A 50,468-nucleotide genomic window follows, 5' to 3' on the forward strand; every position below is an offset into this window, starting at 1 on the left:
TAACAACTTGATAAAAAAAGGCAACAAAATATATTCCAATGATAATAATTAAATAGCAACATTAACACAAACCTAAATAAATAAGTTTCAAATCAAAGCAGAAAATATTTTTATATCACATTCTATTAAATCATTATTTCAGAACTTGTTTTTCTACTTGATCTTGTTAGCATTTATTGTCACATAAACTTATTTAGCTATTTATATATTTTTGCATCTATTTAAGATTATGGCATCTTCAGTGCTCCACAGTGTTATGATAATAATTAACCCAAGTACCAAAAATAAATGGAAAATCTGCTGGTTACCCAGTTTTTATTATGATTTAATCACTGTTTTTTGTTTTATCTGACACCTACAGGGTATATTTGTGAATAATTTGGTCATTTGTATTCTTATTTTTTTCAATTGCAGACATTGAAAACATAAATATTTGTATTTGATACAGTTTGATAACCGTGTATCTGCAGTTGTTTCTGTCTTTATCAAACATCCATCATGTGCTTTATTGTCTTGCTTTTTGTGTCAAATTGTTGCGTTTCTCTTTTTATACATTTTCTTGCATCAGCTTCATAAAACAGTTGCTTTATGAGGCTTCAACCCTGCAGCTGAAAAAAAAATGTCCATTGATTTAGGACATTTCATTTTCATGCTGCAAATATTTTTGGGTCGAAACTCAAGAGATTTCCCTCAAAGGTTTGATTTCACACAGCGGGAGCACAGATGCTGGATGGATGGTCTCTGATTTGTGGGACGAGGCAGCCACTAGCTGTTCAGTCCTTGGTATTACAGGTCTGAAGCTTTTATTTAAAAACAACATAAACCTTCAGCATTGCCCGGTCATGAATTAAAAAAAGCTGCTTTTGAAAGTGCTTCACGTGATACAGTGAGATGCTACGTTACTGGAGTTCTAAGTTACTGGAGAGCTGCTGTAAATAGTAATATTTTAAACCACTGTTTAAGTGAGCCAGCTGTTTTATCATATCTAAAGTATTAGAGAAGCTTGTTGCACATTTGGAGAGCATTAAATCAAAATTACTGCTTGCTTAAGTGAGCCTGCACCAGATGACCTGAAATGTCCGGATCATTAAGGTACAAAAATCAATCAGAAACATGTTCCAACACATTTCCGGCTCCACAGAATGTGTCACACCTTCATACCCATTTGTCTGCGGGTTGTAATTTTTTTAGCCTTATTTTGAATGAGATGTTTCAATACCCATCCATCCATTTTCAACCATTCCCACCCTTTTCCATCGGAGGACCATGGCTTCAGATGTGAAGGTGATCATTACCACCCCTGCAGTTTTACACTTGCTGCCTCACACACTCAGCGGGGTCACATGGCTCTGAAAGGATCGGATTATTGGCTAAATTACAATAAGACTGAGTTGAGCGAGGGTAATTCTCCTTGGATATATGGCGGTGAATGAATGGGATCAGAGGCACAAAGCGTGTCATACCCCGGTATGATAGGTGGCGCTGTACCCATTCCAGCTGTTGCTAACAGAGCCACTTCCTGTTGACCTCTGCACCACCAACAACAACAACAAACTCAGGCATTGGAGAAAGATGGAGAACGCAGAGCAAGATGAAGCTACGTCCCTCTACATTTGGTCTGTGATGAGCTGCTTGTTGCACAAACTCGATGCCCAACGGAGCATTCTCCATCGCGTTGTTTGTTTCTTTCTGACGGCGACAACAACAGGAATATCGTCTCCTTTGACTTCCGGGTCACGACCCCGGGAAAACATCTGGAGCATGCGCAGAACGCAAAGTCTGATTCACCACGTGCTTCAGCGTCTACAAGAAGGTTTAGAGTGACTTTCAGCCCAGTTATCTCGGGGTCTGAATCCGATCCAATTTCTTGTCAGATTAAGGTGTCTACATGCACTTAATAACTCAGTCTGTGTTCGAAACCGCATACTACATACTACATACTTCCATACTGCATACTCATTGATCAGACAGTATGCAGAGCATTTACCCATAATGCATTTCGCTCCTGCCCGAGCCTAAATCAGCCGGCCTGAAGCTGATTTCTCTTAAGCTCTAAACTCTGTAAACTTTAGCAACATTTGAAACATTTTCAGGAGAGAAAGTAGTCGTTTAGATCCCCAACGTGTTGAAAATCTGACAAAATACCGGCTGTTTACAATTTTGTTCCCACGAATTCGGCGCTACTAAAGCTAGCCGCAGTGAGCTAACGCACTTCCGATTATTTTCACAAAATAAAATACCCGTTGCCTTTTATCATAGGTAAAGCCATTACGATACAATTGGTGCTTTTGTTTTGAAAACAGGAAGTGAACCTACCCTCGTTGTAGCTAGCTTGAAACTGCCGTTTTGACAGGAAATGACGATCGGCGACGTCACGTTACGTTGCATCTTGGGTAGTTTGAGTATAAGTAGTAACCTCATAATGCATACCCAACATTTCAGAGAATCTAGTATGCATCCGGGAAAAAAGTCAGTATGGGTAGCAGCAGTAGTAGGAGAAGTATGCGGTTTCGAACACAACCTCAGTCTTATTGTAATTCGGCCAATAATCCGATCCTTTCAGTGCCATGTAACCCTACTGAGTGTCTGCTGGCTGTCTCCGCTCAATGAAGTTACCAAAACATCCTCAAAAAAGCAAAGATGTAATACTAAACTAAAAAATATACCCTTCTGCCATTGGCTATGCTTTAAACGTCTGCCCATAAGTGTTATCAACAGAGTCAGAGACAAAGGGCACCTCTATGTGGACATGTAGCCAACATTTTGAAGATAGTAATATTCTGTTTTTGTAACTGTCCTTTTGTGCCTTTTTAAGTTTAGGCCCGAGTTTGGAACAACACCAAGATTTCTGGGTTATTTGGAGGTTTTGGCATGAGTGGCATGTGCAGTTGTGCAAAGGTGCATTGTGGAGGTAAAATAACAAATCGGGAAAACTGAGTCAACTAACTACAAGAATCTTCCAAAATTAACCAACTTGAACTTACCAGTCACATAGTGTAACGGCTGTAGGCCCAAACTGCACAACTCTCTCTCTCTCTAAAACCTCCATCAATTAACAGTCATCCATCCCCCACAAACACATTTATACCATAAAATATTTGCATGAATGTAAATGAACAAGTACAGTTGACATGACAATGAAATACATTTCTAAGTTTACTGAATGAGAATGCTTTAAACATTCTTTTAACATCAGCAGAAACACACCTATTTCACACAATTGGTACATCCCATGCTTCTTGCTCTATAAAAGCATTGGGACGCTTCTCCTTCAGGTTTAAATGCCAGTCAAGGAAACAACACATGCAATAATCCAAACATCCAAAGAAAGGTTTAAAAGTACCCAACATGTCTTGTTAAGGATGATGCTCTGCTCAACACAGCAGAAACTTCACAATTCAATAAGCCTACCAGATGGAATAATACAATAGACCTTTATCTGTGTGTGCAACAAACTTAAAACTAGGGCTGGGCAATGATTAACATGTTTAATCTAATTAATCACATGATTTCCCTGATTAATCACAATTAATCGCATTTGTACGCAGAATCCAAAAATGAATCCAAAAGTAGTGTATAGCTTTTAGCATTTAGCTTTATTTTAAATGTGCTGCCATATGAATGAAAGTGCCATAACATTTGTTGTGCAAACACACTTTTAACATCAGCATCTTTCTGTAGTTTTTATGTAGAAGCCTCGCTCCACTGTCTGTTTCCTTGAATGACTTGCTGCTATCAGTTGTGTGTTTTGCCTTTAAGTGATATTTTAGACTGGAACTACTACGGTGAGAAGACAATTCAACTTGGCAGTGTTTACAGATGACTTTGGTTCTGTCGACTCCGCCGTCTGGAAGAACTTTAAAATGAAAATGGCCGAGTAAAAGTTCCGTACCCTTCTCCATGTTTGGTGGATCTGCCGATTACTTTCTTTTCCTGTTCCACAGCAGACAGCAACAGACTTTTACAAAATAAAAGCCTGTGAGCAACAGACTTTTACAAAATAAAAGCCTGTGAGCAACAGACTTTTACAAAATAAAAGCCTGTGAGCAACAGACTTTTACGATAATAAAATAAATTTAAAAAATAATACAAATAAAAAAAACTGCGTTAATGCGCAATAATATATTTAGCGGCGTTAAATAATCAACGAGTTAACTCGGCCAGCCCAACTTAAAAGGCATGGTCTACACTATTGTAATGATTGTATGGGACCTAATTTAATATTTACTTCTTGTTTTCGGTATCTAATTGTAGAAAATTCTGACACATCTATTCATAGATTCAGTTAAAGTGCATACTGAGTGACTGTAGAAGACTACAGTCACGTTGTGACACAAGTTGTGTTCCCTTCAATGATTTTTTCATGCATATTGTGACATCGTGCCTTGATGCTGATGCTAATCTAATTCCGCTCGTGTCAGCGGACATGGTGGTTTTAAAGAAAATGCAGTGTTGATGAGAAAGAGCCATCAGAGAAATATGTATCTCTTAATAGAGACACATGAAAGAGTTTTAATGATGGAGAAAAGCGATCTAAAAGAGATGGGCGATTAAGATTTGTGTTTAAATCGTTCGTGATACAGACTGGAGCGGCTAAATAACTACATAAATATATTTTTGTGTTGTCAGCATTGTTTCAAAGCAGGGAAAGCAGCTTTGTGTGGGAGGAAAATGTGACAGATAAGAAGCAAATAAGGCCTGATGAATCGTTTGTATTATTTGGCTGAATTTGAAATTTACTTACATACAAAAACATGCAAGACAGTAGAGAGTTTAAAACTTCCCACTTCCGCTGAGAAATCAAAAACCCTTTTGAGGCTTATCTACCCGTGTCACATTTTCTACACTTCCCCAAAAGCCGAATATCATCAAACTTCATGTTATTTCCATTCGTCTGAAGGAACAAAGCTCTCAATCTACTCTAATCACCCTTGTCAGGGGTTATTGGCATTTGTGGTTTCAAGCGTTTAAATTTCACTCTGTAATTGTGGCTTTTAGAGCTAAATGATTTAGAGAATGTTTGCCTTGTACTAAGATACTGATACTATGGTTTTAAATCCCTGTAAAGCTGCCTGACTACCAAAAAACAAACATTTTTTAAAGTATCCCGTTTGTCTATGATTCAACAGACACTAATTAATTCCCAGTGGGTAAACTATTTTGGCACCAATACATTAAACAACAAACAAAGAGGGAGGGGGGGGGGGGGCTGGGTTACTCTTATATATTCCCTTTGTTTATGCTTTTTAATAAATAAAACACCACACAACCAAACTTGAAATGTAAAGACTCTTTAGTTGTAATCTTTACGCTCAAAATAGATAAAAGAAAATTAAATAAATCACTTGGATAGAGTGAGAGTGTTAATATTTAACAGAAATAGTACCCAGTTTTACTATTATTCAGTCTCTTATATTCAAAACATCAAATAAATTTGAGCAAAACCTTTAACCTTAGCTCGAATTAACGAAACAAGTTTATACAGAGCAGAGAGCAAGCTAATCACATGCAACGCTATGCTAAAGCTAACGGCTAATCACATACAACGCTAGGCTAAAGCTAACGGCTAATCACTTACAACGCTAGGCTAAAGCTAACGGCTAATCACATACACCGCTAGGCTAAAGCTAACGGCTAATCACGGAGCTTAGTCGCAGTTTCAAAAACACTCATATGCTCAGAATTACCTCTCGGTTGGTCACAAAGTTCTTCATATCAGGTAAACTGGCCGTTTCCCATAAAAATAAGAACTCCGGTCCACCAAATCACTCAAACAAGGTGAAGATCACTCGTATCCCTTCAAGAATTGAATGATTGTCAATTCACAAAACAAGTAATAATACAGTGAGCCTAAATATGTCTTTGTTGTACTCATTCTCGGGCCTGAAACTGCCAAAGAGTGCCGGGCGACTGAGATACCGGAGGTCTCAACTTTTGTATCCAGCCTTGCATCACACTGTTTACTACTTGATGGACACTTGACATTTTTGTGGGCTTTTGATGGTGTCTTTGTTGTCTCTTTAACATGAAAACAAAACCATGTATTATGTCTTTATATGTGCAGGACTCACATGGGGATTTGCTTTTAAGATGGTCTTGTTACACCACACAGCGGTTACATGCCGCCATTCTGACAATGGGCCTCCAATTGTCGGAATGGTGACACTTAATTTTCTATTAAACATCCCGCCATTCCATCAACTCCTTTAATAGCCTATTAAAGCCTTTTTTTTTTTTTAGAGGAACTCCACAACCTCGCAAACCAACTATCATAAATTATTATCAAAATCCCCTGAAATTTCAAATATCAAAATACAGGTATTAATGTAAATCGGGCGAGTCTGAAACATGTTAGAATAAGCAGAAATACAGAGTTAGTGACCTGTCACAGCAGCCAGCTCCACAGAGCGTCTTTTGAGCGCTGGCATCATATGCAACATTAATAATTGCAGTTACAGACATCAATGAAAGCTCACCTGTGTCGGACAGTGCTGCAAATAAAACCAATTTCATATATTAGGCTACCTTAAACGTATTATGATTATTATTAGTTTATTAGTTTTAAATCAATAGGTGAACAGTAGTGATGGGTCATGCGCACAAGCATCGGTTCTGAGAGCTTAGGCTCGCTGCTTAGGTTTCACTTTCAGTGCTCAGTCCCAGCTCTGGTTACAACAGAGCTTTGTTATGATTGGCCAGCATGGCGACCAGCATGCGGTATTCACGTGAGAATTAAGGAGTTTGGTTCTGGTTCTGTTCTGTGGATTTGTTTGAAATTTTTTGGTTAATTTGTCCAATAAAAAGGTTTAATTGAGGACATTATTAAAGGATAAGACCGGTTTTTTGACATTGGGCCCTTGATTTCACATTATAACATGATGTTCTACTCACCCCTGCTTGTTGTTGAACATTTGGAGCTGTTCCGAAGATATTCGCGAGGCGTCTGGCTGCTCTCTTGAGATATTCGGCCATGAAACGGTTTCCTATGGGCAAGCTTATACAGGCACAAACTATGCTGTTTATAATTTATTAATTACTGTACACTAGCACTGATAACGTGGAGGTGCGTCGCTTACTTAAAAAAATCCGGGTTACTGTAATTTTGATTTTTTTATCGTAAAGTGGGTGTTACTGACGTCATCGTCGTGCTACTGCCACAGACAGCCCACAGACCTGCTGCCTATTTATTCATTCGGCTAAAATTCAAAATTAGTAACCCGGATTTTTTTAAGTAAGCGACGCACCTCCACGTTATCAGTGCTAGTGTACAGTAAAAGGCTAGTTGGCTGGGGCCACAAAAATAAAGCGTTTTGCTACTCAAAACAATATGCGTTCAAAAGAGTAATACATTTGCATCACAAAATCGTTCTCCAGGAGAAAGTCTGACCTTGGCCCTATCGTCCGTCTGTCTGTCTGTCGGTTGGTCGGTCGTGTGCCTGGTAGCCTTTTGGAGGGGATCGTACTGTATGAGTTGGAAATTGAAGAGAGACACTTTGGATACGGACATTAAAGGCAAAAAAAAGATACAAAAAAGGCAAAAAGACAAAAAAGAGACCAAGAAAAGGCAAACAAAAAAATGGATCAGCAACCCTGATGAATGGTTATTTTTTTGATGGTTAAAAATCTACATATACCATCTCACCTTTGCCTTGAAACTTGTTGAACCAGCCTAGACTAGTTTCTCTCCGTTAAACAACATTGTCTTTTGAAGGGCAGCTGAGGATGTAGGCTATGAATGAGATGTGGATTTAGGATTTGCCATGTCTAACTAGTCACCCTAAAATCTACTAGAATGGAAGAAATTGCATTTAAGAAATGCAAAATTTTCTAGAGGAAGGCCCCACACTCTGCACTATTGCATACTCATAAAATGTATACACGTACCTACATCACATCTACACAGATATATATATAGATATATATATATCTATATATATATATATATCTGTACTGTGGAACAACTTCTGAGATGGGTGTCGCGAACCGACACGCTGAAATCTCACTCCAAGATTTTTGGATTTCTGGATGTCATACAGCATCATGTCAAAAGAGGCGAACTATCCCTTTAAGCTCTACCCGTACGTTTATTAGTGTGATTTTGTGGTGCCGAGCCCAACAATACTCATCATTTTATATTAAAATTTAACTTTTGGCCTTGATTTAAAAAAAAAAAAAAGGAGAGCAAAGATGACCGTTAGTGACGTCACGCCTGAGCCGCTTGAGAAGCACGTGACGGTGACTGGGCTCCAGTCAGCTGATAAAAGTCGACAACAAGCAGTTAGTGCACAGTCATTGTGATTCCTTTGGACCTGGTTCTGCCACGATGAGGAGCCTGTTTCTGTGCGTGCTGGCGGCGTTAGCGCTCACCAACGACGCCCTGGTCCGGTAAGTTAAAAAAAAAACCTTGTTTGTTTAGTTTAAATTAAGCAGGTTAAACGTAATGCTACGCTCGTTAGCATGCAAGACAAACAAGGTTACCCCTGTAGCTTAACGGTTAAAACGGTCGGAGTGCTGCTCCTAAACTTCGTGTCATTCGCTTTTTGCTAACATTCACGCGGCTAACGTTAGCCGGAACCAGCCCAGTTCATCTTGTGACATTTAGCTGAAGTCGTTAGCCGACACTTGCGGTCACACAAGCGGTTTGTTAACAGAAGGGGGCAAAAACTGAAGCGTATCCGGGAAAAAAGCCCCCCTAAGAGGCATTAACAAGTGTTCCAGTAAGTCATAATGACATAAGTCAGCTGACTGCGTGCACAGCCGCTGTTATTACACCTGACATGCTAATGACCCCCCCCTGCACTGTGTTGTTATGACACAATTTAACTCCCTATTTACACGATTCATTAAATGTCTTGAAGAGTGTGAAAGAGAAAAACTAGTTCAACTAGTCTGCAGACACCCTGCAAACCAACCCTTAGTTATGTCATGCTCCTACTGTATGTAGTAGTATGATGACACTTTTATTTTATTTTATCTTATTCGATTTTTGTTTTATTTTATTGCTTTCACTGTTCTTTTATTGTTTTTACTTATTCTTCTCTTTATTTATTACCCGCTGTAAAGCACTTTGGTACACCGTAATGATTGTTTTTAAAAGGCAGTATAAATAAAATACATTTACAGTTGAATTAACTCCTAGAATCACCTTTTTAACCCATTTCCTCTTTGAAAAACAAATGTATCTTTTTGACAACATCCTAAATGATATAAAACTTTAATAATGTAACGGTTGCTAAAACCTTTTGCCTTTGACAAAGTAAAAGCTCCAGCCGGATGTTTTTGGAGGTTTTAAAACTGGTTCAGTTTAGTATTTGGACAAAAAAAAAGGAGGTCGGTGTCTGCAGAGGATTGAACAAAATAATTATCTTAAACCCAGTCACTGCAAAAATTGAAATTTTTAATTGAAATGGCGCTTTCTATTTATCGACTTTGCCACTCGGTTTTAATTTGAATTGTAATTAATTTTATTTCATTGTCGAATTGTTATTCTGTACATTTCAAAGTCCAAAAAATAATGATCTGCTGATATTTTTCAGGTAAATTGTGCTGAAATGAAATTGGTTACATGCTTGCATATCTTCACTCGTCTTTATTAGCTCAGATCGTATCAGAGAGGTTCACGATGGCTCTTTTTTTGGCATCTTTACAAGTATAAAGACTATAAAATCTCTCGGGTGGGACAGATTTTTACAACTCTGAGCAGTAAAATGTTGATGAGCAGTGACCATTTGGTCAGATCTTATCTATAGTTTCCTCTTCGGTGAACTGATGGTTCAAATAAATGATCTTTATATTGTAACGTGGTGGAAAAAGCTCCACATTTCCATGATCAGATGTCACAGGAAGGCTGATTTTCAATGCGTTGCGTGGGTTAAAACGCCAGGTTTTCACAGCTTTTAGATCGGCTCAGCCAGCATGCTGAAGCTGAACATCCTGTACCACGTGCAGCCGTTTGAATCGACATTACACGGCCGGCTTCACGTGATCAAACCCCCTCTGATCGGTTTTCTTTGGTTCTTTCTTAGGATTCCCTTAAAGAAATTCCGCTCCATCAGACGCGAGCTGACCGACTCCGGCAGAGCAGCCGAGGAGCTTCTGGCCGACAAACACTCCCTGAAGTACAACCTTGGCTTCCCCTCCAGTAATGGACCCACTCCAGAAACCCTGAAGAACTACCTCGACGTAAGCATCGCCCTTTTACTCTTCACCCTTTTAACAAACCTTTCAGAAGCTAAAAGCCGAGCTGGGAGAGGCCACAACAAAGCTCCCGTTGTGTTCTGATCGCCTCTGCCTTTTTCCATGCAGAATGGAGACGGGCTTTCCTACACATAAACGATTTAGATTCGGACACAAAGTGATCAAACTGTTGCAGAAGAGGAGCCGAATGCTCCCCTGTAAGCCTCTTATCAGCTGACGGTTTGTTTGCTTTCAGAGTTGCTGAACAAATGAGATGATCGGCTTTGTTTTCTTTAAGTGATCAGCAAAAAAAAAGTTTTGGGGTGTAAACTTGGAGCTATTTTTGCGGTCATTTGTGATCATTACTGATCAGTATCTGTTTGTAAATCAGCTGTAACGATAAACAGAAAACGGCTTCAAACGGTTTCCGGAGATGTTTTTAGATTATAAATAATGTCAGAACACTTTGTCACAGGTTTGGTGTCCCTTAGCTACACCAGTTACTGTGTAATCTGAGCTACAGGTGACTTAACAACGTCAGCAGCACCTGTTTCATTTATTTAAATACATGTTTATTCAATTTTCAAAAGACGAAACAGAAATACACACCACAAAAACAAACATACCGTCAATTCCGGACTGTAGAGCGCACCGGAATATAAGCCGCACCCTCATTTTAAAAAGAAAATCCATTTTGTACATGGTAATATGAGATATTTACACAGAAAGATGTTACACTTGAGGATTTTTAAACTTTTAATTAAATGCATATGGTAACAGAAACAAATACACACTGCAAATGCTTTTTGCTTTTTTCCCGAACAGTGCCTGTAACAGGTGGTTTAAAAAATAAAATAAAAGACAGCAGCCTACCAGGAAAAGTCATTGATCGCCTTCAATTTAAAAGCTGCATCATACGCATTTTGTTTGTTTTCCATGTTGAGAGAGTACAAATGACCGATTTACAATAATTTAGTAGTGCAAGTGTGTTTGATTTATCGTACAATTTCATTGGACCACTGAACTATTCCCTAATGGTGTTGGTCTAATGTTACGGTGCGAAATGTTTTTGGTGGCATGAAAACAAAAGGGGAAAAAAAGCATATATTAGCCGCACCGTCTTACAAGCCGCGGTGCTCAAAGCCTGGGAAAAAGTACGGTAAACACATTTGGCTCACATACACATCCAAGTTTAAATTCAGATTTAAATTTATACAGGTGAGAGATTCAGGAGTCATCCCATACAAATAAGATGAGCAAGCAAAATAAACCAAGTGTTCACTGCCATGCATGATGCATTCACACGATCAAAGAAAGGAACACAGAAACAAAAACATACCAATTAAATGGTTGGGTGTCATTCTCAGCTATGATACAAACCCTCCTGCAAGAATGGTAGAGCTATTCAAACCAATATATGACCAAAAAGGGTTGCCATGTTTTACAAAAAGCATCATCTTTGCTGTGTAATTTACACGTCAGATAGTCCAAAGCAACATATTCAAGTGTCACCCTGTGCCACTGAGCCTTAGATGGGGCTTTATCCATTATCCAATTCAAAAGAAAACACTTTCTAGCACAGAAAGCAAGTGTTTGGTGAAGTTTTCTCTTAAATTTGTCAGTAATGGACAAATCGGACATGCCAAGTAGCAGATATGAGGGGTCATTATTTCTATTAGTAAGACAGAATCTTATTAATTTCTTGCTTAATGACCCACCAAAACTGCTGCACTTTTCCACAGTGCCACAAACAATGTGTAAGACTACCGGTTTCTATTTTACACTTGAGTTGGGGTTGACCTTATGACGTTGAGAGGGAGATATGTGGGCACTATGCAGGCGCTTTAGTTGCATACACTCAGCGTATTGGCATTCTTCCAGCCTTCGTCCGTTATCTTAATATTGAGTTCTTTTTCCCAGAAGCTTTTCAGGAAATAAGTGTTCGTGGTATACCCAGCACCTGTTTGATTTAAAAATAAATAAATAAAATGTATATGTATATTTATGAGGTAATTCCAACATATAACAGAGTTAATTATCAATACAAAATGGCCTAAATATTAAACACTCCTCTGTAATGTGCTAATAAATTATCAATAAGGAGGATTTATTAATGAAGCTGCAAATGTAGACATTTTTAAATCCAGGTTAAAGACATTTCTTTTCTCATGTGTCTATGCATGAAATATCTTTTTAACTTATCTAGACTGTTGCCTTGTTTTTAAATTCATTTAAATGATTTTATTTGTTTCTCTTTATATTCTTTGATGTATTTTTAATGCTTCTTGCACTCCCTGCTGCAATGCTTTTATTTTATGTAAAGCACTTTGAACTGTTTGTACATGAAATGTGCTATATAAATAAAATTGATTTGATTACATTTAGCTGTGTGTACTCATAGGAGATTTCTCCAACCAAAGTGGGCCAGAGTAGAACTAAACTTAAGCAAAAACATCTCAATTTTAATCTTGACTATATGCAGCAAGTGGTTTCCTTTTTGTGATGCAAAAGAAACTGACCGATGGTTGAAACTGTAAAACATTTAGTTTTTAACTAGTTAATCAACCGTTTAAGGCTGTAAATCATATTATGGACATTTTTTTTTTTTTTTTTAACTCTGGTTGAACTTTTGAAGCTGCTGTGTCAGAGTGAGGAAATGAAACTAAGAAAGAAATTAAACAATAAATCAGACTCCACTTCTTCTTTTTTTTTTTTGCTTTGAAGAAGCGCTCGGATGAGTCGGCAAAAAATGTCTTATTTAGCAACGAGCTGCGCAGCTTTCAGTCACATGAAGGGAAGTTTGCTTCAGATCCTGAATCTGTGGAGTAATGGTTTCCTGTTTGAATAAAAGCAGCTGAGTTATTGACACGACTCGGTATCTGTTTGACCTCCAGACTCACTCTTTCTCTTGACTGAATTACCATTTTCTGTCTCAGGCTCAGTATTACGGTGAGATCGGTTTGGGCACTCCTTCCCAGCCCTTCACCGTGGTGTTTGACACGGGTTCGTCCAACCTGTGGGTGCCCTCCGTTCACTGCTCCCTGCTGGACATCGCGTGCCGTAAGTCCCAAACACGGCTGTGAACCCTCCTGCTGTTGGATCCGACTCCTCAAACTCTCCTTCTGCCTTTTCAGTGCTGCACCACAAATATAACGCCGCTAAATCCAGCACATACGTGAAGAACGGCACCTCCTTCGCCATCCAATACGGATCGGGCAGTTTGTCGGGATACCTCAGTCAGGACACGTGCACTGTAAGCCCCTCGTGTATGGAAGTTTTTCTGTGCCATCAGTTTGAATATGAATTTCTAATATTGAATTTTTACAGCATCAAAATCAGACTTTGAATTTGAAAAACCAAGTGTTAAAAAAAATAAATAAATCTAAAAACAAAAATCAGTGGAGAAAAAACAATTCAGTGAAAAGAAATTCAACTAAAAACACATCTCTTTTCCCTGGCCTTCCATAGCTGAAATGGAGTTTCACCTTGGCTTGGTACTTTTATTGTTATTGTTACTGTTATTGTTATTTTATTGCTAATTTTATCTCATATTTTATTTTTATCTGTGTTTGAAAGTCATTCCTATTGATTTTATTGATGACTTTCGTGATGCAGTTGCTGTTGTGAAGCACTTTGGTCAGCTGAGGCTGTTTTAAATGTGCTATAGAAATAAACTTTGAATTTGAATTTGAATTGAACTTAAAAAAAAAATCACTTTTTCTTTTTTTTTTTTTTTTTAAATAAAAATTTAAAGTTTGATTTAATTTTTCCATTGGTTTAAAAAAAAAAAAATCAATGTAAAAAAAAAATCAATTAAAAAAATTGTACCTTTTAAAAAATTTAACTTAAAAAAATCTATAAATCTAAGACTATCTATTACTCAATTTTACTAACACAAATGGCGAATAAAGTAAACTCACTCACCGAAGCAGCATCACCCGCATTTGGTAGACATGGCTGATCTGAATTTTTTATTTATTTTTTTTTTTTTTTACACTGATTTTTGTTTTTAGAAATTGATAACACCGTTGGTTTTTCAAATTCAAAGTCTGATTTTGATGCTGTAAAAATTCCATATTAGAAATTCGTATTCAAACTCTGATGGCACAGAGAAACTTCCATACTCGTGCATCTGTATAAAGATGCTGAACCGTAATCTTGGGGAACCTGTTCAACATTTCTTTCCTGCTCGTCCAGATTGGGGACCTATCGGTGGAGAAGCAGCTTTTCGGTGAGGCCATCAAGCAGCCCGGCGTGGCCTTCATCGCAGCCAAGTTCGATGGGATCCTCGGCATGGCTTACCCCCGGATCTCTGTGGACGGGGTGGCTCCGGTGTTCGACAACATCATGAGCCAGAAGAAGGTGGAGCAGAACATCTTCTCCTTCTACCTGAACAGGTGAGATGGACCCCGCCTTCAAAGACGGCCCTGGTTTGTTACCGTAACACTTTATTTATAAAGATGGCAAAAAAAAAAAAAAAACACAAGATAAAAGTAATAAAGGAGTCCAAAAATATACAACGAATAAAATCGGTTAACTTCTCGCTCTGGGGTTAACGAGACGGCACCTTTTAAAACGCTTAAAAACAAATAAAAGGATTTAAAAATTAGACTGGAAACTGAAACTGGAGTAATGTCTTCTTCTTTTTACCCGTTTTAAAAGCATCAATCAAATTAAAGGGATAGTTCGCCTCTTTTGACATGAAGCTTAAAATTAGTTTTTCTTGGTTTAACAACAAGATTTCAACAGGCTGCAGCTTTAAAAATGATCAAGTGAAACTGCAAACGGGAGAAATATTGAGTGTGAACCAAAGTTTATGGAGATAATAAATTTAATCACCTAATTTGCATGCAATGACATCACTGTGTTGCCTTGGATTCCACAACTTCTAGTAAACCTTGAATTTTTTACACATTTCCATATAGTTTTTCTTTCTTTTCTGAATTATTGAATAAAACTGGTCAAAGTTCTGATATTTTTTTGTGTTTTATGTCATTTTATTCACGTAAAATGTCTTTAAATCAGTGGCCCAGCTTCTCATTACTGCTGACACACTTGTTTCCAGCCACATTCAGACCATTTTGTCATCAATTATACTCATTTTGAATGGGAACCTCCTTAATTTGAGGGAATAATTCCAATAATGCACGTCTGCCATCTGGTGGTGGTGAATAGAAACAAGATCTGATGTGTTTTATGTGTCTTCTAACCTGTTTTACTCAGTTACTTCTTAATAAGAAGAAATACTTTTTCCTTTATCAGATTAATCTAAGGAATAACCTGTAGATCGGGGGTCACTTTGGTTGTAGAGATCTGAGGAAAATGTGTTAAACAAAGCTGATTTTTAAAATGTTTTCAGAGCTAAATCTGAAAGCTCTGAGCTGCTAAATAACCTGAAGCCCAGTATCAGGGACATTGAACACTTCCATCTCATTTCCAACAATTCTTTAAAAAAAAAAAAAACTCAAACATTCACTCCAGAACAACTCAACAATCTAAGCTGCTGCATATCCCGCTCTGTTGTACCACTAGAGCACAGTTTCCCATCAAATATAAAGGCGTACCTGTATGGAAAAAGTATATTAAATTAAAAGATCACCTGTACTCTATGGGACTGTCTTAATACTTTTTCTTCTCTTTTTGGTTTATATTTGCTATTGCAATTTAGTCTTTTGATTTATTTTAATTTATTTCTTGAGTCATTGCTTGATTATTGATTTTTGTGATGTTGTTTTTATTTATTTAATTTTTTTTCTCTCTCTCATTAATCCATTTATTCTATCCTGATTAAGATACATTTAATTTAGTTTATTTATCTTAATGGTGAGGCTCTCGATAAGCCCTCCCAGGGTTTCTAACCTCTCCAGCACGGACTCATTTCAGCTTATCATTTATTATAATTTATTATCTATTATGTATATATATTTATTTATTTCTTTTATGTGCTATATTCTTGTTTGTAATGTTTTATTAAAGTACAATAAACAAAGTCTGGCAGGTGTCAGAGGATGAGATCAGTGTTTGCATGAGGGCTGGATGTTTCTCTTAAAACTGATGCATTGTGGGGAATATTTTGAGAAAGAAAGGAACCAAAATGGTGGCTGGAGTTCATGGGGTAGAATCCATTCATGTGATCTAACAGTTCAAATGTATTCAGTCTTAAATTCTACTTAAACAGGATATCTGAACGTCTGAGACACTGAAAACTAAAGAACAGGAGAATAAAGTAGTTAAATTAAAGGAAGAGTTGTTTAAATTCAGCACAAATGTTTAGATTTAAAAAAAAAAAAGCTGTTTGTGTTTCATCTCTTCAGGAACCCGGACACCGAGCCCGGCGGCGAGCTGCTGCTGGGAGGAACCGACCCCAAATACTACACCGGCGACTTCAACTACGTCAACGTCACCCGTCAGGCCTACTGGCAGATCCACGTGGACGGGTGAGCGCTCCAATATCAGACCAAATTTAATGCCAAGTGATCCGTTCCTGCGAGAAAATGATGAGACTCGGCAGATTTGGTAAATAAAAATGGTGGCCGCACCTCCTTTAAACTCGCAGCGAGCAGCTTCCACTGAGTTTTATATTCGATCCACGAAATTAAGGTAAAGGACAGTTTTCCAGTGTCTCATCAAACTCAATCACAGCCCTTTTACAGACAGCCGTTCCGCTTCCTATTCGCCCCATTATAAAAAATTTGGCTGCAGTTCAGTTGATTTTCTCTGGGGGCGCTGGCGAGAGAGTGCAGAATGACCATTTTCCATAGGGCTGGCGCTAATAACTCAAAAAATGTCCCCGCTAGCAGCTGCAAACCTGAAAATAATACTGTGATTTCTGACAGAAGGATGTGGATTTATATCGAAAGTACAATAACCTGGGAGTTATAGCTTTCTGTTTTCTTACAGGTCTGGCATTTGCGAGTCAGTCTCCGCTAGCATTTTGCTAACGGAATCTGAAGAACCCACGGCAGATTACGACCGGCTGCTTTACGGCACTCGTCCACTGTGCCAGAGTGCTAACCTGGTGCCGCTAACAACAACCAAAGCTAAACCAGAGGCTAGTCAGAGAGTATGTAAAAGGGATGTGCTGAAATCTGTAACTAATTGAGCTAACACCTCTCTGCTAGCTCAGCGCTAGGACTGACCACGCCGTAAAGTGATGCCACATGCGTGACGTCACTCGTGAGGCAATACTGACAATAAATGTGTATTTTAAAAAGATCTAGTGAGTCTAAAAAAATCAAACCAAGTGCCGTTTGAAAGGATAATTTATCCTTCCTTTAGGAAAATGAAAAAATATAAAAAATTCTATCCAAAGCAATGGCTGGATGTAAGGTGGATTTCATAGTACCACCATAGAGTTCGGCGTGCTCTGCACTGCTTCGTTGGCGCCCCTAGAGTGCAGTACCACCCGGAAATAGCCGCCAGTTTTCCCTCTCCTCATAATAGAGACTCTCTGACTCAATCCAGGTGGTTTTAAGGCGGTCTTTCGACCAATTAAACGTTTAATATCGTAAAAATCGTAAATCTTGTGACTGTGAAACAAAACGTCCGGTTCAGTTGGACCGACCAAAAGAAAGAGCAACAGCACGAATGTTTCTGCGAAGTTTCATCTGCACTTAAACATGCAGCTGTGGCTGAAATCTGAATGTCCACCAGGTGCATGATGGGAAATGATGAGTAGAATCCACTTGTGGATTTAAATTTTTTTTTTTTTGTCTTGGTTCTCTCTAAATCAGAGGTTAAAGATGTAATTAATTTAAATTTAGCTGTTATAACCTGTAGCTTCAGCCTTTGTCATTCATTTCCTTGTGATTATGTTTTGGGAATAATTTCTTATTAATAAGAACTCTGTAAATTGGATTTAATGAGTTTGACAAAGTTTTAAATGAGGAATAAGATCCTGACAACCTTTGAAGCTGAAGGGAAACGAGCAGCCAAAACATTATGACCGCTGTGCAGATGTGGCTGACAGCTGGAACCATCCACAGCACCTCGGCCTCCAGGACTTAAAGAACCTGCTGCTTTGACGTCCGTGTCGATACTTTCGCCTGTTTTTTGTAACGTTTCTGCGTGTTTTTGACAGTCTGGCCATCGGCAGCCAGCTGAGTCTGTGTAAGGACGGCTGCGAGGCCATCGTGGACACCGGGACGTCCCTGATCACCGGCCCATCGGCGGAGGTCAAGGCCCTGCAGAAGGCCATCGGAGCGCTTCCACTCATCCAGGGGGAGGTGAGACGACCATTTTTATCCCATCTTCTGTTTTCTAACTTTGGTTCTTGTCTTATTTTAACCAACAAGGAAGTTTTATTTATTTATTTATTTTTTTTCAAATAGGGCTGGGCAACGATTAAAATGTTTAATCTAATTAATCACATGATTTCCCTGATTAATCACGATTAATCGCATTTGTACGCAAAATCCAAAAATGAATCCAAAAGTAGTGTATAGCTTTTAGCATTTAGCTTTATTTCTAAATGTGCTGCCATATGAATGAAAGTGCCATAACATTTGTTGTGCAAACACACTTTTAACATCAGCATCTTTCTGTAGTTTTTATGTAGAAGCCTCGCTCCACTGTCTGTTTCCTTGAATGACTTGCTGCTATCAGTTGTGTGTTTTGCCTTTAAGTGATATTTTAGACTGGAACTACTACGCTGAGAAGACAATTCAACTTGGCAGTGTTTACAGATGACTTTGGTTCTGTCCACTCCGCCGTCTGGAAGAACTTTAACATGAAAATGGCCGAGTAAAAGTTCCGTACCCTTCTCCATGTTTGGTGGATCCGCCGATTACTTTCTTTTCCTGTTCCACAGCAACAGACTTTTACAATAATAAAATAAATAATAAAACCTGCGCTAATGTGCGATAAAATATTTATCGGCGTTAAATAATTAACAAGTTAACGCGATAATTAACGAGTTAACTTGCCCAGCCCTAGTTTTTTTAGTTTTTTATTAGTTAATGAAACGTTGTCTGCTTCCAGTGAGTTTGTTTTGTCTTATTCAACCTTTAAAACTAAAAGTTTAAGCCCTGCAGCCTGTGTCTGTAGTGATGATTCGTCTGGTTCTGTTTCAGTACATGGTGAGCTGCGATAAGATCCCATCGCTGCCCGTCATCACCTTCAACGTGGGCGGACAGACCTACAGTCTGACCGGAGAGCAGTACGTCCTCAAGGTGAGATGGCACGTGGTCGTCCAGCAGGGGGCGACTGTGGGGCGAAACGCTCATTAAAGACCAAACGGGTGCAGCTTCTCCACCGGGAGGCTGGTTTTGTTCCTCATTTTTCCTTTTAATCCTCCAGGAGAGTCAGGCAGGGAAGACCATTTGTCTGAGCGGCTTCATGGGTCTGGACATCCCCGCCCCCGCCGGGCCGCTGTGGATCCTGGGAGACGTGTTCATCGGTCAGTACTACACGGCGTTCGACCGCGAGAACAACAGGGTCGGCTTCGCCAAGTCGAAGTAAACTCGCCTGCGATTGGAGCCGCGCGATCAAGTACGACGTTCAACACTGCGAGCGCCTCACGTTTTCTGTTGCTTTGCCATCGAGCTCTTCTTAGCGATAGACTTTTGTGTAGAGCCTAAAGTTACCGATCAGAAGAATTTGTGCGATTTCTGAGACAGCGTGAAGCGAGGTTTTGGGATTTGATAGATTGTGACTGTACAGGATCAGCCAAGTGTGTCGGTACCACCATTTCACATTCAAGTGATCTTTGTTTTTTAATTCAGGGATTTATTTTAAAACTTGTTATTTAGGATTTTTAGGGGGAAGATGGATCTCTGCCACTGGATGTTAACTTTTAATGTGATTTGGCTCAATAAAGACTCTTTTTAAAACGACTCTGTTCTGCTGCTTTTAATCTGTGCCTCTGGGGTTAAAAGTCGCTTTTTTACGGATTAAACGTTGGCCGTTTTCTTCAGGAATAAATGTTACTTTACACTGTTGTTCAAATTAATTAATGTGTATTTACTTTAAATAATTACAACCCATTTGAGTACCAAACATGCTTAGACAAGGCTGCACATGACCCCTGATTCCTCCAGGTCTACTTCAGGAACGTGATCGACCCTCCTAGATGTGAAGGATCTTTTTTTATTTATTATTTTTTGGGCTTTTATGCCTTTTAATGGATAGGACAGTTGAGAGACAGGAAGCAGGGGGCAGAGAGAGGGGGAAGGACATGCAGCAAAGGGTCTTTGGTTTAAATTTCTTTGGTCTTTATCACGAAATAGTTCGTTAATGCTGTCAATTTAAAAAAAAAATAAATAATGTTAAAACTCCAGATAGGCGTTAATTAACCAAAGTTGGGCAACAGATTTAGAATCTCTGCTTCTTTTTAAATGATTTTCATACGTTTTGGCAGAGAAGCATCAGCTGCTGAGGCCACGCCTTCTTTAGGTGATTAAACGTTGGCTACGTTCAGACTGCATGCACGTGACCCAGCATTCATATTTGGGCTATATGTGGCCCCAAATCAAATGCAGATCGTGTTTTTTGCAATGCGACCTTGGTCTGTACGGTCGAAACGGATTTTTCTATGGAATTTCTACAGAATTGGTTTCTATTCACTTTCTATCGACATTCCTTACAATTCTGCGCAGGCGGCGGTCGCCACGACTTCGTCCGTCTTTCTAAACACGGTGAACGAGTGATGAAATCTGATATCAGCCACATTTAAGCATAATGTGAACGGGCTACGTTCAGGATTTTCTAATTGGTCGTGTTTCCTGTTCTGGTGTTCACCAACAGATAACAAACAGTTTGGGTTTCGTGACTTTTCAGGCTTCTCTCCTACGTTTCTTTTCAGTTTCCTTCCTCCGTCCTCTGGCACGTCATTTTTTTCGAGGTACTTTCGCACCAACTGGTGGACTTGAGTGTTCCCACAGCTGGTTCTGTAGATGGAAAATGGCTAATTTTACTCTGAAAACCAAGTTCACAAACTATTCCTTTTAAATACTCGCCACAGGAGGCTGGTGTGAATGAAACTTGTTCAGGAAAAGTCCAATAAAAAAACAAACCCAAACTTCAATAAAACTTTATTATTCTCTCAAATGTTCAACATTACTTTATTGTACAAAATCTGAACTATACATTTGACCATAGACCTATTTTTTCCATAAGTTATTATAACATCCATGTGGAGTCCTTTCAGCCGTTTAGTATCCAGATAAAGTTTAGTAAAGTCCAGATGCTGCAGGTTCAGTTTAGTAAAGCTCGTACAGAAGTCGTGACGGCATCGTTAAAAATCTGATTGGAGTGTGAAGTCGGTACCCTGGAAATTAAGCTCAACATTCAGAAAACAAAGGACATTTTTTATTTTTTTGGATAAAGTTAATCAAATAAACTAATGTGACACCAGTTCAACAACCTGAAAGTTACTTTCTAACGAGGCGCTAGTTAAACACGTTAAAAAAAAAAACTGTTTTCATACTGAAGGAGGACTGATACTTATGTGCCCATTAGAGATATTTCTGGTTATTCGCTAAAATTGGTGTTTTTTAACCAATTCAAGTTCCCGTTTCATCACTTTACAGGTTGATAACTGAGGTTTAGGACCGAAACATAAGCGGTCACACGATCGGATGTTTAAAGTCGGTGTCACAACCCTTGATACTCAATGCTTGTGTAGATTCTGTCATCGAGGTCATGATAATCCTAAGAGCTTGAAATGTTCTGTGGACACACAGCTGAGCACAAACTGGCTGTCGGAACTACATCGTCCTGGAAGCACTTCGGACCTGTGGATATCCAAACTGCGTTTTTTTTTTTGTCCAATCGGCAACCAAATTTGGACCAAACGACACAAATGGAGAAGATTAGAACAACGAACCTGTTGTAATTCCATGTGTGACGGAAGTGTTTGACAAACTTCGGACCAAAGAACACCCTCAGACAGAGACTGCTTCGCCCAAAGGACAAAACACCCAAACACAAACTGAGTGGCGAGGAGTGTACGCACCTTTTATACAGGAGGGACTAAACGACTGGTTTACATCTTAAGGAGAAGGGACAGAGAAGACTGAAGCCTGAACGTTAAACTGCCGGTTTCAGAACCGTTCACATCCTGGATCAAGTGACCAAAAAAATGCTCCTTTGAGACGGGTAAACAACTCGCAGGCGTTTCATCTCGCGTTCACGTTAGCAACCGTCGCCGTTCTCAGAGCAACTACTCACAACTGGTGACTCAAACCAGAAGAAGATGCCGGATTTGACGTCAAAGAAGTTAGCATTTTGTTGATCTTAAGACTGTGTTCAAAACCGCATACTACATATACTACATACTTCCATACTGCATACTCATCGATCAGAGAGTATGCAGAGCGTTTACCCACAATGCATTTTGCTCCTGCCCGAGCCGAAATCAGCCGGCCTGAAGCTGATTTCTCTTAAGCTCTAAACTCTGTAAACTTTAGCAACATTTGAAACATTTTCAGGTGAGAAAGTAGTCGTTTAGATCCCCAACGTGTTGAAAATCTGACAAAATACCGGCTATTTACAATTTTGTTCCCACGAATTCGGCGCCACTAAAGCTAGCCGCAGTGAGCAACGCACTTCCGGTTATTTTCACAGAATAAAATACCCGTTGCCTTTTATCATTACGATACAATTGGTGGTTTTGTTTTGAAAACAGGAAGTGAACCTACCCTCGTTGTAGCTAGCTTGAAACTGCCGTTTTGACAGGAAATGACGATCGGCGACGTCACCTTACGTTGCATCTTGGGTAGTTTGAGTATGAGTAGTAACCTCATGATGCATACCCAACATTTCGGGGAATCTAGTATGCATCCGGGAACTTCTCGCTTACTCAAACTCGCTTACTGACTCAAAAAGTTAGTATGAGTAGTAGGAGAAGTATGCGGTTTCGAACACAGCCGATGAAAGACAGCAGCGGTCTCGTAGATGGGATGCAAGGCCTCTAAACCAAGCAAGGCACAAGAAACAAACAATAAACAAACAAAAAAATCATCCCGCCTACTAGTTTCGAATTTAGGAACCATTTGAGATGAGGTGAAACGTCTTAAAGAACCAAGAAGTCGTCCAGAGACGATGGCGCCCCGATACCATAAGAATCGCTTCAAAGGAAGTCGTACAGGAACTTCTCTGTTCCACTTTAAAACCGTGTTCTATGTTTCCGTGACCTTTTACGATGATTTTACTTCGGGTCGTACAGATGTTTGCTCGCAGTTCCTCCTCCAACCCCAACCTACAAAAATCCAGACGTGCAAAATTAGGCGAAACGAAACCAAAGCACGCGTGTTTCTTTTTTTAAACGCTCTAAATCGAGGGGCAAACACGCAATTCTTACGGTTGGAAACCCAAAAAACTAACTTTTAAGAGAGCATTTCACCAGATTAAGCCAAACATGGAACAAAACGGTTTAATTTTGGATGTTTAGAACTTCAGACCATAACATTAACATCGGCTGTTTATATTTTTTACATTTTTTTTCTATCTGTATGAAAAAAAACACTAAAAAGGAAGGAAAAATACTTTAGAAAGTAACACACATTGAAAATATTAACTGATGAGGACGCTGCAGTCTCACATTGCTTTAGTGAGTGTGAGTTGAAAAGAAGTAACTGAGTATATGTGCTCTGTGTTTATGTAAAAACCTGATATACAAACCCCCATTTCCAGAAAAGTTTTCTAAAATGTAATAAAAACTTTTCGTTTAAATTCGTTTGAACCCTTTAACAGACACAGAGGAACACGAGTTCACCAGAACCAAAAGTAGAATCTGAAGCATCAACACTCAGTAAAAGCTGTTCCAGTCTCATGTTTCCCCTCGTGTTCCATCAGCTTCCTTTAACGACTCTTTGTAACGCTTTGGGAACTGAGGACGCTGATTGTTGCAGTTTTTCAGAGGAACCTGGGTCCATTGGGGCCAGAATGAGGTCTGGCGTCGTCCTGCTGAAATAACCACGGAGCTCCCGGGAAAAGACGCCAGCTGGATGGCAGCATCTGTCTCTCCAGAACTCCAACATCCAGCTCTGCATCAGGGGCACCTTCACACAGATGAAGCCCTCCCTGCCATGGACCCTGATGCCCCCCCCACACCTTCACACAGATGAAGCCCTCCCTGCCATGGACCCTGATGCCCCCCCACACCATCACAGACGCTGGCTTTAAACCTTTCTCTGACAACAGCCTGGATGCTCTTTCTCAGCAGTTTTTCCCAGAAGCAGCTGAAAGGTGGACTCATCTGCCCACAGATCACGTGTCCACTGTCTTTCTGTCCCTCTGAGACGAGCTGGTGTCCACAGAACTGGGCCGCGTTCCAGAACCTCAAAGAAAACTCAAAGAAAACTCCAGAAAACTCAAAGAAAACTCAGAAAACTCCAGAAGCAGCTGAAAGGTGGGACTCATCTGCCCACAAAACACGTGTCCACTGTCTTTCTGTCCCTCTGAGACGAGCTGGTGTCCACAGAACTGGGCCGCGTTCCAGAAACTCAAAGAAAACTCAAAGAAAACTCAAAGAAAACTCCAGAAAACTCCAGAAAACTCAAAGAAACCCCCAGAAGCGGCTGAAAGGTGGACTCATCTGCTCACAGAACACGTGTCCACTGTCTTTCTGTCCATCTGAGACGAGCTGGTGTCCACAGAACTGGGCCGTGCTCCTGCACAGAGCTGATATATGGCTTCCTCCTGGTGTGGTGCAGCTTCAGCTCACATTTCTGGACCGTGTTGAGTGGAAATGGTTCTCCCAGCTCCTCCTGAGCCCATGTGGCTGTATGGATCATGGTGGCGTGATGACGGTTTGGAAAGACTAGAACTTTTGATGGCTTCTCCTTTCATACCCAGTCCTGACAGCCTCGCCTGTCACCAGGTAATCTGATGTTTCCATCTTTGCTTCTGTCCCAACTTTTCTGAGTGTGATGCAGCATATATATATATATATATATATATATATATATATATATATTTATACATATATATATAATATCTCATGTGTCTATGCATGAAATCTGCACGATATCTTTGAACTTATCTGGACTGTTGCTTGTTTTTAAGTTAATTTATTTGTTTCTCTTTATATTCTTTTAAGTATTTTTAATGCTTCTTCCACTCCCTGCTGCAATGCTTTTATTTTATGTGAAGCACTTTGAACTGTTTTGTACATGAAATGTGCAACAAATAAATGATTTGATTTGATATCTGTTTCTGAAAGGTCACTGGAAATAATTTCCCCTGTGTCTGTGTTGAAGGCGGAAACAAAATTACATATGCAATTAATTTTTTTTTACTGTATTTTAGAAAACTTCCCGACTCTACTCCAAACTGTCCTCTTAAGATACTCACAGTAGCAGATAAAAACTTTTCGGATCCTCGGATCTGTTCTTGAGGTTTCGCAGCCGTGCAGAGACGTTAGAAGAGTCCGTCTGGGCTGCAGGGCGCCTCTCCTGAAGGACGCGGCATCAGAAAAGTGAGGATAAAACCAGCAGGATTGGGCTCAGTCTGACCTCTGACCTCTGCCGTCAGCGCCCCTCCTGCCCTCCCTTCTCTGTCTCCGGGCTGGTGTCTCCGGAGTCCTTCTCCTCGCTCTGGTTCTCCTCTCTCAGCGGGGCGGCCGGGTCTCTGACCACGCCCTCCATCTCCACCTCCAGCTCCTCCTCAGTCTCCTCCTCCACCCGGCCCACGGAGTCGGGGATAATCTCCACCTCGATGTCCGAGGAGTCCTCGCTCTCCTTGAACCACACCGTTTTCTGGCCCTCTTTCCTGCGCTGCTTGGCCAGGATGGACCTCATGCTGTACTCGTCCCCGTCTCCTCTGCCCCTCCTGCTGGGCCTCGCCGACGGGCTGCCCTTTGGGACGTGGTTGGTGTGGACGCCGCAGGTGGAGCAGTGGCGGCTCCGCCTCTCCAGGGGGAGGATCCGGCTCCTGGGCTGAGGAAAGGTGCTGCGTCTGGGGGCGGCGTTGATCCAGCGTCTGGCGCCCGCGCGGCTCAGGTCGCCCTCGTTCTGGAAGCCGTCGTTGGTGAACTGCAGGGAGTCCCGGTGTCCGGCCCTCGGCTGCTCGGCCTGCAGACAGGGGCCCAGGCACTGCGGGGAGAGGCCATTAAAGGGGAACTCCGGGGCATTTGAAGCGCATTTCCATTGCTAGAGGTTGTCAAATACTGACAGTAGGACACAGACTGGTGCAAATCGGCGCTCCCTGTGTGGAGATCGCGCTGTTCGCTCAGCCTGTCATGCGAGGCTAATACGTGGTGGCTAAGGGGCAAGCGCTAACCCTTCCACGTAAAACAACAACTTGCACACAGCAGAAACGTCACACCACTTTATAACCCATCCGACAATAAAGTCACAAGCCTTACCATCAAAACCAAATGCATGGTTCTCACATTACTGGCATGGGGACGTTACAAAACAACTTTATAAACAGCATGTAACTCACCGGCTGGTTGTAGGCTCGCGCATGTGAAAGCCCAAAAGAGTGGATGGACGATAATCCCATATACAAAACAATTATCTTCTCTAGAAAAACTGCATGTTCAATACATGCCCAGTAATATTGTTTTAATGTTTTAAATACTTGAACGCAGTTTTTCTAGAGAAGATAATTGTTTTGTATATGGGATTATTCTCCATCGACTCTTTTGGGCTTTCATATGCGCGAGCATACCGACAACCGGTAAGTGACATGCTGTTTATAAAGTTGTTTTGTAATGTCCCCATGCCAGTAATGTGAGAACCATGCGTATGGTTTTGATGGTAAGGCTTGTGACTTGCCCCTTAGCCACCACGTATTTGGTTAGCATGACAGGCTGCGCAAACAGCGCAATCGCCGCACAGGGAGCGCCGATTTGCACCTCTCTGTGTCCTACTATCAGTATTTGACAACCTCTAGCAATGGAAATGCGCTTCAAATGCCCCAGAGTTCCCCTTTAACATGTTCAACAAAGCAAGGCTGCTCAATTTCTCCATTGATAAAATAGTTCAGTACTCAATCCGACCAACACTTGGCTGGATGTCACGGTTCAAATGACCCTAGGGTGAATCTACTCCGAACTATTCCTTTAAACTCCTTCGTGTTTGTGACCTTCATCACAGAAAAAATAAATGTTTAAAACCTCAAAATAACATTTGAGCATTTTCTCGCCCTTACTGGAACCACTGAATAGAACAAATTTCCCGATGAAAACTGACCTCGCATATCTTCTCGACGCTGGCGTTTCCCTTCCACAAGCGGGAAATCAAGAAGCCGATCACTATGAGACAGAGGACGAGCAGAGCCGCCATGACCAGGCCCAGGAGCGCCATGTCACCTGCACGATACCCGACGTTCGAGGGGGATGGGATAGCCACAGCTATAGAGAGAGAGAGACCGGAATGATTCATAAATCAGGACTCTTCTAACCATTCAAACACACGAGTTGGTGGGTGTAGTCGTACCAGGTATGACCTGAACAGAGAGCGCCGCGGTGCCGAACTCGCCAGTCGTTGCGTCCACCGCTCGGAGCTGCGGACAGTAAAGGTTTGGCAGCGTAAATAACGGCAGGAAGCGTCGGAAAGAGTTGAAGGCACACATGTTGATGAGCTCGACACACAAAAAAGTTTGGCCCCACAGTCACCTGAAGCGCAAACGACTCGGTCTTCACGACTCTTTTCAGGATCACAAAACCATCAGAGGTCACGTTGACGTAGCTGCTGTACTGAACTTCGTACTTCGTATCTGGGTTCATGCCCTGATGCACACAGACGGAGAGAAAGGAAATGGTTTAAGAAATAAAGATATTTAAAGCTTCATTCGGCAGTTTCTGGCCACAATAGCGAGTCAAACCCTTGGTCTGAGCAAGTTACTGAACCTCACAGTGCGCCCCAAGATACGAAGCTAACTAGCCTAGCTTAGCAAATTAGCTGTAACGGCCATCTGTGAGCTGTCAGCCTTTGATTCTTTTGAAATTCATGTGATTTTATTTGAATGTGCTACATTTAAATCATGTATGTAAACATTTAAATAAAAACTCAACAACTAGAACATTTGTTGAAATAGTTTTAATTTAAATGGGGCTTTTTTAAGCTGTTGTTCAAAGTCCGTACCAAGAGCATAAAATCAAAGTCAGGCTAAGAGCTTTAACAGTATTTTTTTTTGTTACTATTTTAAACTCTGAATTCCGACTCTTTTCAGGATCACAAAACCATCAGAGTTTGGTTAACCATACTAGAGATTTTATGTCTCATAAAATGATAAATTAGTTTGAATTTATTGGAGAAAAAACTATAGAAAAAAAAAATGACTCGAGATGAGCTAGCAGATACAAAGCTAACTAGCTTAGCAAATTAGCTTGACGTAGCTGCTGTACTGAACTTCGTACTTCGTATCTGGGTTCATGCCCTGATGCACACAGACGGCGAGAAAGGAAATGGTTTAAGAAATAAAGATATTTAAAGCTTCATTCGGCAGTTTCGACCACAATAGCGAGTCAAACCCTTGGTCTGAGCAAGTTACTGAACCTCACAGTGCGCCCCAAGATACGAAGCTAACTAGCCTAGCTTAGCAAATTAGCTGTAACGGCCATCTGTGAGCTGTCAGCCTTTGATTCTTTTGAAATTCATGTGATTTTATTTGAATGTGCTACATTTAAATCATGTATGTAAACATTTAAATAAAAACTCAACAACTAGAACATTTGTTGAAATAGTTTTAATTTAAATGGGGCTTTTTTAAGCTGTTGTTCAAAGTCCGTACCAAGAGCATAAAATCAAAGTCAGGCTAAGAGCTTTAACAGTATTTTTTTTTGTTACTATTTTAAACTCTGAATTCCGACTCTTTTCAGGATCACAAAACCATCAGAGTTTGGTTAACCATACTAGAGATTTTATGTCTCATAAAATGATAAATTAGTTTGAATTTATTGGAGAAAAAACTATAGAAAAAAAAAAATGACTCGAGATGAGCTAGCAGATACAAAGCTAACTAGCTTAGCAAATTAGCTTGACGTAGCTGCTGTACTGAACTTCGTACTTCGTATCTGGGTTCATGCCCTGATGCACACAGACGGAGAGAAAGGAAATGGTTTAAGAAATAAAGATATTTAAAGCTTCATTCGGCAGTTTCTGACCACAATAGTGAGTCAAACCCTTGATCTGAGCAATGCAAGTAACTGAACCTCACAGTGCGCCCCAGTCTGTTTCTGGCTTTTAAGTTAATGAATGGAGTGTCAAAAAAATGGGTTATTTGCTGTCTTTGACACGTTCCACATAGAGATTACTCACACTGGCGAAGTCCTCGTCACGAGCCCGGACCCTGAAGGGTCGGTTGGTGCTTCGGTCTCTGAGGATCATGCTCTCTGGTACGGAGTTGCTGTAGATGAATCCCTCGTATCGCTCTTTCTCAAAGCGAGGAGGGTTCCTGCTCTTCTTCATCACTTCAATGGTCACCTGTGTCACTGCAAACTGATCTCTGTTGGTCACCTGTGATGCCTGACAACCAGAAGAAGATATATCGTATCATGTGAAATAAGGATAATCAACTTTCCCTGGAAAATCACCACAGAATTATTACTTATTCTTACCAGAACCGTGAGGATTATTGGGCCAACAATATCAGCAGCTTTAGCCATCGTGATGTTCCCCGTTTCCTCATCGATCTGAAATATATTTCCTTCATTTCCTAAAGATGAAGGGCGACGGCAAAGAAACAGGTAGTTTTCCATAAATACAACAATATATAAAACTTATTTTAAAAATTTGAGGAAAAAATACATTGTAGTGCTACATTGTCTGTGACTGCACTCCAGCTAGTTAATTACATGGCTTGTGAACTGAAATTAGTTTGAAAACTTTCTCGTTTCTTGTCATCAATAATAACAAAACAAACTTAAACATATTGATTTTATGTCTCATTAAATGATGAAGTAGTTTGAATTTATTGGAGAAAAAAACTATAGAGAAAAAATTACTCGAGATGAGCTAGCATATACAAAGCTAACTAGCCTAGCTTAGCAAATTAGCTAAGTGAGCTGTCAGCCTTTGATTCTTTTGAAATTCATGTGATTTTATTTGAATGAACTACATTAAAATCATGTATGTAAACATTTAAATAGAAATAAACTCAACAACTAGCCCGTTTGTTGAAATAGTTTTAATTTGAATGGGGTTTTTTTAAGCTATTGTTCAAAATTCGTACCAAGAGCATAAAATCAAGGTCAGGCTAAGAGCTTTAACAGTATTTTTTTTAAACTATTTTAAACTCTGAATTCCAATATTGGCAAAAATTATAAAACTAGACTAAAACAAGGTATTGCAATGAAGGTTGTGTGCTGTTTTTACATTATTCAGCTGATTCACTCCCTGCTGCAATGCTTTTATTTTATGTAAAGCACTTTGAACTGTTTGTACATGAAATGTGCTATACAAATAAATTTGATTTGATTTGATTTGATTGACATAAATGCGGTGGAAAGAATATTTGAAATACCTCAATTCAATAAGGGAAAATGCACTGCAAAGCAAACATTTAAAACCGCTTTAATTAGCAGATTTATCTGTTTTAATGGATGTTTGTGGGAAAATAAAATTTGATGCTTTGAAAGAAACGCTTGAAATGATCTCTATAAGTCAAATTATTAATAAATAGGAAACAAATCTGCTTCATAATAGACCTGAAAATGCCACAACGAATTGAAAACAAACCACGTAGTATTCTGTAGCTGATCTGCTCGCTGCGGTTTCTATCTCCATCCTTTGCGATCACCGGGCCGGGCTCCAGCACCAACGGACCTTCCTGTGGGTTGAAATGAGATTTTATTATTTCTTTTAACCTTTTCGTCAGCACTTCACTCCACATCTTTGTGTGACTTCTGCTGTTTTCATTGAATTACAGCAGCTGATCGGACGTCTTTTTATTTGCTTCTCCTCAGCAATAATTTGAGTAAAGCAGCCGAAATCGTTTCTTTCATCATTGCACAAGTTGTGTGGTGGGTGGCTGCGAACTTCAGGTAATCAGGTTAATCAAACTCAGTTAGAAAAAATGCTAAAACCTTTCCTGAGATTGGCCCAACAACCTCTGGTTAGCTATGAGGTGTTTGTGAAACAGGGCCGGTTTTTGCTATGGGCAATGTGGGCGACCGCCCAGGGCGCACTCTATGAAATTTATTTATTTATTTTTTTTTTAAATTTAAAAATTCCCAAAATTAACATAGACCCATATACCTTCATGTAATTAACTGGGTTATGTGAAAAATGTAAAATAAATAAATAAATCTGTTCAGTCATCTACGTGAATGTGTTTACATCACGTGACTCCGGTTGATTGACGGCTGAACGGATGGCGTTAATGGGAAAAGCAAAGGTGATAATGTGGAGTCATCATGGATCATCATCATGGTGAAAGACCAAAGAAGCCATCAGGTGCCCAGTTTAGAAAGAGGAGAAGAGGAGAAACAGGCAGAAGATAAAGGGACGCAGATTTCTTTGAGTGACTGGAGTGACGTAGGCTATAGGCTATCTGTTAGCCTCTTGCTAACATGTTGCTATTACCCACGACTGTGTTTGATTTTTAGTTTTGCTGAACTAGAATTAGAAATGAGGCATCATGTCATGCAACTAATTTCACCCAAAGGCAACCTGGTCTAGTTTGTGTTTGTAACACAACAAGAAGTCCTGACTGTGGATTTTTTTTATTATGAGCTATATGCTAAATTAAATAACTTAAATAACTTCTAATATACATTGACATGGCATTTTGTAAGCTACATGTGGGATCTTTTTGTACCTTTTTGTATTAAAGATTATATATAATAAAATAATACAATTAATATAAAATCCCATGCAAGGTATGGTTCGCCCGAGGCGTAAATTTAGCTAGGTCCGCCGCTGAGTGAAACATGAAACTAACATCTATCACTTTGCAGGTTACAAATAAAAGGGAGTTAGACCGATATTCAGTGATTGGTTCAGATGTTCGGACAGTTGTTGTAAGTTCTTACAAACCCAAAATCAGACACTCGCCTCTTTCTCGGTGAGGTTCACTTTGCCTCTGTAGCCGCTGCTCACGCACAGTTTGGCGATTCCTAAGTTTGTCCGCAGACACGGCTGAAACCACGGCGGCCGGTTATCGACATCCTTCACGTGCACCGTGATGGTGGCCACGGAGGTGAAGAACGGCTCATTGGTGGCGGAACCGTTTAACGTGTCCTGGAGGAAGAGAGACGAGTCTTTGAACAAAGAGAAGCAGAGCCCACCGGGACCAAGCCTTGATAAATCTTACTGTACCTGCACATGTAACACCAGAGAGATCTTCTGTACAACATCGTAGTCCAGGATGCTTTTAACAAGTATCTTTGGAGTATTTATGTGCTCCAGCCGGAAGTATTTATCCTGAATTAACGGAGGAAGAAGACAAAAATCGTGTTTATAGCGATTAACTGAATCCAGAAAGCAAGATTTAAGAAAAGTGACCAATCATGACACTCGTTGTGTTTTAATCCACATCCATAAATAAACTGGTGAAGTGTTGTTGAAGCTAGCTTTAAAGGCTACATTAGAGGCTGGTTTTAAAGCAGCTTATTTCTGCCTGACCCCTTGAATATGAAGGAATTATTGTGTTTACGTGACGCCCTCTTACAGTCTTTGTTTTAATGATTTATGATCAGTTTTACTAAAGTGTTCAATCAGTATATTTACATGCTACCATTATAGCCGATAAGATGTAATCAGATTACTCTCCTTGTTGCTGTAAAGCAGTGACGTGCCTTAGTTCAGCTCGGTTTTATTGGGGTTTTTCCAATTTAACTGTCACGTCTCAAACTAAAACCATCTCAATTGGTACCATGTTGAGCAGTGAATCGTAGCTCTGTATTTTTTACTCTTTAACAAACTAAATGCATGCAATCTGTTGTGGCTACCGTCCTGTTCTAAGTTAGCCGTACGGAACATGATGTTTCAAGTGACTTTAAAAGTTGGTTAAATTAAATCGTGACGAATCTCACGTGAGTTAGTCTCGTTTTATGCAAATCGCGACGTTCGGTGACGCGTTCAGCTCTTTCAAGCAATACGTACGCTGTTGTCACATCCAAACCATGGATGTATTATATTAACTGGATACAGGACTGCAAAATGGCCACCGTTGATTTCAATGGAGTTGCTCGTTTGGAGTGAACAGTTTTACAGGCATCTCTTTTACTGTTGCGGCCAATGGGAAAAATGCTTTTTGGGCCACAGGGTATTTTTTGTTGCAATACCACGAGTGGCCACTGGGGAAAATGGGCGTGCCGGCTGAGAGGCGGCGCCGTATCCACTTATAATACATCCGTGATCCAAACGGGAAGCAGGTGGCTGAGAGTAACCATGGCAATGAGGCAGGAAAAAAACTTACAGTTCAATTGGACCGTAAAAAACGGGGCGTGTCTACATTCTACAGTGCCAGTTTTTCGTTCTTAACTAAAACTATTGCTTCTCATTACTCCCCCACTGTTAGAAATCTTGGACTGTTTTTAGATTGTTCTCTTAAATTATAGAAGCGAGCGACCACAGTGATCCAAACCAGTTTTTATCAGCTACGTCACACGTGGCCAAAGTAAAATCTGATCCCCTAAAAGAGCCTGAAAAACTTGGTTTTTAATCTGAGTTCAGTTTGAGTCCCATTGGGTATTTTATGTTTATTTTATGCTGTGGTGTTTCTTTATTTTAGCTTGTATTTTTAGTCATTTTTATTGTTTTATTTTATTGATTGACATTTATTTTTAATTAACTTGTAAAGCTTTTAAAAGTGCTACAGAAATTAAATTGACATTAACATTCAGTGGGTCTACATGATGAGATAAATTGGATTACAGCTATAGTTGGGTTATGCTCCTTATTTGAGCGAGGGTAATTCTCCTTGGATACATGGCGGTGAATGAATGGGATCAGAGGCACAAAGCGTGTCATACCCCGGTATGATAGGTGGCGCTGTACCCATTCCAGCTGTTGCTAATAGAGCCACTTCCTGTTGACCTCTTCACCACCAACAACAACAACAAACTCAGGCATTGGAGAAAGATGGAGAACGCAGAGCCAGATGAAGCTACGTCCCTCTACATTTGGTCTGTGATGAGCTGCTTGTTGCACAAACTCGATGCCCAACGGAGCATTCTCCATCGCGTTGTTTGTTTCTTTCTGACGGCGACAACAACAGGAATATCGTCTCCTTTGACTTCCGGGTCACGACCCCGGGAAAACATCTGGAGCATGCGCAGAACGCAAAGTCTGATTCACCACGAGCTTCAGCGTCTACAAGCAGGTTTAGAGTGACTTTCAACCCAGTTATCTCGGGGTCTGAATCCCATCCGATCCAATTTATAGTCAGATTAAGGTGTCTACGTGCACTTAATAACTCAGTCTGATTGTAATTTAGCCAATAATCCAATCCTTTCAGTGCCATGTGACCCCGATGATTGATACCAGGTGCATGATGGGAAATAATCACAAGAGAAATCTAGTTGTGGTCTTTTAAATATTGACCCTGTAAGAAGTCTTTGCCGGGTGTGAGAGGGTGTCGGGTTAGTGTTGGTGACCCCATATGACATGTTTTTCCACTTTTTACGTCTTGTTTTCATTGAGAATAACCACACTGAGGGCAGTCTTACCGTTGCAGGCTCCAAGCGATAGTACAGCGGCTCCGAATCAACATCCGTCGCTTCTATCAGTCCGACGCTCGAGTTCACGGGCGTGAGCTGCAGGACGCGACACTCAGGGTCAAACCAGGAAACGGAAATAAGTCAATCTAAAACCACACGGAGGACCGACGCTGCTTACCTCGTTCACGTCCAGCAGGTAGTGGTTTTGTGCAAAGTTCGGAGGGTTATCGTTCACATTTCCAACCAAAACCTCTACGGACTCGTTCACCTCGAGAAGAGAAAAAAACGGAAACAGAAAAATCTCTAAATCCAGAAACAGGAAACTGGCTTCTTTGTGACGTGATTATGAATACTCACAGATCTGGAGCCAGCTCTGCTGCACTGAACCCACGCCACCAGAGTTGCACTGGGCAGTGACTGCAAAACACACATCAGCAGTTCCACTGAGAGAGGGTTTACTTTTTACTCAAAGAGCTCTAATCTGATCTGAAGATGCCTCCCACCACAAACAGTCCCAATCATTGGCCAACCAGTTTCTATTTGATGCTATAAAGAGGTTGTACATCATCACTATTAACAGCTGAATAAAGCAGGTGGACTTAAAGGGATAGTTCGCCTCGTTTTTTTTTTGTTTTTTTTACAGGATCAGACTGGATCACCTCTGATCCAACACGGGTCATTTATTTATTCATTTATCCAATGATCTCATCCACGTGCTGCACGTTAGATCTGTTTGCTTATCTTTTTTTTTTTTATATATATAATTTTATTTATTAAAGCTATGGTAGGTAATCCTAGAGAGCTAGCAAGATTCGAAAGTGTCCCCTCCTCTAAGCTCCACCCCCTCCCCCCCTCACCATTCCGTCAGTGCTTCATCGCCTCTTTTGACATGAAGCTGTATGACATCCCATATTAGTAATATAATTTCTGAACATCTTCTTACCCCCTGCTGCGTCCTGTGAGCAGAGTTCCAGCCTCGTTTTGACGAAAGTAGTCCGGCTAGTTGGCTGGGGCTTCAAAAATAAAGCATTTTGCATTTGGCCCTATTTTCTCTCCCTTCGTATCACTGCCTGCTGTGCGGACCGAGCAGCAAACAGCGTAACAGGCGCGGCTGTCGGCAGGCGGCAGCAGGCAGTGATACGCAGGGAGAGAAAATAGGGCCGAGCGATTGTGAGGTCTGACTTTTTCCTGGAGAACCATTTTGTGATGCAAATGTATTACTCTTTAGAACGCATATTGTTTTGAGAAGCAAAACGCTTTATTTTTTAAACCCCAGCCAACTAGTCGGACTACCTTCATCAACACCAAAACGAGGCTGGAACTCGGCTCACAGGACGCAGCAGGGGGTAAGAAGATGTTCAGAAATGATGTTGCTGATATGGGATGTCATACAGCTTCATGTCAAAAGAGGCGAACTATCCCTTTAACTGTGTCATTTATCTATTTATGAAATAGAAAGTGTGTCATCTTTCATTTCTTAAGGGTTGTTCCTACCGGGGTCTTAAAGTGATGACATGTTACTCCGTGTTCGTAGCCTGATAAACCAGCCTAAATGGATTGGATGTCTAATTTAGTCTGGCTCCGATGAATGGATACAACGGAACATTGTTGATGAGCACAACCCGTTGTCTTTCAAACCGTGTCTGTGCCTATAGGCCAACGCTCTGACCAATCAGCGCAACTGACTGTGACGTAGTAAGCGCGACAGAAAGCTTTGGTGGGAGGGGACTGTATGTAAACAAGTGAAGCAACTTCAGCAAGGCTGAATCAAACGAGCGCTGTTCCATTGCCGCCGCCATCTTTCTTGTTGTGCTTTCGCTGTCTATGTTCGCTTCCACTGCCCAACGTCGCACTGCTCTGTCGTCACTCCCTCAAAACCCCGCACCAGAACCCTCTGCCCCGCCCGCGTTGATTCAAAACACATCTCTGCGTTGTGATTGGTTTAGTTGCCATCTGCCAGATTCAGGGCAGTATTTTCAAAATGAAAAGTGGTTCGAGGCCAGACCCAACCGCAGGCAAAACATTTTGCCGTCCAGCATTTGGCGCTGGTTTTCCAGGCTACCGTGTTCGTACATTTATTTGACAAAAAACTATCAGCCTCCGTATCTGACGTGTTGTAAGAAGCACGTTAATCCGTTATTTGTCCAGGTTACCTCATAATCCAGGCCTTTCTTCAGCATCAGGACGGTCCCTACAATGTAGAACAGATCTTCTGGGTTCACTGTGACGGTCAGACTCACGTCATTGCCACAGATGATTTTTACCACCTGGACGTCCGCCGTGTTGTTTTCTGGGATGGTTACCGGGCCGGGAGGCACCGTGCAGACTGGGAGAGGAAGAAGAATCACAAACATCACACTTCCGTAAGAGTAAAGATGCAAAGATCAGGCGGTGGCCTGAAAACATTTGTGGTTAAAATTACCCTTAAGGGCAGCTGCTGAACCCTTTGTTCATCTTCCACTGGGTTCTTTATGTCTTACAAACAGTAGCTCAGACTCTTGTTCATACACGCCTTCATTATAGGTCGAAAGTATCTAGAAAAATATGATAAACACCCACAAGGCGTCTATTTTCCCTGTAATTCTGAACAAGAAGTTTCACTTTTGGACACTTAAACCAGTCTCAATCAAGCTTCCTTTCAGTCCACAGTCTAACTACCCTTTGTTTCTCTTGGTCTCAGCAGATTCTGGTCTAAAAACAGACTCCCTTACATTAAAACTAAGGCTGGGCAACGATTAAAATGTTTAATCTAATTAATCACATGATTTCCCTGATTAATCGCATTTGTACGCAGAATCCAAAAATGAATTAAAAAGTAGTGTATAGCTTTTAGCATTTAGCTTTATTTTAAATGTGCTGCCATATGAATGAAAGTGCCATAACATTTGTTGTGCAAACACACTTTTAACATCAGCATCTTTCTGTAGTTTTTATGTAGAAGCCTCGCTCCACTGTCTGTTTCCTTGAATGACTTGCTGCTATCAGTTGTGTGTTTTGCCTTTAAGTGATATTTTAGACTGGAAAAACTACGCTGAGAAGACAATTCAACTTGGCTGTGTTTACAGATGACTTTGGTTCTGTCGACTCCGCCGTCTGGAAGAACTTTAAAATGAAAATGGCCGAGTAAAAGTTCCGTACCCTTCTCCATGTTTGGTGGATCCGCCGATTACTTTCTTTTCCTGTTCCACAGCAGACAGCAACAGACTTTTACAAAATAAAAGCCTGCGAGCAACAGACTTTTACAAAATAAAATAAATAATTAAACCTGCACTAATGCGCGATAAAAAATATTTGTCGGCGTTAAATAATTAACGCGATGATAATGAGTTAACTCACCCTGCCCTAATTAAAACTTTTAACTCTTAACACTTACAAACATTAAATCCACATCTTTAGCCTCCTTGATTTAGACTGGTCCCGTTTCTGCGGCCACATTTTGATGAACGTCAGACCCAGGTCAGAATAACCTGTTGTGTATCTGTTGGTTTCTCACTTTCATTAATTCATCGTACATGCAGAAATAAAATTAAAACATTTCTTAAAATGATAGTAAAATCAGATTTTGAGGTTTTTTATTGGTCACCTGGGAAGTGTCCATGATCACTTTAGGTTTCAGTGAATAATAACACACCTTTTAGTTTGAATTATCAGATGATTTGATCACCAAAATAATATTTGCTTCTGCCAGGATGAGTTGTCTGTATTTTCAGTGCACGTCCAACCAGAAACAAGAAAGCAGTACGATTAAAATCTACCCCAAAAAAATCCTCAATATCGTCACAACGCAGCTTGTAGACCATAAAATGAAGACAAAATGGACCCTGGTGAGGAGGAAGCCTCACAAAAGTAGATAAAAAGCTTTTTTTTAAACTTTACAGGTGGAGCCAGTCAGGAAAAGAGGCCCATGCACCATCACAGGACATGCAGCCATCCAAAAGATGTTATTTCTAATCTTTAATCGCATAAAATATGTCCAAATTCCTAATTAATTACATAGATTCTAATAATATGAAGTAATCTAGGGACTCGTTGAGGTCTGAGGCCTGCAGCCGGTCCCTTTGGTTGGTAAACAAAGTTAGTTTTCTGTTTGTTGGGTTTTATTTTAACGTTTGACTCGTTCAAATTGAGAACAATCAGGAGTTTTATGCATTTATAATTTAATTATTGTGTCATTCAAGACTACCAACAAACAAGCAATTCAGAAGAATAACAAAAAACAACACAAACGCATAAGGAGGGACTTTCAGGGCCCGGACAGTTATGTGATTTCCACTCAGAATAACCTTTGTTTTCAATCTGACCTTAAAGTTTCTTTCTCCTGTTTTTTTTTTTTTTTTTTAACTCAACAGGTCGCGATCTGCTCTTCTGATTTATTGTAAAATAGTTTGATGTTTCTAGGCTTTAAAAATGGGCTCACAAGGCAAACGACGGGTCAGAAACCTCCGCTTTAAAGGAGCAGAAGCCGTATTCCTCACCGTGCCCCGCGCTGACACCCAAACCAGAGCCTTACTCACGTCTTTGAGCCGAACAAACTGCAGAAAAGCAGACGGCAACGACGCATCCGAGGAGAACGTCCACAGGTTTGCGCTTCGATTTCAGTTCCATGTCCTGATTTCTGAGGCAGCAACAAATGAAGTCCCAAGGAGGATGAGGAGCCCGTGGTACCAGCTGGTACTCGGCCACATAATGCCCCGTCTGTGCTGCCCGGCAAGTGGGAGTAGACTACAGTTGCAATGTTTGTGACTTCATCTTACGGGCACATATTGCATTAAGCCCCTGCCAGCAGCGGACTCGCAGCCTCCCACTAAAATACTTGCATCTCTTTTAGTTGGACGGCTCATTTTGTACTGGTGGCCCTGATGCATTCTGGGAGGGATCCGGCAGAGGAATGTTGGAAGCTGGAAACATTTCTGACATGTCTGATTGCTCTCCAGGTTACATGGACACGGTTGTTTCAGTCGGCCTCCGATTGACACATTTGTTACTGTGAATAATTCCACTTATAGAGAATCTAAAGCATCTTTTAACCTTTCGGGGCACTATCTTTATGATACAAATAAAACCAATCTCTGCCCGCTCAGGTACTTCCATCAAACAAGATGACCTCCAAATCATTGAGTCAAAGAGGTTTAAGCTCTCATATTTAAGCATTGTTATAAGATAAGGTGGCAATGCCTATGTTACTACCTTATACTCCCTTTTAAAAAGATAAACTAGCTTGTTCTATCACACCTTTAGAGAAAAACCCAGAATTCTGTTATATTTAAAATTAAGGCTGGGCGAGTTAACTCGTTATTATCGTGTTAAATCGCCACATAATTAACGGCAATAAATATTTTATTGCGTATTAACGCATGTTTTATTATTTATTTCATTACTGTAAAAGTCTGCTGCTGTCTGCTGTGGAACCGGAAAAGAAAGTAATCGGTGGATCCACCAAACATGGAGAAGGGTACGGAACTTTTACTCCTCCTCACCAGGGTCCATTTTGTCTTCATTTTATGGTCTACAAGCTGCGTTGTGACGATATTGAGGATTTTTTTTGGGGGTAGATTTTAATCGTACTGCTTTCTTGTTTCTGGTTGGACGTGCACTGAAAATACAGACAACTCATCCTGGCAGAAGCAAATATTATTTTGGTGATCAAATCATCTGATAATTCAAACTAAAAGGTGTGTTATTATTCACTGAAACCTAAAGTGATCATGGACACTTCCCAGGTGACCAATAAAAAACCTCAAAATCTGATTTTACTATCATTTTAAGAAATGTTTTAATTTTATTTCTGCATGTACGATGAATTAATGAAAGTGAGAAACCAACAGATACACAACAGGTTATTCTGACCTGGTTCTGACGTTAATCAAAATGTGGCCGCAGAAACGGGACCAGTCTAAATCAAGGAGGCTAAAGATGTGGATTTAATGTTTGTAAGTGTTAAGAGTTAAAAGTTTTAATTAGGGCAGGGTGAGTTAACTCGTTATCATCGCGTTAATTATTTAACGCCGACAAATATTTTTTATCGCGCATTAGTGCAGGTTTTATTATTTATTTTATTTTGTAAAAGTCTGTTGCTCACAGGCTTTTATTTTGTAAAAGTCTGCTGCTGTCTGCTGTGGAACAGGAAAAGAAAGTAATCGGCGGATCCACCAAACATGGAGAAGAGTACGGAACTTTTACTCGGCCATTTTCATGTTAAAGTTCTTCCAGACGGCGGAGTCGACAGAACCAAAGTCATCTGTAAACAGTGCCAAGTTGAATTGTCTTCTCAGCGTAGTAGTTCCAGTCTAAAATATCACTTAAAGGCAAAACACACAACTGATAGCAGCAAGTCATTCAAGGAAACAGACAGTGGAGCGAGGCTTCTACATAAAAACTACAGAAAGATGCTGATGTTAAAAGTGTGTTTGCACAACAAATGTTATGGCACTTTCATTCATATGGCAGCACATTTAAAATAAAACTAAATGCTAAAAGCTATACGCTACTTTTGGATTCATTTTTGGATTCTGTGTACAAATGCGATTAATCGTGATTAATCAGGGAAATCATGTGATTAATTAGATTAAACATTTTAATCGTTGCCCAGCCCTATTTAAAATATGTGGTGAATGACGAGGTATCAATCACCACAAAATTAATTCATATTTATGGGCTAAAATAAGGTAGAGTTAATGCCCAGGGAGGGTGATAACTGCTACAAACGCCAGCAGGACAGGTCCGAACCCGACCACCAAGTCTCTAAAATCCAAACGGGGGCATTCACTTCACCCTCTAAATGCATTGCTCATAACCAACATTATAAATGTCTTTTAACATTAATCTCTTTGTGCTTTTAGCTCATAGATATGAATTAATTTTGAGGTATTTGATACCTTTATTTCTAATAAATTTTGTAATCTTCCTCATCTTTGCCAAATTTGAAATATAACAGACTTGTGGATTTTTATTTTTAGGTTTTGTAGAAAAATATAGTTTATTATCTAAAAAGGGAGTAAAAGATATGAACCTCGGTCATGCCACAGGCTGGCTACATATTGGCGTTGTTGGCAGCAATGAACATAGACATATATACATCGACTGTGGAAGGGCGTGCCTAAAGCGCCACCATCTTGGTACAGAACTTAAGAAGGAAAGAGGTACTCCTCAATGTTAAAGTAGAATTATTCGCTGAATTTTGGACCGATTTCCAAACGTATTGATTTGTTAAAAACATCCCACATGTAGCTATGATACAGGGTGCTTGGATATTTAAAAAATGCTGGTTTTACTACCCAAATACGAATTTTACTTCATGTTATCAGCAGTCGAACTTCTTCTAACTTTGCAGCCCTCGTGTGTGACCACAGCTACCTTCCCACGTGATTAGGTGGTCTTGTGTGACAACGCTCTGGTCTACATGGGAGGGTTTGTGGTTCGGCAGGTTCTAAGAAGGCGATGTGCGCCGTGCCAGCCTGGCGACAGACGCCGTAACCTCTGAGTGTGATGAGAGCTACCACCTACTGGTGCTCAAAAATAATGGTGGGCTGATGACTCCATCTGAAGGCGCAGTCAGGGTGGTGAGAGCAGCAGAGCGGGTGATTCGCCGGGTCCACTCAGGGCGAGCTCCTAAGGTGTCGGTGGTCATGCATGAGGTCCGTGAGGAGATTGGCACAGATGAGGTGTTTTTGCTCGGGGAACAAAGTGGAGACACACAATTTGGCAAATTATTAAATTTCTTTCCAAACGTATAAATTTCTCTCCAAACTTGTGAATTTCTTTCCAAACGTGTAAATTTCTTTCCAAACGCGTAAATTTATTTCCAAACGTCTAAATTTATTTCCTAGCGTGTATTTTTTTTCCCAAACGTGTACATTTTTTTTTAAAACGTGTAAATTTATTTCCAAACGTGTAAATTTCTTTCCAAACGTCTAAATTTTGTCTAAATTTCTATCCGAACGTGTATATTTCTTTACAAACGTATAAATTTATTTCCAAACGCGTAAATTTATTTCCAAACGTCTAAATTTATTTCCAAACGTCTAAATTTATTTCCTAGCGTGTATTTTTTTCCCCCAAACGTGTACATTTTTTTAAACGTGTAAATTTGTTTCCAAACGCCTAAATTTTGTCTAAAATTCTTTCCAAACGTCTAAATTTTGTCTAAAATTCTTTCCAAACGTCTAAATTTTGTCTAAAATTCTATCCGAACGTGTACATTTCTTTACAAACGTCTAAATTTCTTTCCAAACATGTAAATCTGTTTCAAAACTTGTAAATTAGTTTTTAATTTATATACATGTATATTCGTACCTGTACTTGTTATCACACATTCAAATAGTAAAACTTCTTAAAATGGCTTTGTATGAACTTATATGGATTTTAATGAATTGGATTTGATTGGATTGTAATTGGACTGCATCACTGAAATGCCTTGAGATGACATTTGTTCTCTGGGAGCTGGTTTTCAGACTCCTTATTTGTTTTCCTGCGATAGTTAAACAAACACGAAGCGAGAGGTCGGAGCTGTTTTCCTCTCCCTTCCCTTCCTGTCTGACTCCTCGCATGATAATAATGACAGAAGTTCCACTGGCACAAAGTGGGACACATAACGGCCTCACATGTGGACAAGGCAGCACTGTGCACACAGCAGCCTGTAATACAAGCGATCTCACCCCATCTGTGTGGGAACAACAAGCTCATAGTGTCATGATGTCACATGAAGCTCATTCATTATGTTTCAAGCTCCACACCAGCTCGCAACACACAGCCCATAAACTCTGCTGAAGGTTGTTCCAGAGGAGTTATTTTTTAACATGTGAGGGACTCCTTGCTGCTGTTCGACCCCCTGACCAGCAGGGGGCGCCTGAACGACAGCAGATCAGCTGATCAAACATCAAAGAAAGACTTTATCCAGAGATTTCACAAGAAATATTTAGAGAGCAAAACTTGATTTATAAGTACAATATTTCTGTTTGTGCATAGAGCAACAGTCTTATAAAACAGCAGGACAACAAACCGCTGAGATGTGACTAATCAAAGGTCATGTTATGAACAACAGAGACGGGAAAAAACATATTTTTTCCATATATTTCTGAAGGTATGAGCTCTTAGAGAAGTGGTGAAGGTAAAGAAGGCTGAAAAACGCCCACCAAAGAAGAATATTCTCAAGCCGAAACTTAAAGATTGGACCATGAAATACATACAGAGTGATTTTTTTAAAGGGATTATTTAACATACAGATTAAATTTATGATGGATGGACCACTCTGAGGGAGGTCCCAGTAAGTAGGATGATCGGCACTGCTGTGGGGCGCCCTGACAGTGGGAAATATTCTTTCCTTTAAATCTGTGTTTGTGTGGTTATGGTAGCTACATCTGAGCTAAAGAAAAAAAGTAGAGGGGGAGGAGAAGCCAGCATCAGGAGTGATATTAAAGTCAAGCCAACAGGATGAGAGCAGTTTTACTGAGTACTTTAGAGATATATAAATATATAATATGTGGGCATTAGTCTACATATTATATATTTTATACAACCCCAATTACAAACATTTTCTACATTTCTGACGCAGCTAATCTGTTTTGTTGGACATACACCTGAGCATGCGCCCTCTGTCTACAGATACAGAATGGATGCCATGATCAGGTCAGCTGGGACATCGACTTCCTGCCTCTTTATGTGTTGTTCTCAGGTTTATAAAGCAACAAACTTCTTCAAACTAATCTTCTTCAAATCTAGGCTAAAAACCTACTTATTTAGGATTGTTTTTATAATGACACTTTTATCTTATTTTATCTTATTTGATGTTGTTGTATTTTATTGCTTTCACTGTTCTTTTATTGTTTTTATTTGTTTTTACTTATTCTTCTCTTTATTTATTACCTGCTGTAAAGCACTTTGGTACACCGGAAGGATTGTCTGTAAAGGGCTGTATAAATAAAGTAGATTTACAACAAACAGGCATTTAATTGTTCTTAAATGTTTGTCTCCTACTTTTACTCCAGATGTCTTTACTTCACTTTTAATAAGCCCTGTAAATAAGTCCTTTTCTTCTTTTTAGTCAACCTTTATGTGGTTACCAACAAGCACCAAAGGAATGTGGTTGGGTTTAGAAAATCGAATATCTGTTCACGAAATATTAAAGGGATAGTTGGCCTCTTTTGACATGAAGCTGTATGACATCCCATACTAGCAACATCATTTCTGAACATCTTCTTACCCCCTGCTGCGTCCTGTGAGCAGAGTTCCAGCCTTGGCGTTGACGAAAGTAGTCCGGCTTTCGTCAACGCCGGACTACATATACGTACGTATAGTATAAACTATACTGCTAGTATGGGATGTCATACAGCTTCATGTCAAAAGAGGCGTACTATCCCTTTAATGTCCTGGAATTTCCACGATTAATTAATTTTTGTGCTAGTAGACACTAAAATAACTGAATATTCTCACAGCGGTTTGTGTAACTGTCACAGGTGTTTACGAGTGTAAAGAGGAGAAAAATCACATATTTTGGCTGGAAGGATTTCGTTAAGTAAAATAGAAAAAGCGGATTTTTTCGACCTCGTTGTCTTCGAACTTTTTAGAGCAGCCAGTTCTACCAAACAGCTGCTCTTTAACAAACTGTTCTGTCTGTGCACATTTTTAAATGCCAAATATCACAGGCTGGAATAAAAAAAAAACACACCCTGTTTTACCTTTGCAAGAATATTTAAGAAGCCGACTTTTTTCTGATCATAATTATTTCATGGACATAGAAATGCACTTGAGCTTCATAGTAACACCAGTCTGCCCACTGACCAGTCTTTTTTTAGTGTTTATATTGGAAAACTTTTCCTGACCCCTTTTTATATAATTATGTGGGAACTGTTGGTGATGTAACTGCAACTTAAGGCTGGTGGGGTTTAGCAGGAAAACTAATCTCATTAGAGACCCACTTATTCGCATTCTTGGTCCACCAACAACAATGACAGAGAGCCAGTGTTTCAAATGGCATTTTCTATGTTTTTAATTAAGGTTTCTTTGGGTAAAAAGAGCCAAATGCCGGATCAAAATACAAACATTTATTCCAGCAATTGGTCAAAAACTAAAGAGTCAAGCAGGAGAGGCTAAACTCTGAGATCACTTTAAGTAGTTTAAAGAAAAAAACAGGCATAAGAAGGATGACGGAGCACGCAGAAAAGCTAAACCGGGGACAGATGAGGATAACACAAAAAACGAGAGTGCAAGAAAATAAATGAGTGAAGAGCAAGTCTACAAAAAGAATTCACATACAGGGTAGATAACACGCTAATACAGCACAGGTGTGAAGGAAAACACAGACAGGAGTTTAGTTTCCTGGTGTTCTGTTTATAAAAGGTGCAAATTCACCTGTAAAAGTTAATGCAACAGATTTAATAGACTGATAATTAATGGATTGAGGATAGGGAATCGACATTTATCCAAGAGGAGATGTATTTAAGACAAAACTGTTATCGTTGTAACCAATCACAGCCTGCATTCAACACCCACGGACCAATCAGATTCTGTTGTTCTTGTGCTACAAGTGGCTGAAATTGGGTTTAAAATGTTCCTCTAACGACTTAAGTTTAATCAAGTTTGTGGGAGAAGAAGCTAACATGAACATGACTGAAACGACATATTCATTTCTTTAAGCTGGAAAAGTGTCCCGTTAGAATCAGGAGACAACGTCGTCTGTTACTTGTCAGGAATTCTTGGAGAAAGAAAACATATATTAACTTATATTGGACCCGATTAGTTGACAAAGGACTATTACCAGAGCCTGAAATTAGTTCCTCACAGCACGTCTGAAGGCCTCAGTATGCTTCTCCGTCGCTATCCGTCAATCCGACTCCGTGGTCACGGAGAGGCTATTAAACCTTTCGAAGTTCTCCGTCAGGATGTCGGATAAGGTCGCTACGTTAAGGCGGTAGCATGGTTGCCGCGTCTGTCACGACGGTGGTGGACCGTGACGTCAAAATGGCGTTTCAGGCCTGGCGCTTCCCTTGAAAAGACGGCGCAGCGCGTTGTCGTGCACCAGTCGATTTTTGTAACTTGGCGGCGCCGAGCACAACGAACCGGATGGACCGATGTGAGACCAGGCTCAGTGAGGAGGTGCGTTTGTACAGGCAGCTGTACGAAACTGCAGTGAAACAGCACAGGGAGCACGTAAACTCCCCAAACTGGTGCACAGAGATTTGCAGAACTTTGGGGAAAGAGGGAGAGTTCTGTAGGAATGTGTGGAAGAAGCTACGGGACAGATACGTGAAGGCAAAGAAGAGGGCAGACACTCTGTTGATGCCGGGGGCTTCAAACTTTCACCTCTTTTAACTGAATTAAAAAATTAAAATGATCCGAAAACTGCAGCAGTATCATTAATTACAGTATTCTTGCTCTTGACAGCGGCATTGTTTTCTTCTCCACTTTCGTGGTTGTAGAGTAGAGGTAACCTTCACGTAGCAGCGCCACCTCTGTGACGGAGAAAATTGCAACTACTGGCGCGCAACGACTTGCGCCACTATATAGGGTCCTATGCCGGGCACGAACTCGTGACGTCATCAACACCGCTCGCGCGAGCAGACGCGGCAACCATGCTAGAGCCTTTAGACGACCCAATCTGGCGACGTCTATGGTGAAAGTGGTTGATTGATTGTTCACCTTCCGGCTCCGTTCCACTCCTCACAGTGAACGATGGCGACTGAGAGAGAAAGACTGTTGTTAGAGTTGGAGCTTGTTGATGTTAAAATGCAAACAATTTTTTGGGGGCTTTTTATGCCTTTATTATTTAGGACAGTGTAGAGAGACAGGAAGCAGAGAGAAGGGGAACAACATGCAGCAAAGGGCCGTCCGATGCGGGATTCGAACCGGGGCCAGCTGCAGCGAGGACTATAGGCTTTCATACATGGGGCGTCTGCTGTTCCCTCTACACCAAAGACCTCCCCAAATGCAAATAATTTGGACCAAATGTTGACCGGCACACAGTAAACTCTTTCAGAAATGGCGGTGTTGTTGTTCTGAGAGGAAGGAGCTAAACCGGGAAAGTGATTCCAGAAATTATGTTGTTAGCCGACCAATCACAACCCTTGCGGTCTCCGCGAGTTTCTGTCGTCTCAACGGATTGATAGATAGGAATATTGGCCTGTTCTTAACTCCGACTGAATTTTGTTGTTTTCCTCCAACTCGAGGCTTATTCTGAACAATACACAGAGATGTCATTTAAAGCAACACTAGAGAAGTTTGTGAACCTTAAAAACTGAGTGCTGCTGACTTGTTTTGAAGTATGTCAGTCTTTGTTATGAATCTGCTCTGGTGTGCCTGGGAGATGAGATACCGTGGTCCATAATTTTGGTTTCCTGGGACAAGAATAAACATCAGATTGGATTTTTCTGGATGCACAGTTAGCTTCATTGTTGTCTTGCTCTGTCCTGTTTGGTCGTGGATTTAGTGAAACTCACTTCCTGAGCCGACCATCGGCAGCTTCTACAGAAATGGAGATCCATCTGTCAAAAATCCGTTTTTCCAGTCTTTGCTGAGCCTCTGCCGCCGTATCGTCAGATTCTCATTTTTGTCTGATAGCTGCTGTCGTTACCCATCCTCTAAACATTTGTTTTCAATGAGCTCTACATACCGCAGATGTGAGATGAGAAGGTTAAAAAAACACTCAAACCAAGACCTGTTATGGTTGATGTGAGAACAATCTAAAGCTCCCGACCTAGCTTCAGGATTTAATGAACTGCACCGCTTCCACACGATTGATTGATTGGATAATTAGCAGAAGCAGGTGTGCAGGTGCTCCCAACAAAGAGCTTGTCCCTATGATGTGGGAAGCACCACGGAGGTGTAATTAAACCTAACAATTTGAGTCCTTAAAAGCTTCATAGCCGTCATCCGAGGAGCTGACAGTGTGGAAGAATCACGTTCGGGATTTTTAAGAGTTGATGACAAAGGTATTTTACAAAGGTTATTTTTAGTGTACAGAAATGTGATATATAATGTTCATAACTATGTTTTAAAGCCAAAAGTAAAGAAAAGATTGTTGTGTTTTCATTACCGTAGAACCAACATGTAGGCTTTTATATCTTGTTATATAACATCATTAACCATCTGGTAAAGCATCCCACGTCTTTGTGACACCATCTTTAAATAATACCTTGTTTATGTTTTACCAGTTTATTGTTTGTATTATTTATATTTTTTCCTTCTTCAGTCAGTAATGTTGTAGCTTGTTTTGAATCGGTTTTGTACGAATTGGACTATTTCGTAATTCAATGAATTTGATTCAATTGGATTATTATTGTAGTACAATGAATTGGCTTGAATTGGACTGTAACTTTGTGGACTGCATCAAGTGCCTTGAGATGACGTATGCTGTGATTTGGCGCTTTATAAATAAAACTGAATTGAAATGAAAAATCAAAACACCACTTACCTTTCTAGGTGGCAGTGACATCAAAGGTAGGTGACGATCATATTTTCCTAATAAAGTTAATTCTTAGAGCTCAAATTGAACCAACTGGTTTTTCCCTAGAGCAAACCAAATAAAAGAAAATCAACGTTTAAGTAAAAACCTAAAAACTAAAGAAACAACAACCTAAAAGGAGGATATTCAAAGTTTTTCATTGATTCCATATTTCCATCTCCTCCTGCTTCCCTTTAACTTTTATATTGTCTGCTTGCAGACTTTATATTTACGTTGGTTCTGTGGTTATGTTTCAAACTAGGGATGCACCGATCCGCTTTTTTCACCTCTGATACCGATATCTGAGGTTTGGTATTGGCCGATAGAGAAAAACAGTGTGGAATTATGGTAACAAGTTTCATTGTGTGGAAAAGACTGGGATCATTATTTTGTGCAAGGCAACATCAGACTTGACTTAAACATTTCTTTACTATTTAAAAAAAATATGTAAATAAATGTACTGAATTACGTATTTATTTAATAATTGTGCAACGGTAAAACAATATTAAAGGGACAGTTCGCCTCTTTTGACATGAAGCTGTAAAACATCCCATATCAGCAACATCATTTATGAACATCTTCTTACCCCCTGCTGCATCCTGTGAGCCGAGTCCCAGCCTCGTTTTGGCGTTGACGAAAGTAGTCCGGGGTTTGAAAAATAAAGCGTTTTGCTTCTCAAAACAATATGCGTTCAACAGAGTAATACATTTGCATCACAAAATCGTTCTCCAGGAAAAAGTCAGACCTCACAATCTCTTGGCCCTATTTTCTCTCCCTTCGTATCACTGCCTGCTGCCGCTTGCCAACAGCCGCGCCTGTTACGGTGTTTGCAGCTCGGTCTGCACGGTGTCTTTCAGGGACTTTGTTTTCAACACTGGGCTCACAGTTCCCTCCAAACAAGCCAAAGAAAAATGGAACAATCTTAAAGATAAATACAAGGTAATCTGGTTAATTATATTATTTTATTCTGTCTACAGAATCTTCATCTTCTTTTTTACAGCCAGTATATTAAAGCTGTTAAAGGGACACTTTGTAATTTCTTCCATCTAGTGGTGCAATTGTATTTTGCAAAGTCGAATGAATTTGCTCTCTAGCGCCTCGCGTTTTCAAATGTGCATTGCAACTTCTTGAACTACGGCAGGCGGTATGTGTCAAGATTCAAGAAGCTATAGCTTCAGACTCAAGGTCCATACAAACAAAAAGACATCAAGACACACAGTACAAAGGATTACATAACACACATACAATAACACTATAAATACAGATGACAGATAACATGTCAGATAACATAAGTTGACATAGCCT

At 40.2% G+C, this 50,468-nt stretch overlaps 3 protein-coding genes across 3 annotated transcripts; 1 reads left to right on the forward strand and 2 right to left on the reverse strand.

The window, feature by feature from the left end:
• Positions 1-8,240: 8,240 nt before the first annotated feature.
• ctsd (cathepsin D) lies at positions 8,241-19,728 on the forward strand. The gene is made up of 9 exons (XM_075467103.1): positions 8,241-8,385; positions 10,026-10,182; positions 13,113-13,236; positions 13,311-13,429; positions 14,374-14,573; positions 16,491-16,613; positions 18,257-18,401; positions 19,248-19,346; positions 19,474-19,728. Exons 1-9 carry the CDS (start codon positions 8,324-8,326, stop codon positions 19,633-19,635), a joined length of 1,191 nt encoding a protein of 396 aa, XP_075323218.1. The 5' UTR covers positions 8,241-8,323; the 3' UTR covers positions 19,636-19,728.
• A 5,377-nt stretch (positions 19,729-25,105) lies between these two features.
• On the reverse strand, positions 25,106-30,939 carry LOC142385774 (uncharacterized). Its single transcript, XM_075472491.1, has 7 exons — positions 30,804-30,939; positions 29,684-29,781; positions 29,385-29,591; positions 27,740-27,853; positions 27,561-27,627; positions 27,315-27,475; positions 25,106-26,210 (listed from the first exon to the last, which is right to left on the reverse strand). The coding sequence occupies exons 2-7, from the start codon at positions 29,729-29,731 to the stop codon at positions 25,647-25,649; spliced, it is 1,161 nt and encodes a 386-aa protein (XP_075328606.1). The 5' UTR covers positions 29,732-29,781; positions 30,804-30,939; the 3' UTR covers positions 25,106-25,646.
• Positions 30,940-31,976: 1,037 nt separating this feature from the next.
• On the reverse strand, positions 31,977-39,343 carry LOC142385783 (cadherin-related family member 5-like). The gene is made up of 7 exons (XM_075472502.1): positions 39,244-39,343; positions 36,883-37,055; positions 35,087-35,146; positions 34,908-34,997; positions 34,739-34,825; positions 32,385-32,489; positions 31,977-32,306 (listed from the first exon to the last, which is right to left on the reverse strand). The coding sequence occupies exons 1-7, from the start codon at positions 39,332-39,334 to the stop codon at positions 32,109-32,111; spliced, it is 804 nt and encodes a 267-aa protein (XP_075328617.1). The 5' UTR covers positions 39,335-39,343; the 3' UTR covers positions 31,977-32,108.
• Between the last annotated feature and the right edge of the window lie 11,125 nt (positions 39,344-50,468).

The sequence above is a fragment of the Odontesthes bonariensis genome, chromosome 1 (genome assembly GCF_027942865.1).
Source record: "Odontesthes bonariensis isolate fOdoBon6 chromosome 1, fOdoBon6.hap1, whole genome shotgun sequence".
NCBI classification, from domain to species: Eukaryota; Metazoa; Chordata; class Actinopteri; order Atheriniformes; family Atherinopsidae; genus Odontesthes; species Odontesthes bonariensis.

Coding starts and splice junctions, on each gene's coding strand:
- LOC142385774 (XM_075472491.1), bottom strand. CDS start 29,731: ATGGCTAAAGCTGCTGATATTGTTGGCCCAATAATCCTCACGGTTCTG. Junction 27,476..27,560: donor CTCTGTTCAGGTCATACCTG/GTACGACTACAC, acceptor CTCTCTCTATAG/CTGTGGCTATCCCATCCCCC. Junction 26,211..27,314: donor GCGTCGAGAAGATATGCGAG/GTCAGTTTTCAT, acceptor CTCTCCCCGCAG/TGCCTGGGCCCCTGTCTGCA.
- LOC142385783 (XM_075472502.1), bottom strand. CDS start 39,334: ATGGAACTGAAATCGAAGCGCAAACCTGTGGACGTTCTCCTCGGATGC. Junction 35,147..36,882: donor AGAAAGGCCTGGATTATGAG/GTAACCTGGACA, acceptor TGTGTTTTGCAG/TCACTGCCCAGTGCAACTCT. Junction 34,826..34,907: donor ACCTGCTGGACGTGAACGAG/GTAAGCAGCGTC, acceptor CGCGTCCTGCAG/CTCACGCCCGTGAACTCGAG.
- ctsd (XM_075467103.1), top strand. CDS start 8,324: ATGAGGAGCCTGTTTCTGTGCGTGCTGGCGGCGTTAGCGCTCACCAAC. Junction 8,386..10,025: donor ACCAACGACGCCCTGGTCCG/GTAAGTTAAAAA, acceptor GTTCTTTCTTAG/GATTCCCTTAAAGAAATTCC. Junction 13,237..13,310: donor CCTGCTGGACATCGCGTGCC/GTAAGTCCCAAA, acceptor CTGCCTTTTCAG/TGCTGCACCACAAATATAAC.